The following is a 72,089-nucleotide window of genomic DNA, read 5'->3' on the forward strand; positions in this document are numbered from 1 at the left end:
CTCAAACACATACAGAAGACTGAAGATTTTTCCTCACATTAGTCCAACAGCAACTAGGACTGGGGAACTATAAATATACGAGCTGTGCTGTGGCTCTCTTCTTTGGCTCTTTCTATAATGTACACAATTCTGCCTGATAAAAGCTCCAATTCACACAGTCTATTGACTGGCTTATTATGAACAGTAGAATTTTGCCACATTTTTTCCATAAGAACGAAAACTCTCTATTTTGAGTACATTTTGAGGACAGCAATGATTGACTTGGTATAACTAGGAGTACCACCATTTCTTCAGGTATCAGACAAGAGAAGGATGGGATTGTTCCAAGTCATTTGGAGACAATGGCTTTCTTTCTCAAGGTTCACTTTATTCTTAGGTTTCATGACATTGGACAAGAGCTTTGCAGGAAATTTAAAGTCCTTCCATTTTGCCTTGTAGATAACTTAAAAATAAATCTACCAGCTGGCAAAATTTGTCACTGGACTTCCCCTTCCTGATATCAAATTGAATTAAACAAGTGCTTTATTAAGCACTTATGTGAAAGACATTGTACTGAGACTAAGCATATCTTCACAAAAATGAGAAAGTCTTTGCCCCCATTAAGTTTATAATCTACTTGGAAAACACAGTATCAGATAGTTGATGGGAGAAACATTTTTGGATTATTTTTTGCATTTTGATTTGCCTGAATAGAACTATTCCAACTTTTTCAGAACCCTGGATTTAATGGAATTTGCTATTTTTCAGAGTTTTTTCCTTTGGAATCATGGAGCCTTTTTTGTTCATTCAAAGGGGTAGACTTCATAAATCCTGATAAGGGAAATGTCTACATCTAGACATAAACTAGGTACACTATGCTTATGTGACCCACAGAAGCTTCTCGGGTAGAAAGCCTTTTGCAAATCTTTCAGTACTATGAGACTATAGTTACTGGGTATTCCATTTGTCATTTCCTCCAGCTTAAATCAGTAAATACTTTATCATGTATCTGGTTGCCTTTGTACTTCTTAATCTAATAGTCACTGTACATTGACTTAGTAAATATATCATCTTATTATTTAATATATTTGCAATGTGAGCAAGTCCTTATTGCAGCAGCTAAATTGGACTTTGGATTTAAATCAAAAGTACATTTTGTTCCCCAGAGGAAAGAAATTCTGGGGGAAAATTGGTTCAGTGAGATGGTCTAGTTAGTGATGTTGCTGATTCTTAAAGTTGTTAATATATATATAACTGTATAGAGAATTTGTATTAGATTCAGAAGACTCCAAAGTCCAAAATAAATATAAATTACTCTTTGCTATCTTTGAAATTATACAAACAAATTTTATACATGTATATCAAAACTCCCAGGTCATTTTTGTAGAATTTTAACATTTACAAAACATTGTTCTTATAATCACTCTTTAAAGAAAAAGATTATTAAATCTCAGAATTGTAAAGTCAGAATTCATCAAATCCAAGCTGTACCTGACCAATAATTCCATCTACTATCAACAGTTCAATTAAAGTTACTATCTAGATTTTGCTTGAAAATACTTCTGTGTATCCTGAGGACCTGTTCCATTTTATTTTTTTGAAAGCTCTAATTGTTAGGAGAGGCAGCTAGGTGGCACAGTATATAATTTGCCAGGCCCAGAGTCAAGATGACTCATCTTCCTTAGACTAGATCTGATTTTAGATACTTATTACCCCCGGGCATGTCACTTAACCTTGTTTGCCTCAGTGTTCTCATCTGTAAAATGAGCTGGAGAACAAAATGGCAAACTATTCCCAGTATCTTTTCAAAGAAAATCTCAAATGGGGTCATGAAGAGTGGGACACAATTAAAAATACCTCAACAACAGCAATTGTTAGGAAGTTTACCCTCACATTGTACTGAAATTTGTTTTTTTGCAACTTCTACCCATCCTTGCAGTTTTTCCCTCTGAATTTAAGAATGATTGTCATTTCCACTTTATAAGTAGAGAAATGGTAAGAAATATGAAGTGATTTCATGGTAGTCGTAGTGGTAATCATAGTCATAGTTGTAGTGATAGTTGTCATACTCTTCATAATAGTAGTAATAGTAGTAGTAATGGCATTTAAATAGCTCTTTAAGGTTTAAAAAAAAGCTTTACAAATATTATCTTAATTAATCCTCACAACACTGCCAGAGGTTGAGTAATATTATTAACTCATTAACTTATAGAGGTTGATAAACTTGCCTAGAAATATCTGGTAAATGTGAACTAAGATCTTTCTGATTCCAAATTCTATGCTCTATCTGCTGGTCAACTAAATGCCATAGTAGCACAGCTATTAAGTGTTAAGAGCTGAGATTGGAACCCAAATCCATGACTCTAACCCATAGTTAAGGGCTCTTTCCTCTGTTCCTTATTGTCTCTCAGATATTACCCAAATAAAATACATAATGGATGTATTTTAAGTGCTAAACAATGTAATCATATTCCACATAAAAGAAATGGACAGCAGGGTCAGAAGAGTCATTTCAGTAAATATGGACAAAACAAAAGTGGTTTCTGGCCTAAAGTAACTCACATTTGACTGTAGGTATACCATATGATGTGTGACTTAGTGGGAAGAGTATTAAATTTTGAATCAAAGGTCCCAAGTTCAAATACTGTCTATTTTGACATTCAATGTGATTTTGTGCAAGCCTTTTAATCTCCCTAAATCCTAGTTTCCTAATCTATAAAATGATCCTTTTGGACTAGATGACTTCTAAGGTGCCTTCCAGCTCTAAATCTATGATACCGTGATCTTATGTTCATAGCTAAGAATGAAACAAAGAAGAATATCAAAGTTTTAGATAGAGGCAAAGAATTTTAAGATGTTGGGAAGAAGGAGAAGTCACTTCACCTATCAGGGGAGGGAGTCTTGAAATCAGAGAAGGCTTGCTGGAAGAAAAAAAATGTCTCTTTCCCTCTTCCTTTGTGTGTGTGTGTGTGGGGGGGTATTTTTCTTTTTGTCTGTTTCTCTGTTTCAATTATTTGAAGATGTGCATACTTTAAGAGATTATCTAATCCTATCTTGTCATTTTATAGATTCAGAAACTGAGGCTCAGAGAGTTAAAATGTTAAATCAAAAGTTGCAGAGGTAAAATTTCCTTAAACAGCCTCAGAGGGGAGACAACATATGAGACAGATTTTTTCCCTTTTCTGGCTTCCATTCTAATTTTGTCCTTATTCAGGTGTGGGAGTTTCAAGACAAGGAAAATTGACTAAGAGTTTTATGATATTCTAGGTTTACCAATGAAAAAATAAGAGGCAGCAGAACAAAATATATTGGGTTTGAAGACCTAGAGTCTAGGGTTGATTTTTGCCATGTAGTAGATGTATGATCTTAGTCAAGTCATTAGGTTTCAACTCCCAAGACTTCTACTCCTTTATTTTAAAAATGAAGTGATTCAACTGGATCACTTCTAAGCTTCAAATAAATGATTTTACAACTAAAATTTAATAGCACATTAATATTTAACACATTATTATCTCATTGGAACCTCACAATAATCTCCATGATGTAGGAATTCCAGGTATTATTAGCCCATTTTGTAATTGGAGACAGAGTATAAAATGAACAGGAGAAGAACATAACAAATCATGTCAGTATCTCTGCCAAGAAAGCCCTACCTAAATGGAGTCATGAAAACTCAGACAAGACTGAAATGACTGAACAACAAGACTGAAAGAGGCTGTTACTTGCCACTGATATAGATGGTGCGCATTCAGAATTAGAGATTTTCCTTACTCCTAGTCTAATTTCTTATTTCCTGAATGGGTTTCTATTATCACAGAGAACTTGTTGGGAATCATAACCATCTAAACCTCTGGTCCTGAGGTCAGGAAATATGGTTAGAAGAATTACACATGTTTAGCCTTTTGATTGCTCCCTTAAGGAGCAGAGAGGAGAGGAAGAAAAATTTGGAATACAAGGCTTTGCAGAGATGAATGTTGAAAACTATCTTTGAATGTATTTGGAAAAATAAAATAGTATTAAAATGAAAAAAAAAACCTTTAAAAGCTCTCATGCTTCCAGAAACAAAAAGAGATGAAATGATGAACTAAATGATCTAAATGATATTTTTTTCTTTAAAAAAATGGAAAAACTACAGAATAATGAATGAGCAGAACCAAGAGAATATAATATAAGCATTATTTTTAAGAATAAATTTGAGCAAATAAATCATTTTTACTATTATAAATACCCAAATTAACTATGAAGGACATATGAAGAAAGATGCTATTTGAATCCAGAGAGGAAAACAACTGATAAGTAGAAGTATACATAGAATAATTTTATATACATGCATATATTTATTTGTGTCTGAAATAGACATCTTTATGGCGGAGGGTAGGGAAAGAAAAAAAGAAAAAGAAATTTATATGATAATACCATTGTATATTTAAAAAGAACAGCAAGTTGTACATGGTAGATTTTCACTTTCTTATGCAATCATCTTCTTTTAATTATTATTATACTATCTAATAGAAATGCTTGTTTTATTTCATAAATATATATTTTTTAAAATAAAATAGTTTTTCTATTTTTTGCACTGAATTTGTATAGCTTTAGGAAGCAAGGGAACAAGCATGCCTTAAGTAGCTTTGAAGCCAGGAAGATTTGGATTCAAGGACTGTCTATAACCCATCCTAGCTATATGAATTTGGGCAAATCACTAAAACCTCTCAGTTTTCTGGGAACAAATTGCAGAGAAAGTGCTGATCTGCACTAGTAGAGGGAGTTTCCTTACTAGGCAGTTCTTCAGTAGTGAAATCGCAGGTCCATTCGCTATCATTATATCTGTAATCACTATACTGTATATGCTATATCACTATATTGGGAACAATAGTCTAAGAGGCACTAGAAAATGTGATGTTTCTGAGAAAGGAAAAAAAATCTTAAAAGAGTGTAAGCATACATACTTGTGTGTATGACTTCCTTTCCCTCTAAATAGTTGATTTCCCTATAAAATGGAAAGAGATTTTTATATTTGTTACCTGTATTCCCCGATCTAAGCATAATGACAAAAACATCCTTCCCTCTTTTTTTTCCTTCCTTCCTTTTCTTCCTTCCTCAGATTAAGACCGGATCTTCCTTCAATATAAAAAAGAACACAAGAACAGGAAGAAAGAAGAAATGGAGGAAGTGGAAAGGGAGGGAGGAAAAGATAGAAGGAGGGGAAAAGGAAAAAAAAAAAGAGGAGAAAACCAATTAAGAAAATAGTTTAGAAGTATGTTAAAAATTCCTTCCAAGAAGGTGAATAAAATGCATTTCTCCACTGCTGGTCTCTAACAAAGGAACCCATCCATTAACATGGGAAAGCCTGTGGTTTGCATTTTGCCACAGCTGACATTGGTACCTTTTGGAGGAAAGTGAAGGGCATCGCTGGGCTTCCTTGTTTAAATCGGTCTGGTAATAATGGGAATGATAGAGAATCTGAGCTAATTTCTTTTGTCTCCTATTCAGCAGATAATGGTGGTATGTGTGGGGATGTTAAAGGCCAGGCAGAGGAGGTGACCTGGAGATGACTTCATTCTTCGGAGGTTTATCAAAGGCTCCTGTCAGTCAAACACATGCTGGGAGATTGGGGAATGGCCATCTGGTCCATAGTTAATCAGAGAGGAGAAAGAAGAGCTCGGAGGTGAAATATCTCCCTGTCAATTCCAAACCAGGTGGAGGGAGATGTGTTCAAAGGTGGACTCAGCCACCAGCAGCACACGTACACATGCACACATATATGCTGATGGGCCGGGCTAGAGTTGTTCCGGTGGGGATAGTGTGGGAACGAGGGGAGAAGATATAAGAAGCTGGGAGGGTGGGCTAGTCATTTTTATTTATTTAAGTCCCTGTGATGATCTTGAATCGATTTTAAGTGGAAAGACTGAAGGTCACTCACGCTGCTAGCCATGCAGTGAAACAACTGAATTGTTTCCCTCACTGTGGTGAAGAAAGGGAATAAGTAGCTCACAGCGGGGAACTGATTTAATTTAAAACACAATGTTTCTGTTCTGAAGCCAGAATTCTTTCATCCTGGCCGTGTTGATTACAAGTACTAACAAGGCAGTACAAGAAGCTCCGCAGAGTCCATCTCCCTCCTCCTCCTTTCCCCTAGTCAGCCACCCCCTTCCCCTGCCCATTGAGGTCTTGCCGGAACTCCATTTCCTTCCATAAGTAAGAAACTCAAAAACCTCACTGCACCCATCGGCTACATTCTCTCTGTCTGGCCAAGTTTGCCCTCTTTTTCATGGGAGAATTAGGGGGTTGCTCTAACTCAAACCTGAATACTCACTGGAAATACTGATAAGCTGAATGTGGTGATGATGGATAGAGTGTGTACAGGATTTGGAATTGGAAAGAACTGGTTTGGCTCCCTCCCCTCCTTAGATGCTTTCCAGTTATATGATTTTGTCCAAGAATCCTTATTCCTCTGTCTCTCTTTGTTCATTCGCAAAAAAGGGGTGATAGTAACTGTAATGCCCACATTGCAGAATTATTGTGTGGTTTCAATGAGATAATGTAAAAACAAGTAGGGGGCAGTTGGGTGGTACAGTGGATAGAGCTCTGGGAAACTTGAGTTCATATTCAGCCTAAGACACTTACTAGCTGTGTGACCCTGGGCAAATCACTTATCTCTTTTTCCCTGAGTTCCTTCATCTATAAAATGAGCTGGGAAAGGAAATGGCAAATTATTCCAGTATCTTTGACAAGAATATTCTAAATGAGAGTCACAAAGAGTCAGACGTGACTGAAACATCTGAATGACAAGTGGTCAATTGTGAGCCAGAAAATAACCAGTCCTGAAAGATGATTTTTGTTGGCACTAGCCTTTCCTTACACCTCATTGAAATGATTGCTCTGTCAAGCAAATGTAACTAGACCATTTGTGGTCATGAGGTCATTTTGTTCTAGGGAGGGAATTCATTCTGTTAAAAAATAGAATGGATAAGGATGAAAGTCAAATCAAATGGAGTCAAGTCAACAAACACTTATAAACACTTTCCTCTGTGTGTTACACTGTGCTAATCATTGTAAATATGCACAACTGTATAAAAAGAGCCCCTGTCCTCAAGGAGCTTACATTCTAATGGGAGAAGACAACACAAAAGAGGAAGCTGAAAAGGGGAAGGGGGAGGAAGACAGAAAGTACATAGAGTTAAGAGGCTGATGCAGAAATACAGAAGATGCAACTGGGTGGAGAAATGAAGAGATGACTGACCTGGGTGCCCACCTAAAAAGGAGAGTCAGGGATGAGATCTCCAATTTCCAGTAAAAGAGAGGGATCTTAGGAGCAGAAGGAATTAATGAGGGCAAAAGAAGAGGATGAATCCAGACTGAAATGGGAGGAAAGGGTGACCTTAAGGAGTAAATTTGAAAAGGTAAAAAGTGATTCTTATAAAGTGTAGTTCAATCTCTGAATTGTTCACTGACATATCTATTGGGTAGTTGCTTAATCTGTTGTCATTAAGCACCCCCATTTATGTTTACATTACATATTGGAAAAGACAAAGTGGGAGTGGAATTGGGAATGGTCCTGTGTCATGTTAGCTGATAATGTTCAGAAATGCTTATTTTACATTTAAATATTTCCTGAATATTTGAAAACAGCACAAATAATAAACTGCTAACTGTTGCTGGTGATAGTAGTGGTGGTGGGGGTAGTTGTATTTGTCCTTGGATATTGAAGAGGAGCATGACATCAGGGAGGTGATACTATGATAAGCAAGTGAATTGAATTTAAGTGAGAGAGAATTCTGCAGGTCACCAACCTCACTTTCTCCTCCAAAACTAGCTAGGTCAAATGTCAGATAAAGATCAATACTGCTCTAGATGGCCTTCAAACTGCTAATAGTAACAAAAGTCATATGTTTGTAGAGAAATTCTTCTTCTGAAAGGCAAATTTGGGGATTGTTAACTGTCAATATTGGTGAGGCAGTTGAGTAGCACAGTGAAAAAGAGAACTAGACTTGGAGTTAAGAGGGCCTGTTTTAGCTGTGTGACTCTGAGTCAATCACTTAACTTCTTACAGCCTCAGTTTCCTCATCTGTAAAATGGAGAAAATATCTCCTGAGGCAAAAGTGCTCTACTGATGCTTGCTGGCTAACTAATGGTAAAGAGGACATTGATCTTGGACATTTACTTCCTAGAGTTTGAGCAAATTACTTAACTGCTTTGTGCCTTAGTTTCTTTATCTTTAAAAATGTGTTGGATTCTGAAATCCCTTTCTATCTCTAAATCTGTGATTTTCTGATTAAGGTAATAATATTATGATTCAATACAAGTCCTAGATGATGTTCTATCATTTCCTTTATCCTTAATATTTTCTTGCACATTCACTGAATTTTCATAACATCTCTGTGAGGTTTACTCCCTATTCTGTGTTACATTTATCTGTATGTTGCATCTCCTCCCATTCCATTAGACAATAGTAGTAATTCATATTTATATCACTTCAAGAGTTGCAAAGCACTATATATTCAAGAACTCATTTGATTCTTATAATAACACTTCAAGTTAGGTACTATTATGATCACAATAGACAGTGAAGAAAACTGATTATCAGAGAGATTAAATGACTTGTCAATATTACAGGTTTAGTGATTTGCTAATACTGCCTCAAAACTTGAATACACATTTTCAAAAATTACAATTTCAGTATATTATCCACATTGCTACACTACCTTGAGACAATAAACTCCTTGACCACAGGAACTATGGCTTTAAAAAAAGATCTTTGTATCTCTCTCTTACATATAATAGAACTTAGTAAATTCTTGTTGAATTTTAATTCAAAGCAATTTATTTCAGAGGAGAGGAAATCAGTCATGGAAGTATATAATTATAGAAAAAATTACTTATCTATTTATCTAATTGACTGACATAAGATAGTATTATACACATATCCTCCTCATAAATAGTTTAATAATAATAACAAAATTAAAAACCCAAAACCAAGGTGAAATTCAAGGTGCTTTGTAGTAGCTTTACAGTGTTCAAAGGCTTTAAAGTCTAGCAAGAATGAGGTTAAATTATAATTGGGAAATGTTTAACAAAATAAAGAAAACTACAATATGACACAGAAAATGTTATGATTTTCTAAATCAATATGTGACATCATCAGTATGTGAATGTGACTATTCATTTCTTTTTGAGTTTGATACCAATTTCTAGATAACAATTAGATCTAATACAAAATGTCATTACAAATATTAATATATAAAACAAATCAAATAATGCATTCCCCAGGGAATACAAAAATGCATCACTTGAGAACAGAATGAGTACTGAATTTAGAGACTGAATTTGAATCTTTTATTTGTCACCTATGACCTGAAAGTCACCTTCTTTCCCAGCACTTCTGTTTTCTCATTTGGAAAATCATTTGAGATTAGATTATCTCTAAAGATCCTTTGACATAAATTCATGATCTAGAAAATACAGTAAAACAAAAATGACAGTAGATAGATCACAATTATTCTACAGCAGAAATGTTACTTCAAACCTCTAGCCTTCACTTTGTTTTCTTCTCCTGGTTTCTTGTGATGCACCTTAATTACTTAAGACCCAGGAATATCATGCCGGTGTAATGCAAAATGCTGAGAGAGGGAGAGAGAGAGAGAGAAAGAGAGAGAGAGAGAGAGAGAGAGAGAGAGAGAGAGAGAGAGAGAGAGAGAGAGAGAGAAGAATAAAAAAAAGAAAAGATAATCACAAAACACACATTCACATATGCGCACACATACAAACTAATCCAGTTGCCTGAGTCTTCCAGTTAGTTGATGATGTTTCTTCATTATTTGTACAGTTTAAATCATACCTTTAATCAAGTGGGATAAATTTTATAATTATTATAATATTATGTAATATTATAATTATTATAATAAGAATGATGATGGTGGTGGTAGTGGCTAACATTTATCCAGCACTTTAAGATTTGAAAGTAATGTAGAAATATTATTTTCATTTGACCTTCACAATAATCCTGGGAGATAGATGTGACTATTATTCCCATTTTAAAGATACAGAAACTGAAGCAGAGGTTAAATAACTTGCCCAGGATACAGGTAATAAATGTGTGAGACAGAGTTTGAATTTGGGTTTTCTAACTCCATGTCCACCATTCAATCCACTGGACCATCTAAATGTCTGGTATGGTGAAGAACACTGCAGTGGAATAAGACATGAAGTTGAATCTTGGTTGTGCCAGTGATAACATTTGTGACATTGAAAAATAATGAGAGACAAAGTCAGCATTGTGGGAAGAATTCTAGATTTGAAGCACTCAAGTTCATAGCACTCAGCTATATGACCATAGGCAAGTCACTTAACCCATCAAAGTCTCAGTTTCCTCATCTGTAAAATGAAGGTAATAATACTACCTGCTTTACCTGATTACCTAACTATATTATTGAAAGAAAGATGCTTTTAAATCTTAAAGTGCTATATCAATGTGAGCTGTTATAACTCAGCCTCTTTTGACCTCAGTTTCTTCACCAATTAAATTAGGGATTTGGTCACTTGGACATGATTATCTCTAAGGTCCCTTCCAACCCTAAATTCTGTGATCTTGTAGTTCAATTTGCCCATATCTCATATGTTTTGTTCTTTAGGGATAAAAGGTTGACATTTCCTTGCAGTTCATATATCCTTTACAAAACAGGGAGACAAACGGAGAGAGAAAGAATGGGAAATTTGGAATTGCTGTGACTTAATTCCCTCTGTTAATGAGAGAGAAGTCAGTTAATAGGAACTGAAGCATCACAAAGTTCCCTTTCTTTTTCATTTTGCCCCACAACATACTAAAAATTTCACCCGACAAGACCTCTGTTGGTGGTAATCCTCAGGTGGTGAACCTCAAGTCTGCCCATGGTATCAAGAAATGTACAGGACACCCTGGACCCTGTAGCACCATACAGAATGTACTAATTGGCTCTAAGAACAGACAAAACAGTCAGTTTCTTGGACACCAGAGTTCTGATGCAATTCCAAAACATCCTTACCAAAGAAAAACAAGGTGGTTGGGAAATGGAGTAGGGGGAAGGGTTCCTACTTGTCTTTCCACCAGATAGGGTAATGCCCATTGCTGTGAATCACGGGGAGGTTTTAGGATAGGTTGAGAAGGGTGGAGATGTGGAGCAGTGGGAGGAGATCAATGGACAGTATAAACCATACTTTACTGACTTATTTACAGAGACTACGTGTGTGTGTGTGTGTGTGTGTGTGTGTGTGTGTAAGGTTTGTTTAATGGAGCTATGGATCTTTTGAACCTTATTCTATTTTGAACAAGTTTTGAACTTGCGTTGATAGTCTGTCCCCATTCCCCGCGAGTCTCATGGAAAAGAGATGTTAACTTCATCCTATTGAATGTGCCCTGGAAAAATAAAATAAAGAGTTTTCCATTCAGTCCCCTTTGCCTACTATATTTTATAGGACCCTGGAATTCATTTCAAAGCTGCTAGAGCAAATGTCTTATTACTTCCTTTGGAGATGCCTATTGGTCATGAGTAGGGCCTGGACTGCGTATCTGGAAAAAGCCAGAGTAGCCCACATGCCCTAGAGTTTTGATGGATCTGTCCCAAAAACTCTCTCTATTGCTGTTTTTATTTTGTTGTATTATTTTGCTTTGCTAGTGTTTCCATGGCAGATCATTCTTAGCAGTGGGCTTTTTACCCTACCAACTCCATTGGTTTTTGACAACCCATAAAAATGAAAAGGAAAAGGAAAAAGACACAAACTGAGGAACAAAAACAATTAATGTAGCAAACACGAGGACTCAGAACAAGGTAAATATTAATAATTGGAAATAAAAACATTGCCCTATATCTGGTTGGTGTTTAGAAAGACATAGAAAACTGGTATGGGGAAAGCAATAAGAACTAATTATTATGGAGATAAGGGGGGATTAGTTTGGGCAAAGTACTCAGGGGGCACAGCTAGTAGAGGCATCTTTCAGTACCAGTGTCAATATTTAAAGTCCATCAGTCCCTGGAAAACTGGAAATGAACAGAGTGTAGGAATAAAGGTAAATGATCCTTGAACAGGAATAGTTGAGTTGTTTATGTAAGTCAGACCTAATTGGTGGATTTTTACAGGGGAGAAAATTTTTGTTAAATATAAGAAACAAAAACTTCCTAATGGTTAGAACTGTATAAATATAGAATGGATTGTCTTCACAAGTCGTGAATTTGGCATTATTTTAGGTTTTCATGAAGAGGCAGTTGAGCTATTTTAATGAAGCTGTTCATGGAGGATCATACTGCTGAGTTGTACTAGATGACCAATGAGGTCCCTTCTAACACCAGAACCCTATGATTCATTAGTAGCCAAGTCTCAGGTAGCTAAGTCATTCAGAAAAAAGGACCAAGCTGAACCAGATCATAAGTTCCAGGGAAGGACTAAGTTATTGAGAAAATAGAACAAAAGAGTCAGAGAAAAAGGAGGAAACCTCTAACCATCACTAAGTGAATAAACTGTCCTAAATCTCCTTTAATCCTCTCTGTTTATGGTTAGTTTTTGGTCTCAGAATATCAAGGAGAACTAATGCAGGTTATTTCCTGTGGAGGAAGTAGAGACTCAAAGGCTCCAATTTAAATACTCATTTATAACATCTGCTCTCCAAGGTTTTTTCAGGGAGGTTGAAAAGGAATCAGGACTTTAGGATATTCTTCCTCCCCATTCTCTATACCAAATATCTTTATTATTGCTCTGCAGTGAGGCAGTTAGATGGCATAGTGGCTAGGGTGTTGTTCCTAGAATCAGGAACCTGAGTTCAAATCTAATTTCAGATATTTCCTAGTTTTGTCACCCTGGGCAAATCACTTAATTTTTGTCTGCTTCAGTTTACTCAATTCTAAAATAATAATAATAATAATAATAATAACACCTATGGCATAGGGTGATTGTAAGGATCAAATGGAATAGTATTTGTAAAGTACTTAGCACAGGGCCTGGTAGATGGTAGGTGCTTAATAAATGCTTATTTCCTTCCTTTCTAGACCTAGGTACAACTTGCTATGAGGACCAATGATCTTATTAATTTTGAGAGAAGTACACATAGATTAGAACCTCTTATATTCTCTGTGTTTAATTCAATGTTAATTGATGGGTCCAAACTGAAAGTAGGGGTGGGACAGGCTATTGCAGATGATTCAAATGGAAGGCCCTGGATAGAGATAAAGGTTTGCTCCAGGGGAAGGCTGGAACCAGACACATGAACACCCAGGCACAAGGACAAACTGCAAGTCACTAGTACAAAAAAAGCTGAGTGGAGGACAAAGAATCTACTTAGTGAGGATTGTCCAAAGTTGAAGCAGAACCATTTTTTAAAAGACTACATGATAAGAAACAGCCTTAGACTCCTCTTTTCTGTTCCTGAATATCCAGGGCTAAGATTGATTATGGGGACTAGAATGGGGTTATGAGTTTTCAAATGGGCCTTAAGACTGCCCAGATGAATTCCATTTGCCTCTTGGTGCCTTTGTAGCACTGCTTCTTCCTCTCTGCACATTGGAATCCCTAGTTCCTGCCTTCCTTATTGTTGGTTCCTCCCTCACTTAAGCAGCTATTTCAGTAAGGTCCTCAGATGTTTATTTCAGTATCACCTGCCTCAACTCTCTACATAGCCCCTCATCTGCTGGGTTACTGCCCCTTTCTACTTTAACTTTGTATATTACTTTTCAGATCAGGGACTATATTTGCTTGTATTAATACTTAGGATGTTATCTAGCACATAGTAAGGGTTTAAGAAAGTATTATATATCTTTCATTTTTCCTTCAAAGCTTAATTCAAATGTTCCATCCTTTAGTAGACCTTTCTTGATCCCTTCAACTCGTTATCAATATTTCTTAAGCAAATTACCCTGTATATAACTTATATATAACAGCTAGGTGGTGCAGGGCATAAAGCACTAAGCCTGAAGCCAGGAAGACCTGAGTTCAATTTCGACTTCATTTAACCATATATACTTCAGTTTCTTCATCCATAAAATGAGCTGGGAAAGGAAATGGCAAATCACTTCATTATTTTTGCCCAGAAAACTCCAAATGGGATTGCAGAATCAGATATGACTGAAAAATAACTAAACAACAACATTTTATATACATTCATTTATGCATGTTTTCTCCATTGGTAAAAAGTAAACTGCATGAAGGCAGAGACTTATTTTTGTCTTCATTTGCCCAGTGCCTATCACAGGGTCTGGGACATAATCGACACTTACTATAAATATGTTTGTTTGATTTATTAGAGTGGATCCTTCAAGAAATCTTCAGTTTAGCCAGATTCTTATTTCCTCTCCCAGGTGTGAAGCAAAGCTGTAAGCACTGGGGCTTTTCTAAAAAGCCCCTTTTTTGAATGGTAGATCTCTCTTCAATGGTCCAAATCTGAGATGCTACCTTTGGAGAACAGAGGAGAAGCCCAAACAGAACTTGACGGGCACACAAATAGGGGAAAAAGCCTTGCTTAAAAACTGCCTTCTCTGCATCTTGGCCCTGCATGCTTCCTGAGAGGTGGGAGGAATGTGAGGTAGCAGAGATCTGGGGAGTCTTCAGTTGCCTTGGTTTCTGCAAAATGCCTCCACCCCTCAGTTGGTTTTGAAAGTAACAGTCTGTTTCACTTGAAATGGGAATGCACGCTGAGTTCTCTTCTCAGCTTATAAATTATGCCGTATTAACACTGGCAACAGTTTCATTTTAGCTGTGTAAACATGAGGCAGCACAGAATGAGAAGGGGATTGGAAGGGCCAGGTGCCAGAGCCCAACAGAGAAGTGAAAGCCAACTCTCTTCTTGTTAGTTGCTGATCCCAGAGACATTAAGGAGAGGGTTTTGGGGGAGAAGGGTGGGTCAGCAGCCCTGGCCAAAGCCCTGACTCCAGCTATCCCGTCCCATTGTCCTTGATTATTAATTATCTCTCTCTTCAAGGTTGGTATTATGGTAGGAAGATAATAATTCAAAAGGAAACCAACTTGGGAAAGGCAGATCTTTTTAAACTTACCTCTCATTTGCCTGCCCCTGTACAGGAAATTCCATCATTAGAAACAAATTAAAATGGGATTAAGGCATTTTGTCTCCATGAGTCCTCGCTTAAGACACAAATAACCCATGGTTCAGGTGACATCATTCATTCATTTTCTTACTCAATGAAAATTTATACTATGTAGAATAATTAATTGTACAATTATAGAAAATATACAAGAAATGGTACCTGTAACAAATCATCTTTATCCTCTTACTCTCCCACCCACTGAAACCTTAGACTCTAACCCTTAAATTGTCCTGGACTCTGCTAAAATAAGTTTTAGCCTTAGCTTGCCAAGAAATTAAGTCTTCATATCATTTCCCATTTCCCATTTCCACTGGTTGACCCCAACTTTCTTTTATGAGTTATCTTCCTCCTTTAAAATATAAGCTTTTCCAGGACTGGAATTATCTTGCTTTTTTGCATTTTTATCCTAAGTGCCATCTAACACTTTGTAATTGCTTAATAAAAGTTTCCTCTTTCATAATTAACACCTGAATGTGAATGATTTTGTTTATTTGATAAACTTAGGTTCTGATGGATTAAGGAAGTTGAATTGTTATGTTTTGATAAGATTGAGAGTGGTGATAAAAAAGCTTTGTCTCGAGGGTAGGTAGAATCCACACTTGGATTCTCTAGGCAACCCTATACACAGTGAGGGAAGTGACTACCTGAGTAGGGAAGGGGATGCCAAGGCAAGGCTATGAGAGGAAGTAGTAGCCCATGAAAGACAATCAACCTACTTTAAGATTTTACTTATATCTGTTTCTTGATATTCTATCTATTTTCTTTGAGGAGAGAAAAGGGTATTCAGGGAGAGCTTTTTCAATGTGTCAAAATCTGTGTCATAAGTTTCTACCATAGAAGTAAGATGTCTTACTTAAAAGTGGTTAAGGTAAAGAATTGCCGAATCATAATTATAATTTGAATAATTAGGGTTATTTGGATGGTTCTCTACACCAAGGCAGAAATTCAGCCCAAGAAGTTATATCCCTAGAAGAGCTAAGAAATTTTTTCAGGGCCCAGGAGTTCTAATGAACTTGCTTGTAAGACTTGTTCCTCAGGGAAACTTTGGACATATCATTATGCTTTCTTCTTTTCTAAAACAAATAATATTATTCTGTCTCAAAGAATTTGCTGGCAGAAGTAATAATTAATAATGATTATGAATCTTATGTAGACAGTAGTTCCTTAGGAATTATTTAAGTATTCAAATTGGGTTAGCTAAATCAATGAAACATAAATGACGAAGAATATGACAGCAAAATATGAATGAAAAAAATATACAGGAGCAAATTGGGAGGATAGTTTTTATTTAAAATTAATTTTGGATTATAAACATATGCATTTGTGGTATTTTTGGTGTAATTTAGAGGAATTATATAAGAAAGATTAAATATTAAATAAGATTATAAATGAAATAAGAAATGTTTGTTTGATTATGTTAATCCTATTACCATGAAAACAATTTGTCCTTGTATTACATTGGGAAATTAAGGCAATGTTTATATCATCACATTCCAATTATAGATGAATGCTCCTGAGGCTTAGATTATAGAATAGGGTTCATATTCCAGAAAATACTATCTTTGATGAGTACATAGCACTGTATAAGATCTTAGATCACTGAACTGTAAGGAATCTTAGAAATCATCTAGTTCAAACCATTCATTTTATAAGAGAGAAGTTTTGGTCAAGAAAGCTTGAGCAACACATCCCTAATAACACAGGTTCTCAGAGGCTGAATCTACAATAAAACAAGTTCTTCTCTACTCAAATCAATCCAAGCATTTATTAAGTCATTACTATGTTTAAGATTTGCCAAATTTATAAGTCTTTCTGTTATATCTTGTAGAGCATACTCAAATGTCACAAGAACAGTGAATGATAATCCAGTATAGTTGCAAAGTATACATAAATTTCATATAGTTACCAAGAAGTAGAAGCTAGGTCTCAACAGGTAATTTTGATTAGAGTGTGACATTGAAGTTTGGATTTAATTCAGTAGAAAGTGGGACACTATTGAAAGTTTTTGAGTATGAATAAGATGTATTTTAGGAAAACTAATATGGAAGTAATGTGTGCAAAGATGGAGGTCTGGGGGAGGGTAAACTGAAGGTGGAAAAGCACAGTAAAAGTTCCTTGTAATAAATCAAGTGTGTGGTAACAAGCACAGATAGAAAGGAGAGCCACTAATCCACACATAAGTATATCTGTGAACCACATATTGACTTGGTTTTAAAATGTCAAGTTATCTATGTTTCTTTGTATTTTTATTTATTTTGGCAAATATTTTCCAATTATATTTTAATCTGTTTTTTTTGCACTTGAGAGTATTTTAGGGGGGCATATGGAAATAGATATGAACAGCAACAACAAGATTATGCGACATAAATTCTAATTTCAACAAGGAAGTGATTCAGGCCAGTTCCAATAGCTTGTGTTAGAGAAAGCTATCTGCAATACAAAAGGAGGATTGTAGAGACTGAGTGTGGATCACAATATAGTATTTTCACCATTTTTGGTTGTTTCCTTGCTTTTTGTTTTCTTTCTCACCTTTTTTCCTGTTTGATTTGATTTTTCTTGTGTAGCATGCTAAATGTGGAAATATGTATAGAAGAATTGCACATGTTTTACATATATTGGATTGCTTGTCTTGGGGAGGAGTGTGGGAAAGGGTGGGAGAAGAAATTTGGGACATGGGATTTTGCAAGGGTGAATGTTGAAAACTATGCATATGTTTTGAAAATAAAAAGCTAAAAAGTAAAGAAAAAGAAAGAGATATGGACCACCATGCTTAATTTCTCTGGTCCACACCTTTGGATAATGAGAGCCTATAGTCAGGGTGACAGAAGATATAGAAATAAGGGGATGAACTGAAACATTGTAACAATAAAGAGATAGAGAATCTAGAATTATGTTACATTTCTTGATCAATTGCAAGGGACAGAAAAATATAAAAAGCTTGGAATTGTCTAAATAAAAAAACACTATGAGATATAGACTACAAAATACTATGACTGATTTGTAACAAACGTTTTAGAACTTACATATTCAAGTGAGTATTGCCGTACAAAACAGACACTTTGGCAGAGATATTTATTTCAATGAGCTGCTATAGCTAGGAACATGTTTGGAATTTATCTTTGGGAACTACCTTTATAGCCATTTCACAAACCACAAAAGAAAGTTTATCTTATATAAGGTCCACTTCATCTTTGATCAAGAACTCACTTCTCTATACAGAGAGTAACCTCTGGCTTATTCATGTAAACAAACCTACCATCAGAAAGACAAAGATTTTCTTTGTGAGATTATTCAAAAGAATTTGTCCCAAGCCCTGAAGACAACCCCCAAGCTGAATGCCAAGAATTATGTTGAGTCATAGCCACATTCTTGGAGTAGGTGTATATAAGCCTTTGAAGGTGATGACTTTGAAAGGGAAAAACATTTTATCTACATGTGTGAATTCTGGCATATCTGTTGAAAAATCAGTCACATGGCCTTTATAATTACATTTCTTAAATGCAGATTTAGAGGTTATTTATAAAGTTTGGAGGCCAGCAAAAAAACAAAAACAAAAACAAACTACTAAGTGATGGAATGCCACACTGCACCAACAAGGAGTATGGTGTAATAATAACAGTTCTCATGCATACAATGCTTTTAACTCGATGTTTTTTTTCCTTATAATAACTCATGATAGTGATTAATCTGAGTATTATTATTCCCACTTGGCTAAAGAAAACAAGGACGATCAGATAGGTTAAAAGATTTGTTCCACTATTGCAAAATTTGTAATGCCTAGATGGGGTTTGAAACTAGGTCTCCTTACTCCAAAGTCAGTAACCTATAATTTAGTGCATCATATGCATATGTTCAAGGAGCTGTATTGGTCTCCAAGTATACAAAGACGAAAATGAAACTGATTTTTCCCTCAAGAAGATTATATTCTACTGGGGGCAGGAGGGAAACATTCTTTCACTATTATTTTGCCAGCCACAGATGACATAATGTAAACCAGGGACTGATTTTAAATTGTAAAGGATTAATCCAAGAGAATTCTATCAGTATAGCATTTAGAAAAGCATACTTCCATTTGTCCTGTACATAAATAATTTTTTTAGATGATGGAGATGACATTTTTTTCAATCTGTCATTCAGTCACTTTGGGTAGTTCTACTCCTCCCAACTCCCACTTTATGTTACAAATTTAATTTTCATCTGCAAGACGGAAGTTTTTCATTTCTTCACATGTCCATATATATTTAGATGGTGAACTAATTTATAGTAAATTAAATCCTACCTAAACTAAATGAAGATACTGGCTGTCAATGTAGTTATAGCAATTTTGCTTTGGAATACAAAAATATCTATTCATTTTTACCCATTTTGTAACATTTAAGGTTCCTCATTATCATAGAGGGACTTAAGGTCCCTCATAAATGTTCCTTTTTACCAGATCATTTTCTTCTCAATGTCAGCTTCCAGTTCCCTAATAGTACTTTGTCACCAAAGAAGTCACTCTCTTAACAGAACTGGCCTTTTGTCCAACAATAAACTTTCATTTTTGCCAATTAATAATTCAGGATTTCATGAATTCTTTCATGAAAAGCCTGCACTGACCATAAGGGGATTTTAACAACTCTCTAATTGCCACTAACCTCATCGAGATCATTTATTCTCATCTCTCCCTGACTTTCATAATTCCTATCTTTCTCTATTTGGTCATTTCTGTTGTGTTTTCAAATTTTAAATTTCCAAAATACTCTGGTTGCCTTTGTTTTGATAAATGTAAATGTAGAAATGATGGTCATTGTTAAATGAGAATTTCCTCCAATTTCCCACTTTAATGTTCAGCCACATTACAATCTTTGGCCAAAGATCATGGTGTGATGGCTGGGTTATTTTGAGGACTAGAACTAATGTTGATTTTCTGAGGCTTCATGAAACTTTTGCCAAATACCTTGCCTCCAGAGGATTTTTATTTTTAATAAAAATTGAATACTGAACAAATATTTCTGGCAAATCCCTTGGAAGAGGGGGTCAGTTTCATGGCCCGTATGATTATGAGGTACCCTTCCTGCCTTCATACTGATTACTGCTTCTATATGTGGGTGGGGTTGACCAAAACCTCATAATTTCAATGGTTCTTTTATCATCACATTCTCTGAGTAAATACTCAGATTCCAAAAGAAGGGAGGAGGAAGAGGAAGAGGAAGAGGAGGAGAAGAAAGAGGAGAAGGAGGAGGAGGAGGAGGAGGAGGAAGGAAAGAAAGAAGGAAGGAAGGAAGGAAGGAAGGAAGGAAGGAAGGAAGGAAGGAAGGAAGGAAGGAAGGAAGGAAGGGAGAGAGGGAGGAAGGAAGGAAGGAAGGAAGGAACTAAGCTGCATTTTAAAATTTCTTAATAAATAGCAGAGTGCTGTCTGCCAGGCATTATAGTTTTCTTTTAAAAAGGTAACAAGGAAAGCTGTGTTATGAGTGAATATTTTGCAAGAGGCATTTGTGACAAAGACAAAGCAAGTGGAATTTGTAGGAATAATATGAGAAAGAGACCCTTCTTATTTCTTTCTCCAAAATCACCCCCTCCCCAAACACCCTCCCCTCACCAGACTGTATTTGGACTGTATTTGATTTTTCAAGGTATCTGCATTGAGAATGATTTTTTTTTCCTAAAAAAAAAAAAAATATGCTTTCAAATCCTCAGGGACTTTCCAATTTATCAAGAAAGACACATTCTTCCTAATGAAAGGTTACTGACCTTCATGAATGTGACAGTTCAATTACAGCCCATTCATATGCAGAACAGCCGTTGATAAAGGATTTTGAAAATGTGACTAGCATAGCGAGAGAGAGAGAGAGAGAGAGAGAGAGAGAGAGAGAGAGAGAGAGAGAGAGAAGACAGAGAGAAATATTTAGGAAATTATTATTAATTTTTTTATTGTGAAGCAAGAAAAATAAGATTTACCCAAGTAGGCAAATCTTTTCTTTTGAGGCCCAGTGACCCATTAGATTTGCTTGGATGAATATATTGGTTCCCCCTCCCCATTCCTCTTTTTCTTCCTAATATTTCTGTCTTTTTAATCCTCTGAAGTACTAAACCTAACAAATCGGAAAGCCCTTGGGGTTCTGAGATGCAGAGTTTCAAATGTTTCTTTTTTTCCCCCTTTGACTGGCAGAGACCACTGGAATGTATCCTACTGTTATTTTAAGTGCTCAAATAGTATTTAAATTCTTAAATGGATGGAAAGTTAAAACTGAGGAGAGTGGGCACTGCCTTATCCTGGTCCTACTCCACACCCCAAACACACCTGCACTCTCACACAGAGCCTGGCCAGCCAGTATCTGGAACAGACTTGGCTAGACTCTCTGGAGCCAGCCATTAGCCAGTGGAGGGTAACACCTGTAAATCCCTGTTTGCTGAACTGCTCCAGGTGTGAGAAAGATGTTCAGATTGACAGTAATGGCAGGAACTGGGACAGGTAGGGGTGTCATTCATCCAGCACTCTCTGGAATATCCCTCAAGGAGGAACTTTTTTAGCAACTGCCATCCAGAATCCATCTTCAGAAAGAGAAGCTTTTTAAAAAATGAGATCATTTTGAAGCATATCAAAATCTAGGCTGTTTCCCCTCTTCCCCTCCCACCATAAAGTAGAACATAAAATGATTTTAGGTATGTACCAACAGTTTCATTTTCAACACTAATATTCCAAGACAAAAAACGGAAAACCATCCTAAACTAATATAAAGCATTCCAGGAGATGATTGTAGGTGTGCATGATCACAAATGGATGTATAGAATCTGTTTTGCTGTGTTCCTTTTCTTTATTCTTTTTGTCAAAGCAGATATCCTTTCACCACATTATTTTTTCTCTTCCCATCTTTTTGCTCTAATCTCTTCCTATCAAGTTGCTTCTTCCATGATGTATTATTAAATCAATGACCTCTCTTCATATCTCTCCATAAAGTCTACATTTCACCCTCCCCTGAGGTAATTGGAGTTCAGTGACTTGCCCAGGGTCACACAGCTAGAAAGCGTTGTGTCTGAGTACACATTTGAACTCAAGTCCTCCTGACTTCAGGGCTGGTGCTCTATCCACCGAGCTAGCCCATAAAGTCTATATCTTGTAAGATATTTTTCACAGTTTGTCTACTACATTAAACTTTATTTTTAAGAAGAAAGAGTCAGTGAAGGCATTAGCATCAATACCTCTTTGATCTTGAGCCACTTGCAAATCCCAACTTAGCACTGGCCCAAGAGAACAATGTAGTGCAATAAACTATAAGGTCATATATTTATAACTGGAAGTCTATTTAGAGTTCATTTAGCCTAATCATCCCAGTTTTATTGATAAGGAAAGAGAGGCCCACGGAGGCAACTTAGTCTCACTAAGGTCATAGAGGTATGCTTTTTTTTTTCTTTTAGCAAAGTAAAGTAAAAAATACTGAGAAGGTATAGCAAGAGTGGTAGTTATCTTCTACCACCTCCAAAATGAGATCTCTACTTGCACATACAAGGTCTCTGGAGGACATAGTCTCAGAAACGATAAGAGAGACAAGTAAAGAGACAATATATGTGACCAGGGGATAACTCTTAAATCTTTGGCTCAAGAGAATCCAGTTTTCTTATATATGTCTTTTTTTATTAGAATATACGCTTCTTAAGGACAGGGACTGTGTTTCTTTTTCCACTGCTTAAAATAGTACTTGAGATATAATAGTTGCTAATTGACTGATTTAGAGGATATTCTCCTCCCCATGAATATCTAATATAATTCTACAGATGCTAGCATTAACAATAAAGCATGCAAAACAAATTAATGGTATAAGATAATCAAAGAAGAGACAAAATCATCTTTATTTGCTTTTTGACATGGTGGCTTATTTAGTAAATCCTAAAGAATAAGCAAAGGAACTAAGAGAATGAATATTCTCGGTATACTTGCAGGTTATAAAAATCAATAATAATTCCAAATCCAAGAGGCAAAAATAAAAAAAGGAAATCCCATTCAAAATATCTATAAAATATCTAACACATTTAGGAGTTAATATACCAAAACATACTTATTACTCATTTGGTTTCGATTACAAAATGATTCTTAAAGAAATCAAAAGTAATTTAAATAGTTGGAGTATTATTCAGTGCTCAAGGATGGGCTGTACCAGCATAATAAAAATTACAAAAGTACCAGAATTAATGTATAGATTTAATGCATTATCAATCCAAGGATAAAATAGATATTTTTTCAAAGATAGAAAAAATAATAAAAGAATTAATCTGGAGGAACAAATTATCTCATAAATAAAAATAATGGCAAAGTTTGGGTTATAGCAGCCCCAGATCTCAAAATATATTCTCTAGCATTAATCAACAGAATAACTTGATATTTGTTTAAAAACAGAGAGAAATTATCAGTAGAACAGATTCTATACACAACGCACCAAAGAAAATTAATTTAGAAGTATAGTGTTTGATAAACTCTAAGATACCAGCTAGTGGGAGTAAGGACTCAATAGCTGACAAAATAGTGGACATATAATAAATATGAAAGGGTGGCAGGATTTAGATTTAGATCAAAACCTTACATCATATATAAAGATAACCTCCAAATGAATGTATAACTTAAATATCAAAGATAACATTAACTTAAATATCAAAGATAACATCATAAATAAGTTAAAGTAACAATTAAGAAATTACCTTTTGGATCTATGGATAGAGAAAGAATTTATGACAAAACAAAAGACAATGGGGATCACAAAAGTTTAAGTATTTTTGACTAACTAAACCTTTTTGATTAACTAAAATGTAAAATTTTTTTATAAAACCATCTAAGACAGCTAAGATTGTTTATTATTTTAAGGGAAATAAATACCTGAAGATCTAATAGGGAGAGGTAGAAAAATAATCATTTTTAATAAATTCTCTATTAAAGGTCTCATTTTCAAGATTCAACTGATTCAAATTTATAAGAATAAGTGCAATTTTCCATTTGATAAATAATTGTCAAATCATATGAATAGGCAGTCTTCCAGGGAATAAATCTAAGTTATCTATAACCATTTAAAAAGAATATTTCAAATCAATAATTATTAGAGAGATGTAAATTAAATAAACATACATATCCAATTGGCAAAGTTGGTTTAAAAAGAAAGGAAAATGGCAGCTGTTGGAGGGACTGTGAAAACAGGATATATTGTTAGTGGATCTGTGAATGGGTACATCATTTTGGAAAGAAATTTAGAATTATGCCTCTAAAGTCCCTAAACTATCTATAACCTTTAATTCAGAAATGCTACTATTAGATTTGTACTTCCAAAATGATCAAAGAAAGAGGAAAAGTTGCACAAAAAGACTTAGAGCAGATCTTTCTGTTATATGACAACACACTGGAAACTAAGGAATAGGTTGTCAAGGGGAAATGGCTGAACAAATTGGGTGATTAATGTAATGGAGTAATATCATATTGAGTGGCTAAGTGACATAGTGGCTAGAGCACCTTGCCTGGAATCAGGGGTTACTAGCTATGTGACCATGGACAAGTCACTTAGCCCTGTTTATTTCAGTTTCCTTATCCATGAAATGAGTGGGAGAAAGAAATGGCAAACCATTCCAATATCTTTACTAAGAAAACCGCAAATGAAATCATAAGGATTCAGATACAATAGAACAATAAACAACAGTAATAGTATGTTATAAAAAATGATGAAAAAAAGTTCAGAGAAGCCTATTATTTGATGTGATGCAGGGTGAAGTGAGCAGAATTAGGACAATTTGCATTAAAACAACATTTAAAACAAATTATTTCACAACAAATAAGCAAACAACTCATCAATGCAATAATCAATCATGATTCCCAAGGACTGATGATAGGAAAAAGTTATTTGCCTTCTGAGAGAGCTGATAAACAAAATGAGACAAACATTTTTGGATTTAACCAATATGGGTTTTATTTGAAAATGTACTTTTGTTGCAGGTTTTTATTTTCTTTTTTTGTTGTTGTTTTCTCCAAAGCCAGCCTTTGTCACCCTACATCTTAGACCTTTTTATTTCTATAATGAAAATCTGAAGCATTTGCTGACATTGGCTTGCAAATATGATGCTTTTTCCATAGAGCACATTAGGGAGCTCTGGGAGAATTGTAAATACTGGATGTGGACATTATGTATTGACCTGCCATGTGTCTGGGAATAGCATTTTTTCCATTTGACACATAACCAGAATTGTTGGGTTCTTCCAAACAACCTAAGTTAGCACCAATCTTGTGGCTTTTGTCACATTTGTGTCCTGAGGTAATGATGTGAGTTCTTCACCTATAACTGTGGAGAACATTTGGTAATAAGGAAGAGCCAGAGAACAAGGCCAAGATAACAGAGAGTAGATAGATCTTTGTCTGAGTTCTTCCTGGTTTATCTCAGATGAAAACTAGATCAAGCCTCTCAATGAGTTTTGTAGTGACAAAACCCACAAATATTTGGAATATAACAAATTTCCAGCAGAAAATATTTTGGAAGAATTTCAGAAATTTCTGTCTCTATTGGACAAGTGGGGAGCAGATCCAGTGAAGGCCCAGTACAGGGTAGAGAAGCCTCTACCCCAGGGAAATCTACTGGGAGGCTCTTAGCCAAAATACTGCAGCATGGGCTAGTCTATCCTGATTCAAAAGCCAGTGGATCAGCAGACTAGCTATGAGACCTCTAACACAACTACAGAAAGCAAATAGTGAGCCTTCAAACCCCAGAATAATGCTGGACTTGGCCACACCCACCCACATCTGGAAGGAAGCCAGTAGCACCAGCCCCTGGACAGTGTGAAGCTGCTGTCATCTGTAGAGGAAGCTTAGGACAATTCACCTTTTGCCCTTAGAACAGACTTCAACCTTTAAAAATAAATAAAAAAGCAAAAAAAGCTCTGACTATAGATAGCTATATAGAGATAGGGAAAAACAGATCTGAGACACTGAGGTCATTAAAGGCAAAACATCTCCAGATGAAGCTTCAAAGGGTGATATGAGTTGGTCTCCAACTCAAAAGAATCTCTTGGAAGAATAAAAAAAAAAAGATCTTAAAAGAGATGTAGAAGAAAGGAAATGAGAGGTTTGAAGGAGAGTTTGGAAAAGGAAACATAGATTATCTAAAGAAAAATCATTTAAAAATAGATTTGGTGATATGGAAAAAAAAAACCATTACCTAAAAATAGTGAGTGAAATGAAAAAAAAAAATCCAATGAACAAAAGAAACTTATTTAAAAGTTCAACTGACCAGTTGCAAAGGGAGGTAAAAAAGCTAACTGAAGAAAATAATTCATTAAAAATTAAATTGAACAAAGGAAGTGAATGATGAGTCATCAACAATTATTCAAAGCAAAACAAAAATGAAAAAAAAAAAATAGAAGAGAATGTAAAACACCTCATCAGAAAAACAACCGATCTAAAAGAGATAATGTAAGAATTATTGGACTACCTGAAAACCCACAGTGAAAAAGAAAAAAAAAAAGAGTTTAGATAACATCTTTCTAAAAAATCATCAAGGAAAACTGCCCTAATGTCATAGAACTAGAGAGTAAAATTGTCATTGAAAGAATCCATCAATCACTTCCTAAAAGAGATTCCAAAATGAAAACAACAAGGAATATCATAGCTAAATTTCAGAATTATGAGATCAAGGATAAAATACTGCAAACAGCCAGAAAAACAATTCAAATATCTAGGAGCCACAATCAGGATTGCCACAGCTTCCACTTTAAATAATTGAAAGGCCAGTAATATGATATTCTGAAGGGCAAAGGAGCTTGGATGCTGTCAACTATCCAGTAAAAATTAAGCATTATCTTTCAGGGGAAAATGTGGACCTTCAATAAAATAGGGGAATTTCATTTATTTTTGATGAAAATACCAGAGCTGACCAGAAAATTTGAACTTCCAATACAGAACTTAAATGAAGCATAAAAGTTTTTTTAAGATTAAAGGTTTAAGGTTTTTAAAGGTTAAAAAGAAATGGGAAGATGATATGTTTAACTTTTGAGAACGGCATCTTTTTAGGTGAATACTTACAGGATATAGGTATAATTTGACTTTATTGTGATGATATAAAAAAGAAACTAGAGATGGAAAAGGGATTGTAGTGGAAGAAGAGGAAAGGAGAGGTAAAATGAGGTAAATTACTGCATATGAAGAGGCAAAAAAGAACTATTACAATCGAGGGAAAGAATTGAAGTGGATGAAGATTGTGTGAACCTTAATCTCATCAGATTTGTTTCAAAGAGAGAATATCAGATATATTTAATTTATTAAAGAAACATGTCTTACCCTATAGGAAAATAGGAGGGTAAAGGGGAAAGGAAAGAGGAAGGGTAATAAACAAAAGAACAGAAGTAGAAGGAGTAAGGGCTAAGAAAGGGAGGAGGAGCAGCTGTAAAAAAGGAGGGTTGATTGAGGGAATTGATAGTCAAAAGGTAATAGGGAAGATCCATACATATATTTTAGTTTACTCCTGAGGTATTGAGGTGATATGGTTCTTGAAAAATAGATATGAATACCTGACCTTTTCATTTATTCTTTTCTGTTCTACATTCAGATAGTCAGTTTCTAATTTCACCTACAAGAACAAGTCAGTGAAATGTAGGAATTCAGGATGGGTGTTATATTCAGCCCAGCACTGATGCTATGAGAAGTAAGTATCCAGGGTTGAAGTTGGCAGTAATTCTAGATTTGGACTTGACCTATGTGGGACCAGTGTTATATAGAAACTGATCTAAATACTGAAACTAATCATTACCATCCCCAGCCCAATGCCACCAACTACAGTAGTGAGAGAACTTATACCTGTAGATATGGGGAAATAATGATTGTATGTTTTTGCTATATCTAAGATATAAATATCTCTTTATTAAATGTATCTTATGTTAAAGAGTTAAATGGAAATGATTAATTAATAATCACTGAGTCTCTAAATTGGAAAAGGGAGAAGGAACATTTAGTAGGGATTTGAGCCAATGGTATTAAAAAAAGCATATGCTGCAAACTCCTCAGGGTACCTGAGAACCCTGGTCTAGAGAGAGTGGGGTCAGAGTTAATCATGTTACATTACATTTAAATTACTTAATTACAAAACTAATAAAATATATGAAAAAATTATTACCATTTCATAAATGTGAACATTGAGGCTACAATTTGGAAATACCTTCTCAAAATAGCTAGTAAGAGGTGGAGAAATTGAACCCAGGTCCTTTCGTCTATAGATACAGTCTCTACAGCCTTATTTTTGCTTCTAAGTATGGCAGAGAATATCTCTCACCACCTCTATCATTTCATTTGTAATTTTAGAGAAAACATTCATGTCCATCCCTTCATGTTCTAGTCATAATTTAGTGTTTCACATAGACCTGAGGTAGAAGTTATTTTTAAAGTATTGTATGGCACCTCATCAGGCTGATCCTTCCAGTCAGGCATTCCATAACACAATTCTTCAGGTACACATAATTACTGAAGGAAATTGTTATCCTCCTCAGAATTTAAAGGCTATTGTGTGCAACAAGAGACTTAATATCAGCTACAGTAAATATTTTACAGTGTAATCTTCCTTGCCTCAGATTTTCATTTTCCTCCTTTCATAATTCAACTCACTTCTCTTTGTAATCAGAAAGGAACAGGAAGGAGAATATTATGCTGGCCCCACTGTGAAAATCACAAACAACTGATGCTGGACCAGTCAACTCTCTTTTCTGGATCCTAAAAAAGAAGAAGACTGGATTATCTTATTCCCAAGGGTTAAATTTCTATAACCTATAGTATCACTAGTTAATGAACAAACATACTTAAGTGCCTACTATCTGATATATATCCTCCCTCCCAACTGAAATGTTTTCTATCAGATTTAGAGCTGTCTATCATTCTAGCAGAAAAAGTTATGCTCTATTTCCTGTCTTCACAAGAAATTATGCTCTGTATCTTGTCTTCATAGCATTCCATTTCCTGTCTTCATAGAGTTTTCATTCTACCAGAAGATTATGCTCTATCAAAGAGTTAGGAATGAATAGTTTTATTTCTCCTAATCTTGACTTTCAAAGGAAAACTTCTTTGGAATGAACTACTCAGAGGGTAGTAAGTACCTTAAGTTTCTAAGTTTCAAGGAAAAGATGGATTATTCTTTCATACTGGAATTGAAAATGTACTTCCTGTTATGGGTAAAGTAAGATTTCTGGTTTCTGGGGCAACATCCTACTCAGGATATAATCCAATATGCTTACAATAGTTTTCTAACTCTCCAAAGGAATTTCATTTGTCCTTCTAGTGCTTTTCTCTTGAGGATTTGAAGGCCTCAGGAAGTTTTATTGATTTCTTGAATCAATTAATTATCAAATATTTATTAAGCACCTACTGTATGCCACATATTGTAGTATGGTAAAGGAGATACAGATAAAATGACTAAAAAATGACTAAGAAAGCTTCCTAAGGAGCTTTTAGTGTCTTAACTTCCTTGTTAAGTAATAATTGGGATTATTTTTATGGCTAAATGATCCAAGACTTGATAAAATGATATGACTTATAAAAAGGCTCTAGTTTAACTTAACTCCTCAAATAATTTGGAATGCTAAATCAAAAGTGGTAGCTGAAATAGCATTCACAACAATAGTGATTTTCTGCTCTTATACTGAACTTCAGGTGTTTCATTCATAAAGGCAAGGTTTTTGGAAGGCAGGAAGCTTGCTTTATGTTCTTTTCCTAACTTAGATGGTACAGTGAATAGAGTGCTAGGCCTGGAGTCAGGAAGACTCATCTTCCTGAGTTCAAATCTGGCCTTAAATACTTATCACCTGTGTGACCCTGGGCAATTCACTTAACCCTGTTTGCTCATTTTCCTTATCTGTAAAATGATCTGGAGAAGAAAACTTAAAACATTTTAGTATCTTTGACAAGAAAATTCCAAATGGGATAACAGCAATTGAAAAGGATTTAAAAATGACTAAAAACAACAATTTATGTACAAAAATTGACTAGGTGTTTGACCATGGCAATCTGATTCTTAATCTGCAAAATGAGAATCAACATTTCTTTCAATAGGAGGCACTGTGCTAAGTAAAGCTCTGTGCTGAAATTCATGACATCTGGGTTTTACTACTTGCTATGACATTAACTGTGCAACTTAATACAAGGCATTTATTTAATCATTTATTTAATTTAAATTTGTTTAATTTATTTAATTCTTAATCTACAAAATGAAGGTCTTGCATTAGAATGATCTCTATAACCCCTTCTACTATTCAGAGATTTCTTAATCAGAATATTTAGGGGGAAAAAAAAACTTAGCAACAAAAAATGTTTATCTTAACTCTCTTTGATATTCATCAAAATTTAGTTTGGCTAGAGAAGACACAATTTTTGTATACAACTTCCTCATTATATCCTTTGCATCCTTAATTAGAACCTGGCTCTTATGACTTGGTGAGACTAAGATACATTCTCTGGAGTTGAGATGTAGGAATTTTGGTTTCTTTAAGCAGAATTCAAGTGGTTCAGTAAACTCCATTTAATTGGGGCACAGTTGATTGGGAAAGTTGCTGAAATGGGAAACCAATTAAATCTAATGATAATTAGTATGTACTGCTGCTTAATTGGGATGGGTGGTCCATTGATTTGGGACCACTGTGAGTAATTAAATGATGCTCTAGGAAAGTAAGAAAAGTGGTCTAGGGGGTGTTATTAAAGACTGAAGGCAGTTTGTTTCCTCTCCTGATCTTAGAGCATAGATTTAAAGATGGAAGAGACTACACAATACATTTAATACAACCTCTCTCATTTTACAGATGAGGAAACTGAGGCCCAAATAAACTAAATGACTAGCCTAAAGTCATCTAGATAGCAAGTGACAGGGCTAGAATTTCAGCTAGGACTAGGATATGAACCATGATTCTCTGACTCCAAATTGAATTGGGTAAAAGCTTCATGAAGGAAAGAATCGTTTCTTATTATTTATATCAACTGCTCTTCCTCCTCCTCCCTACTCCCTACACTTGCCATAATGCTTTGCACATATTAGATGAGAGAAATAATAATTAAATAAATGAAAGAGCAAAGTTCAATGCCTTTTTTGAAATTTTCAAAACTTTGTATTTCATTGATCCTTTTATTCTGAAATGTAGATTGAATACTTTATAAGAGTAATTTTGGAATATGAAATGATGGAAAGAATTCCAAACTTGGAATAAAATAAAATAAAAACTGATTGATAGTAGAAGAATTATTTCATCTCTCAAATCTTCAATATTCATTTGCAAAATGAGGATAAAACAATAATACGAACTACCCCAACAATAATGATATGAAGAAATCCTTGAAATCTGAAAGCAATATATAAATTAATTATTACTAGTGATAATATTAATAATAAGAAAGCAACATTCTGATAATGTTACTTCTTACCCAGAAACCTTCAGCACCCCTCCATTATCTACTGAATAAAATTTAAATGCCTCATTTTGGCAGATCATATTTTCCACAATTTATCACCCACCTCCATTTTTAGATTTATGTTACATGATTTCCATATACTGCTTTATACTATATACTTTAAAATATATCACATATTACATTTATACATTCTAGATAACCTGAATTACTGAATATTCTACACACACATTCTAGTTAGAAAATTAGGTGGCACTAGAGCTCACAATGAAGAGACAGTGGTTAGAGCACTATGGAGTTAGTTCCTGAACCAAATCTCCTAAACAAATTAAGTTTCTGGGCCAAGTCGAAGGAATCACCAAATAGTAATATAATATAGAAAACCTGGATTTTGCCCATAATTATTACTATATACTAGTCTTAATGGAAGCTGAGACATATTAGACTATCTAGCAACCACACAGGTTTTCCCATAAGAGAAGAACATTAACAGTTCCACGGTATTACTATGATTTGAAGACTTTATAGTTCTTATCGTGTTATAAGTTAGCATTATAAGTCTAGATATTGGTATAGGTATCAAGGGAATGTGAGGGAAATAGGTCTCTTGTAATACTGTCTTTTCCCTTTCCTAAGAAGGATAATATTATATTTTTCAAAAGACTGGAGAGACTATAGGGATTGCTGGGGTAGGCGAGACCCACCAGAAATCAGAAGAAGAGTTCTTTCAATTGTGTGTTCAAATGTAAGACTTGGTGTTTTCTATAGGCTAGTATAAGATAAATCCTATATTCTAGTCTTATCATCCTGAAAGCTAGCATGCTAAAAGTTACTGTTTTTTTTTTTTTTTATTGGGGTGGGGGGAGAGTTAGTAAATCAATTTTTGATGTTCCTAGTGGGTTGGGTCATAAACCAGCAAGAAAGGTTTTTAAAAGATGATCCAAGATTGTCCCACTTTGTATAATCTAGAACTCTGTTTCTGGGCCAAGGGTCCCAGTTGTCATCAATATCAATCATCATTGTTATGATATCTAAGGCACTATCAATAAAAGAAAACATGTTTATCATAATATTTTGCCACTTTCTTTTTTATACATTTACATTCTACCTTTTATTATAAACATTTGTGTACAAGTCATCTCCCCTAAACGATTAAGAAGTTTTATAAAGGTTTAGTGCCTTTCTTATGCATCTTTGTAAATCATAGAAAGATATAGATAGATATATATGACAATCTACATCTTTCTAAGGGTTACAAAGAGTTGCACGTGTATATGGTATGTATGTGTGTATGTTTATGTATGGATGGATATATATTTACATATAGATACATATATATGAAACTCAAAGGTTGGATGGCATTGGTATATTCTGTGTCTTTATGTATATTCTAATTTACCCTCATGATGTTACTGTGGTGATGTTATGTAGAACATGAACTTTAATAGAAAAGGAAGTAAAATTCAAAATAACTGTGATTCCCTTACAATTTAAAATTTAATGTTTTTCAATGAACAAGAATTTATTTTCTTTTCCCTCATATTTTGAAGGCTCACTGAAGGAAAACAAAATAAACCAAAAAATTCCCTTATACTGACTGCATAGCAAAGCAAATCTAATTCCCATATTAACTGTGTTTTATTCTGCTTCTTGAGTTCATCATTTCTCTGTCAGGAGGAGGGTGATATTCATCATTATCAATCCTTTGGTGAATCTATCACAATTAACTAGTTAGTGGTAGAGTTGAGAATAATGAGCGGGAGCCAGAGCTGGAGCATTTTACTTTTAACACACTACTCTTTCGTCATTGGGATTATATAAAATAGGAGTCCAAGCCAAGTTTCATTTATGAAAATTTCTTTTTATTGACAAAGCACTTCATTATCAAGGTCATGCAATTTTTTAAGTATAAAGGCCATGTTAGAATAAAAAGGAAAAAAAAAGAGAAAAGCATTAAGATTATATAAGGAATAATCCTGAGTAATATTTAAACAGACTGGATAAGTGGAAAAAGGGATACAACTGGGGATGACTAGGTAAAGAGGTACAGGATGAGGAAGGAAAAGAATTTGTAGAATGTAAAAGTAAAAAAAAAAAGATCCAAAGCAAGAAGACTCAGGATATTAGATTCAGAAAATGAGCTTAAGAAATATAAAAATAAAAAAATATAAAACATAATAATGTTAGAATGAAGTGAAGGAAAAGCCAACCACAAGAAATACTGGTATAGATCTAATACCTGGAAAAAAATGAGGAATAGAATTATAGTATTAGAACTCAAAGGGATCTTAGATATTATCTAGTCCAGTCTCCTCATTGATTATATTAAGAAACTAATGAAGTGACTTGCTTAAGATCACACAGCTATTCCCAGTTTAAATTAATTATTGAGTATTCATGAGATTAGCTCAGAAATGAATGTGGTCCATTAAACTGATTACTAGTTTTATCTATGCAATTTTAAGACAATCAGCATAATCCCTAAGCATTTGTTTAAGGATATTATATCAAAACAGAAATGTGGTGATTAAATAATTTGTACATTGATGCCTTTCCTTTTTCATTTGATTTGCCTCTCCAGGATGTTGTGACTATTCAACACTAACATTCTCTCTCTCTCTCTCTCTCTCTCTCTCTCTCTCTCTCTCTCTCTCTCTCTCTCTCTCACACACACACACACACACACACACACACACCCCAAAAACAAAACAAAACAAAAAAAAAACTTCTTACCCAGCCTAGATCACTGGTGTTTCATGACTAACCTTAGAACATTACCTCAATTTAACTGTATCTCTTTCTCTTTGTATGTGTCTCTGTCTGTCTGTCTCCCACCTCCTCCCTACTAGCCTGTGAAAGTTAGTGTCCATTTAAATTATAATAAAAAATCTGGATATTTTTGCACATGCAAAAGTAATGAAAGGTCTAAAAAGAATAATGACATGTTACTAAAGTGGAAAGAACTCATGTGTGTGTGCGTATCAAAACTGGATTTACTTTGTACCATTTAAGTTATTCTTAGATTAGTCACATTTCAATTTTAAATAAGTGACCATAGCTTCTATCTTTTCTTTCACTTTATTCTTTAGTTATTCCAACTATGTAAGTTGAAGATTGGGTTTCTATTTTTTTTTTAGACACTAAAACATTTTGTTTGCCTTTAATTTTGCATCTTTAAAAAAATTGCATCTTTAAACACAAGCGTTATTGATGACAATTATTTTTCATTACACACACTTCCAGAAATAAGCTTCCCTATCACTACCATCAATCCTGCCTTTGTGACAAACAAAACAAAACAAAACAAAAAAACAACTGTATAGGTACCACTCAGAACTCAGAGTCCCTTTTTTTAAGCCAGGAGATAATTTTTTCATTATATCTTATTCAGGGTCAAGATTAGTTAATTACAGCTTTTTAAGAGTTCCATGAGAAATCGATCAAATAGCTAATCTATTTATCCCTATTATATATGCTTATAGAATATTTTTGCATTACTGGGGCCATCATATGTTATATTCTTCAGATGCAATCAGATGCATTATTGGTTCATCAAGGTCTTTCTGAGTTTTTGAGAATTTATCTCCTTGACATATTATAAATGTTTTAAGAGTTTCCAGGTAAGAAGAAAACACATGATTTATATAAAGGTGTATCTGTGTGTGTGTGAGTGTGTATAACATCAATTAATAACTAGCCACAAAATTACTACTTGACTACCCAAGATCAAAAGCTATTAACCAAGTGAAGGATGTTGTGAGTGATTGAATGAGATTGACTACTGGGGCTCAGAGCTGAAGTAGCATGAGCGCCATGCTCTGCTGAACAATTGCCCCTTTTCTTCTGCATATAAAACCATAAATCTGGATACTGAGGTAATGATGTCTGATTCCCCTTCAAGGGCCTGTCTTAAAATAGAGATGTTTCCTTATTTGATTAGGGAAGATATTATGGAAACCCTTTTTTTCTTTAAAAAGAAGTCCATCAGGAATAGAAGGGCCTACACTGTCTCTTTAAAATTCCCTCTCCTCTGTCGCTCTGAAAGCTCAGTCAGGCGCACAAGGAACAGTGCTTTGGGGCAAACTGCAGTAAACTCACCAGCAAAGGCATGGAGGCTTTGTTCACCAGAGGGACAGAACAGTTCACTGAAGCTCCAGCTTGGATGAACTTTACATACCGCATGCTTTCCTGCTTGATTAAAAATGTACTCATGCTTAAAGGCAAATTGCCAGCAGGGTTTCTTAATAAGGTGCAAGCCCACAGATAGATTTATCGGAGGTGCTTTGTGTAACCATCTTTCAGGAAGATGACTTTGTTTGCAAAGTTACTGGAGGTTGGAACGACAACTTCAGTGCAGCTCATTGGTGGGATTTTCTGAATCAGTTCATGTGGAAATCAACTTGCACCTGAGCAAATATTGAAGGGTGTAGCACGGGGGAAGGAATAGTTTTCACTTTGCAACCACAAATGTTACTGTGGCTTATGCACATTTCTTGGGAAAACATTTTTTTTTTCTCATTTGAAATTGCTTTGTATGAAATAGTAGGAATGAATTTCAGCGACGTGGGCCAACTCCAGTGTCTTTTCACAACTCCATACTTTAGGGGAAGAAGGAGGGTGCATGCACCTGGAGAGAAGGCCTAGGGGGTGCAGATAGGGGTGGGAGAGATCATACCTTCTTCAGGACAGCACAAGGCTTCATTTCATAAGGAGTCATTCATGCTGATGGATATCCAAATGCTTCCCAGAATTCATAAAATATCCTGTAGAATCACATATAAAAACAAAGTCAAGATAAAATAAGCAACCCACATCTAAAAGGAAGTAATTCAGTTATTACTAATGTTAACTATAGTTGGAAGAAGCATCTAACCTAAGAGTGACATAATTGATAATACTGAAATAAACCTGAGGCTCAAGAAGTCTGATCACGCCTATAAAGTTGGTGCCTCCATCAAGAAAAGTAGAGTATGATCACATGGAAGCTGTGATGAAAATAGTTCATCAGCTACATGGTCTGAGAGTCCTTTGGAGGGAGTATTAACTGAAACTGGGGGCTTTAACAAATTTTCCTGTTACCCACAGAATGTCCTAGTTCTCCTTTTACCCTCATTTCTCTCTGTTCCGGCATTCTTTTTTCTTTCTTGCTTCTTTACTCTTCTCTTTTCCACAACTCTTGTTTGTCAGAATAGGATTATTTGAAAAGGCTTTCTATAATGGCAGCTTTGCCTTCACAGAGAGCCAAAAAGTACTTTATAAATTTAATTTAATAATAAATGATATATAATATTCATATAAATTTAATAATAAAACAAGAATAAAAAGATAGATGACAATTAAATAGGTGAAGGGAAAAATCTTTTGGGTTGGTTATGAGATGGTAAGTTAATGTGAAAAGAGGTAGAGAAGATAAGATTTTTGCAACTTTTGAAAGTGACTATGAGACAAGGAGGTGTTAGAAAGGAAGATAATGCACATGGATATGTTTATTCTTCAAGGCCTGAAATCAAAGATGTGGCATTATGTTTGGGCACAGATGACATTTTCAGACCTTGACTCTGACCTACGTGTATGTCATATGAGGTTATTCCAAACTGCCGATATTTGTTGTTCAATTGTATCCTATGCTTTCTGACCTGTGGACCATAATACATCATTTCAATGTCATATCTTTTAGCATTTTAATATTGTCCATAAGGTTTTCTTAGCAATATATTGGTTTACCATTTTCTTCTTCATTGGGTCACATTTTGTCAGAATTATCCGCTTTGACCTTTCCATTCTATTAACCTTCTATGGCTATTATATTTATTATATTTAGTTATATGAGCTCCGACATGACAAGACAGACAGGCTGATATTAGGGAGCCACTTTTTAAAAGTAATTTAAAAGTCTCTGGAATCTTATCTAGAATCAGAGCTAAAATGTTTAGTTTTTTTTAAAAAAATCAAATCTGTTGAATAAATCTTAAGGTGAAAATGTCATTCAAAGTAGGTAAAACAAATGCTTGTTAACTTACTAGATATAAATAATTACCAATCGTTACATGAACAAACCTTTGTCTTGCTGAAGGCCAAGAAATGGAAAAGAGGAATAGTCATTTCAGTAGAAATGACTTCAGGTCATTTCAATAACTGTTCTCTATCAACAGAAGAATTGTTGTATCATTGTCCATCTTGTCTAGATAAGGCATTACTCTTCTTATCATAATACCATGTGCAACCATCCAATGTCATACATTTACTGAGCATCTACTGAAATAGAACAGGATAGGAGGAAAATAATGGGAGAAAAATAAGGCATAATTGTTGTTGTTTGTCCTTTGTTCTCAAAGAAAATCATGATATCAGAGAGATGATGCCATGACATGCAAGTGAACTAGATTTGAGTGAGGGAGGGTTATGCACTTGACTCACTTTCCCTTCCATAATCATCTGGTTCTAGTGACCAGAAGTAGAACAGGACAAATGGAGATCACCCTGGATGGCCCTTGTCCTATAAGAAAAGTGAAAACTTATATTGAATAAGATACAGCAGAGAGAAAGAAAACAAATGTGGAAAGAGATAGAGTAGAATATGAGTCCAAAAATACACATATATATATCCCTCCCACACATACACAATTAACTTGGGTGAACAAAGGAGTCATGTGGATCTGAACCAATGCCCTAAAGATCTGATAGCTTTCCTTTGTTTCATGCCCAATGTCTACGTCTGACATCACTTCTTCAGTCATTATAACAGAAGTGAGCATTCTTAAGAAACTGTTGCTTGCTCAGGATTGCCATAGGCACAGCAGGGAGTAGAAAAGAATTAAAAAATACAATTCCTGCCTTTGAGAATACAAAATAAATCAAATATTATCATCACAAGTTCTGATGTATGTGTATGTGTGTCCCTCGTGAGGGAGGGGGTACTGCCCTACGGCCATTCACAGAAGACCAGAAATGGTAGCACTAAAAGGGAGCATAGGTAGGATCTTGATCAACTACTGAAACTAAATAGCACAGATAGAAGCACATTGTCTAAGTTCACCATTTAGCAAAAGACAGTTAAAACTCAAACTCATTTCGTTCAGATCAGACATAGTACTCTTTCTACAGAAGGAAGGAGTGGTGATTCTGGTGTTCCATGACTCACAAACAAATAGCAACACTGGGACTTCATAAAATATGTTTTCATTTTAGGAAGATAATCAATTATGCTGCACAGTTACTCAAAAGTAGTACAATCTATTTTCCTTCTCCTGCTGAATTCTGGGCCAGAGTAATTGTTTGTGTTCAATATTGGAGATGCTAACCAATGGATCAGCTCTGTGGGCTAGCCACCTAAATGTATATTGCAATATAGATAGCAAACATTTAATGAGTAATATTAAAAAGAACTCCTTTGAGAAATTCTGAATATTATTTGCAAGTATTTAGGGTTCTTTGACTTAAGTTAATCATCATAATGTTATTTATACAGTTAAACAACTGGATGACCAGCATTTATAAGGACTCTCACTTATGTTTTAACTCTATATTGGACATTCTCTTTGAAAGTAATAAATATGTTGGCAAACATACCTTTTCCTGTAAAATGTCTTTTATATCTTGCTTGTTATTAATACTCAGAACCCATGGACAAAATCATTTGTAGAGGAATTTTGTATAATCTTATTATGTATTTGGGAATTGTCATGTTGGCATAGATACTTTAAGGTGGAATTTTGTTCTAATAAATAAAATATAAAGGTCTAATCAAGCCTCTCTTAGAAATGTTCCACCTTGTAACCTTCTGTAACAGGCACTAATATATAAGGAGGAATTATCTTTATTTATTATGGTGGTAATTATTATTATTTTTTTGCTGAGGCAGTTGGGGTTAAGGGACTTGCCCAACCAAAGTCACATAGTTAGGAAGTGTTAAGTGTCTGAGGTCAAATTTGAACTTAGATCCCCCTAACTTCAGGACTGGTGTTCTATTCATTGTGCCACCTAGCTGCTCCAATGGTGGTCATTTTTGCTTTTATTGATCATGACACCATAAGGAAATATGATTAGTGAATTCCTTAAGGACTTCTATCAATGACTCATCAGCACATTGCCTCTGAATTCTCAAAGGCACCAGAGGGATATAATTTCTGAAATATTCTACCATAGTGGAAAAGGTCAAATACAGATAAAGCAAAGGATATATATAGTCTGAGGGCCAGATCCATTAAGTAGTATATAAAGGTTGGGGACTCAGTTATCAATAAAACAAATGAAAATGGAAAAATGGTCCTCAGTCCTAAAGCCCTTCTTCTGCTGAAGGTAGAAGGATAATAAAAGGGATGGAAGATGTTATGAAACTCAATTGGTTTTAGGCCGTTTATCTATCTATCTATCTATCTATCTATATGAATATAAACTGTTAGTACTCTAAAGGTGAATTTCCTTGTCAAAATACTAAGGCATGTACTGTATCATATTGATATTGACACTCTCATTATATATGAAAGAATGTATCAGGAAGTTACAGTTAATTGAGAGGAGGGTTCACACTTTCTGCTTGGTGAGGCAAATAATGAATTGAGAAAAAGTGATAAATTCGCGCAAGAAATATTCTCTCAAGTAACACAGTTATGTTCATAGATAAAGTACTAATTAGACTTGCAATGAGAATAAAATATCTTCAATTTAACTTATCAAAATGGAGACAAAAAAGAGAGCAGGAAGTTCTGTTTTAAATTGTTTTGCCAATTAGATCAAAATGGGAATGCTATGTTGTGTTACCAAGAGTAGGGCATTCATTCATTCATTCATTCATTCATTCTTCAACAAGTATTAAGAATTACTGTATCAGGTACTGGGAAGATAATAGAATTTTAGAAAGACCCTAAACAAACATAGTCTTTACCCCAATTCTTTAAACACTTATATAAACAATAACAATAACAAAGAAAAATATATTTACATATGGAATTTTATCATTTACTTAGTTCTATATTCATAGTAACCAAATTAAGTAGTAAGTAAAAATCTTATTACCCCTATTTTACTGATAAAGAAGTTGAGCATCAGGAAGACTGTCATTTACTCACCATCTCACAGTCTAAGCTTTTTTTGATTATAGAAGTCAGTAATCTTTCCAGTACAATAAAGTGCTAGTTAGATATTTACTGTTTCTTTATGAATTTTCTGATCCTATGCCATTAAAATGATTCCCTTCTTTCTTGGCTTTTTCACTTTTTCCTCCATGTTTATTCTACTTTCTCCCTCCTTCTTTCTTTTCTCTCTTCCTTCTTCCCTTCCCTTTCCTCCTTCCTCCCTCCCTTCCTCTGTCCCTTCCTTCTTCCCTCCCTCTGTTCCTTCTCCTTCCCTTCTTCCTTTCCACCTCTTTCCTTCCCTCCTTCTCTCCCTCCCTTTCTCTCTCCTTCCCTCTCTCCCTCCCTCCTTTCCTTCCTTCCTTCCTTCCTTCCTTCCTTCCTTCCTTCCTTCCTTCCTTCCTTCCTTCCTTCCTTCCTTCCTTCCTTCCTTCCTTCCTTCCTTTCTCACCTGTATTTACTGCTTATTGCCTCCCTCATATTCACTACTAATCCAGTTAGGCTATGCCCAGGGAATGCAAATTAATTTGTCATTAACCTGACCAAAATATAATTAGGAAGGTAAATCTACTGTGAAAAATCATACAACACATTAATTTAACTGTTGTTACTCTTAATGCATTTCAAAGCCAAATATAAATAACTTTGGGATTATTTGCTGTTTTGGATTACCCAGGCCACAGCTTTATTTCACTGATGTGAATAATCAAAAGTTGAGGGTAGAACAATTTATCTGGGATAGTAAAATGCAAGTCTTGCAAAACATTGGCTGAGCAAAGAGGAGAGCACTACTCTATTTTGTGGCTGCATCTCATCCCTCCTTCCATCATATTTGTTGCAGTATCCAGGCTCTCCCCAATACACTTGTAGTTAGCACCAACCCATAGCTATCTGGTCTTTTTGTTCAAATAATAACTTAAAAATAATTAATATTTTGTGATTTTTTAAAGTTTGCAAATTGCTTTATGTATCTTATTTCATTTGATTCTATGTAAATTGTTTTCCTTTCTCTTTCTTTAAAAAAGTAGCATAATTGAGAATTTGCTAAGCTAAAATAGAAATCTTAGAAGGTATAGGACATTATGGCCTGATTAACAGCATAGATCTTAAGGATACATCACCAATCTTGATTTGTGGTCCATCACTTCTGTAAAAAGCAGCAAGGCTTTGGTTTCCCAAGAGAGAAAGGGAGAGTAGTACAGAAGCAGAAGGGACTAGAGTTAGTGGCTAAAGGGGTGGTTATATGAAGAAAAAGGAGGACATATATTAGGCAAGATGATCAACGGTCTTGAGAAGAGAGGTTCAGTCATCATCTAGCTTTCTCCTACCTATATTCCTATGCCTAACTAAAACAACTAACTAAAAAACAGCAATAACTTTATTAATTCTATTAACAGAACAAAACATGACATATAGCACCTTAAAGGCCGTGGATCTATGGTTTTGCTTGAGTGTATTCATTATGCCCAGGACATATAAGTACGTTTTAAAGAAATAGATTAAAATTTATGGGAAAAATTGAGGTTTTGTCCACTAATGAGCCACCCATTTTTTAAAGTGGGCAACTCCATATTAACCACATGCCTTAAACCAGTAAGAAGATATAGCCATCCAGAGAGGGAAGAAGGTGGTAGATGGAATTTCAGGTACTTTTTTTTAATTATTTAATAGCCTTTTATTTACAGGATATATACATGGGTAACTTTACAGCATTAACAATTGCCAAACCTCTTGTTCCAATTTTTCACCTCTTACCCCCACCCCTCCCTAGATGGCGGATGACCAGTAGATGTTAAATATATTAAAATATAACTTAGATACACAATAAGTATACATGACCAAAACATTATTTTGCTGTACAAAAGAATCAGACTCTGAATTATTGTACAATTAGCTTGTGAAGGAAATCAAAATGCATGTGTGCATAAATATAGGGATTGGGAATTCAATGTAATGGTTTTAGTCATCTCCCAGATTTCTTTTTCTGGGCATAGCTAGTTCAGTTCATTACTGCTCCATTAGAAATGATTTGGTTGATCTCGTTGCTGAGGATGGCCTGATCCATCAGAACTGGTCATCATCTAGTATTGTTGTTGAAGTATATAATGATCTCCTGGTCCTGCTCATTTCACTCAGCATCAGTTCGTGTAAGTTTCTCCAGGCCTTTCTGAAATCATCCTGTTGGTCATTTCTTACAGAACAGTAATATTCCATAATATTCAGATACCACAATTTATTCAGCCATTCTCCAACTGATGGACATCCATTCAGTTTCCAGTTTCTAGCCACTACAAAAGGGCTGCCACAAACATTCGTGCACATACAGGATCCTTTCCTTCTTTATAATCTCTTTGGGATATAATCCCAGTAGTAACTCTGGATCAAAGGGTATGCACAGTTTGATAACTTTTGAGCATAGTTCCAAACTACTCTCCAAAATGGTTGGATTCATTCACAACTCCACCAACAATGCATCAATGTCCCAGTTTTCCCACATCCCTCCAACAATCATCATTATTTTTTCCTGTCATCTTAGCCAATCTGACAGGTGTGTAGTGTATCTTAGAGTTGTCTTAATTTGCATTTCTCTGATTAATAATGACTTGGAGCATCTTTTCATATGACTAGAAATAGTTTCAATTTCTTCATCTGAGAATTGTCTGTTCATATCCTTTGACCATTTTTTCAATTGGAGAATGGCTTGATTTTTTATAAATTAGAGTTAATTCTCTATTATATATTTTGGAAATGAGGCCTTTATCAGAACCTTTGACTGTAAAAATATTTTCCCAGTTTATTGCTTCCCTTCTAATCTTGTCTGCATTAGTTTTGTTTGTACAAAAACTTTTCAGTTTGGTATAATCGAAATTTTCTATTTTGTGATCAGTAATGATCTCTAGTTCTGCTTTGGTCATAAAGACCTTCCCCTTCCACAAGTCTGAGAGGTAAACTATCCTATGTTCCTCTAATTTATTAATAATTTCATTCTTTATGCCTAGGTCATGAACCCATTTTGACCTTATCTTGCTGTACGGCGTTAAGTATGGATCAATGCCTAGTTTCTGCCATATTAGTTTCCAATTTTCCCAGCAATTTTATCAAACAGTAAGTTCTTATCCCAAAAGCTGGGATCTTTGGGTTTGTCAAAGACTAGGTTGCTATATTTGTTGACTGTTTTATCCCTTGAACCCATTCTATTCCACTGATCAACTAATCTATTCCTTAGCCAATACCAAATAGTTTTGGTAACTGCTGCTCTATAATATAATTTTAGATCTGGTACAGCTAAGCCACCATCATTTGATTTTTTTTTCATTAATTCCCTTGAAATTCTTGACCTTTTGTTTTTCCATATGAACTTTGTTGTTATTTTTTCTAGGTCATTAAAATAGTTTTTTGGGAGTCTGATTGGTATAGCGCTAAATAAATAGATTAGTTTAGGTAATATTGTCATCTTTATTATATTTGCTCGCCCTATCCAAGAGCATTTAATATTTTCCAATTGGTTAGATCAGACTTAATTTGTGTGAAAAGTGGTCTGTAATTTTGCTCATAAAGTTTCTGATTTTCCCTTGGCAGATAGATTCCTAAATATTTTATATTATCAGTAGTTACTTTAAATGGAATTTCTCTTTGTAACTCTGACTGTTGGATTTTGTTAGTGATATATAAGAATGCTGATGACTTATGTGGGTTTATTTTATAACCAGCAACTTTGCTAAAGTTGTGGATTATTTCTAATATATTTTTAGCAGAATCTCTGGGGTTCTCTAAGTATACATCATGTCATTGGCAAGAGTGATAATTTGGCTTCCTCATTGCCTATTCTTATTCCTTTAATCTCTTTCTCAGCTCTTATTGCTATAGCTAGCGTTTCTAATACAATATTAAATAGTAACGGTGATAGTGGCAGCCTTGTTTCACTCAGATCTTATTGGGAATGGTTGCAGTTGTCTCCATTACATATGATGCTTACTGATGGTTTTAAATAGATGCTGCTGATTATTTTAAGGAAAAGTCCATTTATTCCTATACTCTCAAGTGTTTTTAATAGGAAGGATGTTGGATTTTATCAAATGCTTTTTCTGCATCTATTGAGATGATCATATGGTTTTGTTAATGTGGTTATTAACATGGCCAATTATATTGATAGTTTTCCTAATATTGAACCAGCCCTGCATTCCTGGTATAAATCCTACTTGATCATAGTGTATTATCTTGGAGATGATTTTCTGTAGTCTTTTTGCTAATATCTTATTTAAGATTTTAGCATCAATATTCATTAGGGAGATTGGTCTATAATTTTCTTTCTCTGTTTTCAGCCTACCTGGTTTAGGTATCAGTACCATGTCTGTGTCATAGAAGGAATTTGGTAGGACTCCTTCATTCCCTATTTTATCAAATAATTTATATAGCATTGGGGCCAATTGTTCTTTAAATGTTTGGTAAAATTCACATGTAAATCCATCTGGTCCTGGGATTTTTCTTAGGAGTTGTTTAATTGCCTGTTCTATTTCTTTTTCTGAAATGGGACTATTCAAGCAATTTACTTCCTCCTCTGTTAGTCTAGAAGTCTATATTTTTTGGAGGTAGTCATCCATTTCACTTAGGTTATCAATTTATTGGCATAAGTTGAGCAAAATAACTCTATTATTTCTCTAATTTCCTCTTCGTTGGTGGAAAGTTCTCCTTTTCATTTTTAAGACTACTAATTTCATTTTCCTCCCTCCTTTTTCTAATCAGATTTACCAAAGGCTTATCTATTTTATTGGCTTTTTCATAGAACCAACTCTTAGTTTTACTAATTAGTTCAATAGTTTTTTTACATTCAATATTTTTAATTTCTCCTTTTAATTTTAGAATTTCCAATTTAGTATTTGATTGGGGGTTTTTAATTTGGTCTTTTTTTTTTTTAGTTGCAAGCCATTCATTAATCTTTTCTTTCTCTGTTTTATTCAAGTAAGCCTCTAAGGATATAAAATTCCCTCTTATTACTGCTTTGGCTGCATCCCACAAATTTTGGTATGATGTCTCATCATTGTCATTATCTTGAGTGAAATTATTAATTGTATCTATAATTTGCTGCTTCACCCAATCATTCTTTAAGATGAGATTGTTTAGTTTCCAATTACTTTTGGTCTATTTCCCTAACTTTTTGTTAAATGTAGTTTTATTGCATCATGATCTGAAAAGAAAGCATTTACTATTTTGCTTTCTTGCATTTAATTTTGAGGTCTTTATGTCCTAATATATGGTCAATTTTTGAATAGGTTCCATGAACTGCTGAGAAGAAAGTATATTCCCTTCTATCTCCATTCAATTTTCTCCAAGATCCAACATACCTAATTTTTCTAATATTCTATTTACTTCTTTAATTTCTTTCTTATTTTTTTTGTGATTTGATTTGTCTAATTCTGAGAGTGCAAGGTTGAGATCTCCTACTATTACAGTTTTGTTGTCTATTTCTTCTTCAACTCTCTTAACTTCTCCTTTAGGAAGTTGAGTGCCATACCACTTGGTGCATATATGTTTAATATTGATATTGCTTCGTTGTTTATGCTACCCTTTAGCAGGATGTAGTTTCCTTCCTTATCTCTTTTAATTAGATCAATTTTACTTTTGCTTGATCTGAGATAAGGATGCTTCCCCTGCTTTTGACTTCACCTGAAGCATAATAGATTTTGCTCAGCCTTTTACCTTTACTCTATATGTATCCCCTGCTTTAAATGTGTTTCTTGTAAACAACATATTGTGGGTTCTGACTTTGATCCAGTCTGCTATCTGCCTCCTCTTTATGGGGAGTTCATTCCATTCACATTTACGGTTAGAATTACTAAATCTGTATTTCCTGCCATCCTAATAACCCCAGATTGTGCTTTCTTATTCTTGCCTCCCCAACCCTCTTTCCCTTTTAAACTTATGTTACCCCTCTTGTATCACGATACTTATCCTCTTTATAATCCCTCCTCCCCGCTTTGAGTCTTTCCCCTTCCTTCCTTATTACTCTTTTCTTTTCCTTTTCCTCTCCCCGTTTTTAATGAGGTGAGGAGAATTTTCTCTAAAACAAATGTCATATTTTTCTTTGAGCCAACTCTGATGAGAGTAAGATTCACAATGTTCCTCCCCTCTCTAAATTCCCTCAGATATGATAAGTTTCCTTAGCCTCTTTGTGGGATGTGGTTTCCCTCTTTTATCCCTCCTTCCCACCTTATTCTGCCATCATCCTTTTCCATATCTACTTCCCTTTTTTATGTTATATCAGTACAATCAAATTATACATGTATTCTTTTTGTATATCCACAACAAATACAATTCTCAAGAGTTATTTTACCTTTTCTGCATCTCTTGAGTTCTATTCTTGGAGATCAAATTTTTGTTTAGTTCTGGTTTTCTTCAGAAACAAATGGAATTCATTTGTTTCATTAAATGTCCATCTTCTTCCCTGGAAGAAAATGCTCAGCTTAGCTGGTAGGTTTATTCTTGGCTGCATCTCAAGTTCTTGTGCCTTTCGAATATCATATTCCAGGCCCTTCTTTCCTTAATGTAGAGGCAGCCAGATCTTGGTGATCCTTATTGTGGCACCTCGGTATTTAAATGGTTTTGGCTGCTTGTAAAATTTTTCCTTAATCTGATAGTTCTGAAATTTTGCCACAATATTCCTTGGGTTTTTATTTTAGGGTTTCTTTCAGAAGGTGTTCGATGAATTCTTTCAATGCCTATTTTACCTTCTGATTCTATTACATCTGGGCAGTTCTCTTTGATGATTTCTTGTAAAATAGTATCTAGGCTTTTTTTTCATCATAGTTTTCAGAAAGTCCAATAATCCTCAGATTATCTCTCTAGATCTATTTTCCAAGTCTGTCGTTTTTGCAAGTAGATAATTCATGGTTTTCCAGTTTGTCATTTTTTGTTTTTGCTTGACTGATTCTTGCTGTCTCAATGAATCATTAGTTTCTATTTGTTCAGTTCTAATTTTAAAGAATTATTTTCTTCATTAGCTTTTTACTTCTTTCTGTATATGTCCAATTGAGTTTTGATGTATTGTTTTGGTCTGTGGAATTTTTCCATTTCACTAATTTTTTTTTTAGTGAATTATTTTCTTTTTCCAATTCACAGATCCTACTTTCTTGCGTGTTCTTTGTCTTTTCCAATTCACGGATCCTACTTTCTTGCGAGTTCTTTGTCTTTTCAATTCACAAATCCTACTTTCTAGTAATTCTTTATTTTTCCAATTCAATTCTTACTTTCCTGAGATTTTTTACTTTTTCCAATTCGTTTTCAGGAAGTTGTTGCTCTCTTTAAGGCTTCTCTTCCTTTCCCATTTATCTTCTAACTCTCTTTTGAGACTTTTAATGATCTCTTCTATGAGAGCATCATGTAAAGGAGGACACTCTGATGCATTTTTGCTGTTTGAGGTCTCTTCAGGTTTGCTGACCTGCTCTTTTTCTGCATAGAAGCTGTCAATCGTTCTTTTCATCTTTTTATTCATGTTTTAAAGCCTTTAGGGTAGGTCTCCTAGGCAAGGGGTTACCAGCTTCTCTGCAGAGCAGGGAAAGATGTAAACCAATTTCAGCTCCGAGGGTATGGGAGTGCTCTGGGTGAGTTTTCCCTTCCCCAACAGGAAGTGGATTCAGCACTGGCCGAGCTATCAAACTGTAGTAGGGCTGAGTGGGTTAGCAATTGCCCTCGGCTAGAGACTAAGGGGTGAAAGTGTCACTGCCCCAGGCCGGAGCCTCTTGTGGGACTGTGAGTATTAGCAGCTGACCGCAGACAGCAGACCGCAGACCGCAGACCACCGCAAACTCTGCCCAGCGTCTCTGCCTGATGCAAATCGGCCCTGGAAAAGCTCTATGGCCCCAAGCCGAGCTCCCCACTGTGCAGATTGGAGGCTAACCCGGGCTGCGTCCTCCTGCCTGCAGGATCACAACTGCCCCAAGGAAAAGCCCGTACTGCGGGTTGGGGCTGCACGCTTGTGCTGAGATCTGTGCCTTCACCCTCGGTTTGAGACTCTCCTCGGAACCTAATTTCTCTCCCCGTCTGCGCCGATCTCCCCCCTGGCCCCAGAACCAACCTTTTGGCGAGACTGCAGATTTTCTTCGGCCGGTGAGTTGTTCTACTTCTTATCTTTACGAATTGTAGCAGTCAAGACTATTTTTGAGGCTCGATATAATATTGATAAAGAGGGTAAGAGAAGAGCTTAGAAAGTCGCGTGTGTCTTCTCTGCCATCTTGGCTCCGCCCCCCAATTTCAGGTACTTTCTAAAAACCAGAGAAACCTTGGCATTTGAAAAACTTCCACTCAGTGGAGTTGAACTCCTCCAAGGAGAACATGGTATATTCAGTTGACTTAGATTTCTAAATTCCCTTCCAACAGCAACATTATACAATTCTATAGTAACCTGGGATTTGCCATATAGAGGTTAAGAGCACAAGAGTTATTCTTTTCCTTTTTCTTTTTCCCTTCTTTTCCTCAGTTTACCTTGTTTACCAAAACTTTGGTGTAGGACCAGGCTTCTGGGTAATCTGTTTCTAATAGGCTTTGATTTGATCTCCCCAGAAGAAAAGATCACTTGAGGAAGGGTTGTTATTATTAATTGAGTAGCAAAGCCAGGGTAGAACTGCTAATTTTCTCTTCCATGTTTTCTTGGTCTTAGATGTACAGAAACCTACGAAATAAATATATTGACCCTTTCCATATCTTTAAATGATTGTGTTTTTCTCTCCTGTTTACCTTTCTATTCTTCTCTTGAGTCCTGTGTTAGTTGATTAAATTTTCTGTTTAGTTCTAGTTTTTTTTTTTCAATAGAAATGACTGAATGAAGATCTATTGACTGTCCTGAAAGATGATGCTCAGGCTAGCTGGGTAGTTAATTCTTATTAGTAACCCTAGTTGGCTTTCAGAATATGGTATTCCAGGCCCTCTGATCCTTTATTGTAGAAGCTGCCAGATCCTGAGTAATCCTGACTATTACTCCTTATATTTGAATTGTTTTTGTATGGCAGCTTGAAGTATTTTTATCTTGAGATTGTGTTTTTGGAGTTTTGCAATATACTTCCTTGGGATTTTCCTTGTGGGATCTCTTTCTAAAGGTGATGGATGTATTCTTTAAATTAGTATTTGCCCTCTGTTTCTAGAATATCGGAGCAGTTTTCCTTGATGATCTCTTGAAGAATGCTATCCTGGCTCTTTTTTTGGTCATGGCCTTCAGATAAACAAATAATTCTTAAATAGTCTCTTTGGAATCTATTTTCCAGGTCAGCTGTTTTTCTAATGAGGTATTTCATATTTTCTTCCATTTTTTTCCTTTTTTTTAGTTTGTTTGACTGATTTTTGATGTCTCATAAAATCATTAGCTTCTATTTGCCCTATTCTTGTTTTCAATGAATGATTTTCTTCTGTTAACTTTTGTATATTTTTCCATTTGATTGATTCTATTTTTGAAAGTGTTGTTTTCTTCAGTGGATTTATATTTTTTTTTATTATAGCTTTTTATTTACAAGATATATGCATGGGTAATTTTTCAGCATTGATCCTTGCAAAACTTTCTGTTCCAACTTTTCCCCTCCTTCCCTCTATCCCTTTCCCTAAATGGCAGGTAGACCAATACATGTTAAATGTTAAAGTACATGTTAAATACAATATATGTATACATATCCATACAGTTATTTTGCTGCATAAGAAAAAATTGACTTCAAAATAAGGTTAAAAATAAGCTGAGAAGGAAATCAAAAATGCAAGTGGACAAAAACAGAGGGAGTAGAAATGCTATATAGTGGTTTACACTCATTTCCCAGAGTTCTTTTGCTGGGTGCAGCTGGTTCTATTCATTATTGAACACATGGAACTGATTTGGTTCATCTCATTATTGAAGAGGGCCACGTCCATCAGAATTGATCCTCATATAGCATTGTTGTTGAACAATATAATGATCTTCTGGTCCTGCTCATTTCACTCAGCAGCAGTTCATTTAAGTCTCTCCAAGCCTTTCTGAAATCATCCTGCTGGTCATTTCTTACAGAACAATAATATTCCATAACATTCATATACCACAATTTACCCAACCATTTTCCAATTGATGGGCATCCATTCAATTTCCAGTTTCTAGACACTACAAAAAGTGCTGCCACAAACATTTTTGCGCATATAGGTCCCTTTTCCTTCTTTAAGATCTCTTTGGGATATAAGCCCAGTAGTAACACTGCTGGATCAAAGGGTATGCACAGTTTGATAACTTTTTGAGCATAGTTCCAAATTGCTCTCCAGAATGGTTGGATTCGTTCACAATTAGTAGCTTTCTATGATCAAGGTTCTTTTCTGTTCTTGCTCATTTTCTTTCCTTCTCTTTTGGTATTTCCTCTTTTTTTACTTTTATGGTCAAACTCTGCTCCTGTGGTAAAAGGGGTGCTATCCCAAGATCCTGTGTCTTAACTTTGAGAATAGGGATCCCTTGTGTTTGCAAAGGAGTAGCTTTAACTGGTCTTTGCAGCAAACAGTCTGGTTTCTCAGAGTTTTCCTTCTGAGTTGGGATTGGAGGCTATCCTGATGATCTGCTCCTATACTATACCAGGTCTGAGGGTCTCAATTGTTGACCTGCTGGGATTAAGATCCTCTTAGTAGCTTTCCAAGACTTTTTCTGAGCTGGGCTGAATACTCTTTTCACTCCAGTGAGACTGACCTTTCTTGAAGTTTTTTCAATCTATCTTGAACTGGAGAGTGGTTTCAGTCTGTCAGACTCTATTCAGAGGCTTGGTTTCATGTGGTTTTCAAGGGAAACTCCCCCTACTCTGTTCTAATTAGTTTTAATCAGTTTGATGCTTTAAATAAATCATATAAAAATTAGATAAATTCTTACAATGGGACTTTATAATGGACCTCATCTTCAATGCAATATTCTCTACTTATTTACCAGTTATTAAACTTACTTTAAAACTTACTATACAAACTTACTTATAAAACTACTACTACACAACTACAAGAGTGCTGACAAAAATATCTCCAACCTATTTTAAAATCAAATTCCAGGTCCAAACTCAGTATGAGTGGGATACTTTGTTTTTTGGAATTTCTCCCCATTTATTTTTGTATCTCTGGACCATTTTTTTTAAGAAGAAGACCATCTTATGATTACTTTATCAGTGAAGATACTCCATGCTTCATTCAACCTGTGACACCAGCCTGACCCTGCCAAAAGCAAGTTCTATTAACCAATAATATTCTATATTTTACTATGCCTCTTTTGCATATTTAGGTGTCAATACCTATAAAAAGACCTGCGGTCCAGAGGCATCTCATATTATAAGAATGATCTGAGACCCACTTCATTAGATGAGATCATGGATCCTTTAATAATTAAAATTCCATTGGCTCAGAGCTCTGTCTCAATGGTTTTACTTGTAGATTGGGCAATTATATTCTTTACAATACTAAATAATGAAAAATGAGGAAAGAAATATTTCAGCAAAACTAGCCAAAAATAGGACAATATGGTTATGTAGTTATAGGTTATAAACAGTGATCCTTAGCCATGGCCTTCCACCTCACCTCTATGATTGTGGGAACAGGAGTACATGATAGGATGATATTATTGTTGTATTTGTTTATTGTTTTGGTTTTTCCCCACTTCTTTTAAATAAAACTCAATCATTACAATTTCATAGCATTCAATTTTTGTTGTTTTGTTTATGTTGTTGTTCTTATCATTTACCACTTAGTGATAGTCTATATTGTTTTTGCTGGTTCTTTCTTCATCTTGTATCAGTTCATATAGATTTAAAGCAAGAAGAAATCTTAGTGGGCATTGAATCTAACACCCCTCATTGCACAGATGAGGAAAGAGAATCAGAGAAATTTAGTATCTTTCCCAGAGAAATGCAACTAATTAATGTCTGAGAAAAAATTTGGAACCGGATCTTCCTGATTCCAACTCCAGGACTCTGTCCATCATGCATTGCTGCCTTTCCTAGCTCTATAAATACCTCTGATTAATTGACACAATATTAAGCCTATAAATTAGTGTTATGTACTGTCATGTTGGTACAGCCATGACATGAACTCTAGCTAATGCACCAGCTATTAATTTGTTCTTAATTTTTATAGGAAGTGTTTTGTACTTTCATTTGACTGATACTGAGTGTGCTTTGGGAGACTGAATCCATTTTGTGGATTCATAAGTAGGATTTTCCTGTTATGTCTCCTAAATCTTGATATTGCTATATGGAAATGCTCTTCATTTTTGTAGGTTTATTTTAAATTTTGTAATGTTACTGAAAATATTATCTTAATTAGTTTCTTTGTTGATTCCCCAAGATTTGCTAAGTATGACACCATATCATTTACTATTAAGAATATTTTTGTCTCTCTTTTTGGGGGTTTACATTTATGATTTTAATTTTTTTGTCTTATCTCATTGCTATTGCTAATTTTTCCGTAATTATGCCAAATAAAAGTGAAGAAAGATTGAGAAGGGATCTTTGCTTTATTTCTGAATTTATTGAGAAACTATCTAGTGTCTTCTTATTGTACATAATGGTAGCTTTTCATTTTTGATATATATTTTTCATCATATTTAAGTGAAAACTCCACATGCCTATACCTTGTAGGATTTTTTAAAAGTAAAATGAATGTTATGCATTTGTTATATTTTTAATGTTTTTTTTAGTGTGACTGATTACATTAATTTCCTTGCAAATATTCCACCATTCTTCTCTATTATAAATGAAACTTAATCAAAGTGAATTTTGATAATTATATTTTCCTCTGATTTCATTTAAAAAATTTGACTTAATATTTATTAATAATATTGATTTATACTTCTTTTTTGGCCTTACTTTTGTCTAACTTATCCTCTCATACTTATTACTATATAGTAGTTGTCTCAGAAAGTGAGTTTAGTAGAAGGCCTTCTTTCAAAATTTTTGAGAATAATTTGCATTGTATAAATATTGGCTTTTGCTTAAAAGTTATACAGGCTTCTTTTATAAATCTACCAAGACCAAATAAAAAAAGAAAAGTAAAAACAAAACAAAAATGAGAAACTGAAGTAACTAATGAAAAGACAATTAGTGTGATTTGTTTTTCCATTGGCAGTTCAGATGGATTTTTTTCCATAGTTCTTTCACACCTTGATCAAGAATCTTTTCTGAAATTAGATGATTTAAGATCAATGTCTTCAACATCCAAATTATTGCTCTCTCAAGGTCCCTCCCCCCTTCTCCCCCGCACTCCCACTATTTCACTGTCTCTCAACCATATATAAGTTAAGTCACTTCCTGTAGTCCACCATGACCCACAGGTATTCTACATTCGCTTCTATTTTCTTTCCCCTAGAAACCTTCCCCATTTCCAAATCTTGATACCTACTTATATGTGTCAAAAGTACCACCATTCTTCTAGTCTTTGGCATTTATAATGATGTTATTCTCAAAGATTCACTTTCTGTCACTCCACATAACAAATACATGGCCAAGTCTCTATCTACCAAAAATATTAAATCTAATAGCTTCTCTTTATTTACCTCCTTAATTAAAACTTTCATTACCTCTCACCTAGATTTTTCCAAAGAACTTCTCTTTCACTTGATCTTTCTCACTACTAGATTTCATTCTTCCTACTTCTGCCAAAGTGATTTTTTTGTTAGATGTACATGTGATTATATCCCTTTTATGTTCAATAAACACCACTGTCTCTTTTGATAAGCTATTGTTTATATTTTGCTTGAAGTTTATATTTTTATTCTATACAAAGTTCCACAATAATTATTTTTAAAAACATTTTATTTTTTCCAATTACATGTAAAAACAATTTTAAATTTTCCTTTAAAAAAATTGTTCTCTTTTCCTCCTGTTTCCCCTCCTTGAGAAGATGAGCAATTTGATATAGAAATGTATTATAATGTGAAATATATTTCCATATTAGTCATGCTTTAAAAAAAACAGATCAAAAAAATTTCATAATAAAGTGAAAAATATTATGCATTGATCTGTATTCAGGCTCCATCAGTTCTCTCTCTAGATATTGATAGCATTTTTTCTTAACAGATACTTCAGAATTGATTTTGATTCTTGTATTATTGAAAATAGCTAAATCATTCACAGTTGATTATCATACAATATTGTTCTTATTGTGTCCAATGTTCTACTGCCTCTACTCACTTCACTTTGCATCATGTCACATAAGTCTTCCCAAGTTTCTCTGGGAGCATCCTGCTTGTCATTTCTGACAGGAAAATAATATTCCAGCAAAATCATATAACACAATTTATTCAGCCATTTCCCAATTGAAGAGTATCCCCTCAATTTCCAATTTCTTTGCCACCACAAAAAGAGCTGCTTTACATATGTTTATATGTGTAGGATATTTGATCCCTTTCCTTTCTTTTTAATCTCTTTGGGATATAGACTGTGTAGTAGAATTTCTGGATCAAGGGGGTAAGCATGATTTTATAAGTCTTTGGGCATAGTTCCAAATTGCTCTCCAGGATGGTTGAATCAGTTTCAAATTCTACCAATAGTGCTTTATTACATCAATTTCCCCAAATCCTCTCCTATATTTGTCATTTTTCTTTTCTGTCATATTAGCCAATCTGATAGGTATGAAGTGGTATCTCAGAATTGTTTTAGTTTACATTTTGCTAATCATTTAGCTATTTATAGCATTTTTCATCATGTTACTTTATCAAAAACTTGCCAATTTATATTCTTCAAGCATTTATCAATTGGGGAATGACTTGTATTCTTACAAATTTGACTTAGTACTCTATTCAAAAAGGAAGCTTTTATCAGAGAAACTTACTATATTTTCAGTTATGATTATTGTGTTTCCCCCCATTCTAACTCCCACCTGTTTGTCTTGCTCACTATTTTCTTTTACCCTATCCAATTTCAAAAATGTTTTACCAAAACACCCTCCTTTCCATCAGCTCCTTCCATCTATCCCTTTCCCCTCCTACTTTCCTGTAAGTTAAGATAACTTTCTATAACCAACTGAGCATTTTTGCTATTCCCTCATTCAGCTAGTTCTATTGAGAAAAAAGTTCAAGTGGCCCCTCCATTTTCCCCATCTTCTTCCATTATATAAGCTCTTTTTGCCTTTTTTTCATGAGATTTTTTGCCCCATTCTATCTCTTCCTTCCTTTTCCCAATACAACCCTCTTTCTCATTCCTTAATTATATATTTTAGATATCATTCCATTATATTCAATTCATACCTGTGCCCTAAGTACATTCCTTTTAACTTCCATAATAATGAAAATGTTCTTAGGAGTTACAAGTATCATTTTGCCATGTAGGAATGTAAACAGTTGTACCTTATTGAATCTCTTATGGTTTCTCTTGCCTGATTACACCTTTATGTTTCTCTTGAGTCTTATATTTGAAAGCCAAATTTTCCATTCAACTTTGGTCTTTTTATCAGTAATATTTGAAAGTTTTCTATCTAATTGAATATACATTTTCTGCCTCCTTCTTGAAGGATTAAACTCAATTTTGCCTGGTAGATGATTCTTGGTTGTAATCTTAGGTCTTTTGTCCTTCACAATATCAAATTCCAAGACTTCTGATCTTTTAATATATTAAGTTGCTAAATCTTGTGTTATCCTAACCATATGTATGGAATTTGAATAATTTCTTTCTGGTTGCTTGCAATATTTTCTTGCTCTGGGAGTTCTGGAAATTGCTATAATATTTCTTGGAATTTTCATTTTGCAATCTTTTTCAAGGGGTAAACAGTAGATTCTTTCAGTTTCTATTTCACCCTCTGGTTCTAGAATATTAGCATTGTGCTCTTTGATAGTTTCTTGAAAGCTTATTTATAAGTTCTTTTTTTTTTTTCATCTCCTTCAGATAGTCCAATAGATCTCTTCTTCATCTATTTTCCAGGCCAGTTGTTTTTCCAATGAGGTACTTCACTTCACATTTGTTCTATTTTTCTATTTTAAAAAAATTTGTTTTATTGTGCCTTGATGCCTCACGGAGTCATTAGCTTCTACTTGACTAATCCTTCTTTTTAATAAATTATTTTCTTACTTGAACTTTGTATCTCCTGTTCCATTTGGCCAGTTCTATTTTTTAAGGAGTCCTTTTCTTCATTGAATTTTTGTATATCTTTTCCCATGTAGATAATTCTACTTTTTGAGTTCTCTTCAGTGAACTTTCATAAATCCATAAAATTTTAATTTTTTCCCATTTTGGCCAGTTTGGGTTTTTAAAGAGTTCTCTTCAATGGATTTTTATGTCTTTTAAAAAAACATTTCATCTATTCTTTTTTTAAGGTGTTATTTTCTTCAGTATTTTTATGCCTCCTATTGTCGACTCTGTTTTATAATTGTTTTTGCATCACATTTCTTTTCACTTTCTCTTCTACCTCTCATTTAATTTTAAAAATCATTTTTGAGCTCTTCCACAAATTCTTTTAGGGTCTGAGACCAATTCACATTTTTCTCTGAGGCTTTTAAATATTGCAGTTTTGACTTTATTTTCTTCTTCTGAATTTATGTGTATTGATCTTCTCTAAAATCTATCACCTTACATTTTGTGATCAAGTTTTTGCTCATTTATTTGCCCATTTTTCTAGCTTTTGTTTTGACTTTATGTTAGAGTTGGGGTCTGCTTCTGTAGTCACCCTTAATGAAGCTTTAGTTTTTTTAAGCAACTGTTTGGAGAGCTATTTTTGAAGGTTTGTATTTTTCAGTTCTTTCAAGGTAATGTGATTTAAGAAAAAGTATGTTTACTACTCTCCTGATCTGTGAGTGTTCACAAGCATTCTTTTCTGCCCTGCCTTTAAACTGTAACCAGGGTCTTTATTCCTTTGAGGCCATAAGTTCCAGTATATTAATGCTCCTTTTAGTCCTGTGACTGTGATCTGGTTCTACATATGGAAAATGCAGGAGTCTAAGTGTTAGCAAAGAAACACCTGTCATTTCCTTCAGATCAGTTTTCTGACATCCTTATCATCTTGGGCCTGAGAGCTCCTTAAGCCACTGCTATTGATTCAGTTGCTCACCAAAGACTGCAATTATCTTGCCTAAGCATAACCTGCTGCTTTGTTGCTGAAGGAGGGAAGATTCCCTCTACTTGGCCATGCTTTTTTCATCCCAGTTAGACAGATATTTTCCCCTGATTTTCTACATTGTTTTGTACTGGAAAATTGTTTCATTTCCTCCTTTTTTGATTCTGATCCTCCAGGATTTATTTTGAGGCATTGTTTTAACTTTGTTTGAAGGGGAAATTGGGAGAATTCAGACAAGTCCTTTCCTTTATTCTATCATTTTGACTCTGCCCTAATAATAATTTCTAAAATACAATTATATTGGAAATTTTTGCAATATCATTATGGCACTACAGCTATACCCTAACTATTTCTTTATCCCTCCCACACACTGTAATTCAGTCAACTAGGCTTTTTCCCTCTTTTTCATACACACACATATCGCTCACAGTCCTGTCTCTGTGCTTTGGCAATAGCTTCTCCCTTCCCCCAAAATTGTACTATACTCTCTCTTCATCTTGATCTCATAAATCTTTGTCTTCCTTCAAGACAGAGAGCAAGCACAACCATGAAGATTTTCCTGATTCCCTTAAATTTCTAGTTCTATGTCTCTCAAACCATATTATATTTAACTATGTTGTCTTTATACTCTTTATATGTATGTTGTTCTAAGTTCTATATGTCACTGTTGTCTCTTCCACCTAAATGTGAACTTCTTGTAAGTAGAAAATGTTTCTGTCTTTGCATTTATATCCCATTTGCATAGGATCATGCCTGACACAGTTAGTAGCAGGTAGTTCTTAACTGCCTGTTTATGATTGATTTATATTTTGATAAACATTTCTCTTTTTTGAATTCCCATTTTTGTTGACATAGAGTTAACAGAGTAGATTCTGATAATTCTTTAGGCTTGTTTTGGTTTCATTTCATTTTTTATTGTTTCTAAAATTTGGTTCTCCCTTTGCCCTTACAAACGTTCTGATTTGAATAATGTAACATGTTTTGTTCTATTCCTACTTTCTTAGGAAGAGGTTACATTCTACCCTACCTAAAGTACCCTGAGGTGGTTGGAATGTCTCATGTCTCTCTTCTCTGCCATAGCGCAAACCCTGCTCCCCTCAATCTGTGTTTTCTACATTCTTAGGAAACTAATTCCTGGAACTCTGGTCTCTTAAATACTTAATGTAAAGGACAAAGCCATGATGGTGGAATAAAAGTAGGAACCTGCCCAACCTCTCTCCTAAACAGCCTCAAATTCCTTTAAATAATGATTCTAAACAAATTTTAGAGCATTAGAACAATCTAAAAGATGGAGTAGAACATTTTACAAGTGAAGGTAATTTAAAAGGTCAGCAGAAAAGATCTGTGACACCAGGGTAGGAGGCCAGTGTGCAGTCCTGGGGCAGGGTGTGCCAGTGCAGCCCTGGACCCAAAATCAGCCCTGGCCCAGGCACTGAACTCTAAATCCGTGGCAGTCCTGGTGGCTTCCAGACCTCTCAGCCCAGAGTCACCATAGAGGACCTGGGAGGTCAGCAGAAAAGGGCTGTGGAACCAGAGTGGAACCCAGCATGGAATCCCAGCATAGGTCCACTCTGGCCCCAGCTCCTGCCTGGACCCCAGCGTCAGTGAGGAGAAACCTCTGGATCATCAGCAGTGCTGGAGGCTTCTGGACCTCTCAGCCTTGGGACACTAGGGAGGACTCAGAGGGTCAGTGGAGAGGGTCTGTGGCAGTTTGATATGCAGTCCCAGCGCAGGCTGGATCAGCAGAGCCCCAACCCTGGCCAGCACAGTAGATGTTACAATGACAGTGGGACAGGGACAAACCTGGCAGAAAAGAGTGCTTGTGGTCAGATTCCTGGAAGGATTTTTGAAAACAGTTGCCAAAAACCCCTCAAACTTGGGACAGTGCATCCTGCACCTTAGAAACAGAGCCCTTCTTTAACAAAGAGTTAAAAGCAGAGTAATAGGCTAAGAAAATGAGCAGAAAACAAAAAGAAGTTTCTGATAGTTGAAAGTTATTATGGTGACAAAAAGGATCAAAACACACATTCAGAAGTTGATAGCAAATTCAAATCTCCTATACCCAAAGCCTCCAAGAAAAAAAGAATTGGGCTGAGGCCATGAAATGCTCAAAAGAGACTTTGAAAATCAAGTAAGAAAGATAGAAGAAAAAATAGGGAAAGAATTGAGATAGGTTCAAAAGGAAATATAAAAAACTAATGAGGAGAAGAATGTCTTAAAAAGTAAAATTGGCCAATTGAGAAAAGAAGTGCACAAGCTCACTGAAGAAAATAATTCCTTAAAAATATAATTAGGCAAATGGAAGCTAATGACTTTATGAGAAATCAAGATACAATAAAGCAAAACGAGAATTTTAAAAAAACAGAAAAATGTGAAATATCTCATTGGATAAGTATCTGATTTTGGAAACAGATCAGGGAGAGATAATTTTAAAATTCATGATCAAAAAAAAGCTTGTACATTATCTTTCAAGAAATTATCAAAGAAAACTGTCCTGATATTCTAGAACCAGAGGGTAAAATAGAAATAGAAAGAATCCACTGAGCACGTCCTGAAAGAGTTCCCAAAATGAAAATTCCCAGCAATATTATAGCCAAATTCTGGAATTTCTAGGTCAAGGAGAAAATATTGTAAGCATATTGAGGAACAGTTCAAGTTGACATCTTCCAGTCCCAGATCAGAAGACAAACTCTGGGAAACCAGGATGTTTCCTGAAAAGAACAGGCAAAGCAAACTCCTGGAAACACAAGGGACCCCTGTGCTCAAAGCCAAGGCTCAGAGTTGCATAGGGAGCCAATGGAGCTTCAACTTTCAAGCATTTCTACTGAAAAAAACCAGAACTAAACAGAAAATTTAATCTACAAGCATAGGACTCAAGAAAAACATAGAAAAATAAACAGGGGAAATATATACTATTTAAAGGTTAAACTGTTTACATTTAGATAGGAAAATGATATGTGTAATGCTTGAGAACTGTATCTGTTATAGGGACAGATAGAGAGGGACATAACATAGGTGGAGAGTGTGGTTGTGCATGGACTTTGATGTGATGATATCAAAGAAAAAGACATGAAGGAGTGGAAAATGGAAAAAAGAAGATGTATAATGGAACAAATTAGATCACATGAAGAGGCATAAAAGATCTATTACAAATGAGGGAAAGAAAGGAGGGAGACAAGTATTGTGTAAAGCTTGATCTCATCAGGGAGATGAGCATTGTCTAAAGTTTGATCTCATCAGTTTTGGCTCTAAGAGGGGACAATTTAATCATTCAGTTGGATAGAGAAATATCTAATTCAATGAAGAAATAGGAGGAAAAAAAGTAAAGAAAAGGTTGAGGATGGATAGAAGGAAGGGCAGAAACACTCTGAAAAAAAGAAAGACAGTGATAGAAGATAAGATAATAGACAGATTGGTTAAAAAAACACTACTAAATACAGTGTAGAATAAGAGAACAAAAGTATATATACAGGGGAGAAAGTAGAATGGAGGGAAATACAGAACTGATAATCATAACTGTGAATGTGAATGGAATAAACTCTACTATAAAACAGAAGCAAATAACAAGAGTGGATTAAAAAACAGAATCCTACAATATATAGTTTGGAAGAAACACCTTTCACATAGAGAGCCACATGCAGAGTAAACAAATGTAAAAGGCTTGAACAGAATTTATTATGCTTCAGTTGAAGTAAAGAAAACAGGGGTAGCAATTCTGATGTCAGATAAAGCAAAAGTAGGAATGGATCTAAATTAAAAGAGATAAGGAAGGAAAGTATATTTTAATAAAGAGTACCACAAACAATAGAGTAGTAAAGATATTGAATGTATATGCACCAAGTGGTAGAGTATACAAAATCCTAGAGAATATAAATTAAATATATAAAATATATAAAATTATATAATACATAAAAATAAATATATATATATATATAAATAATAATGACAACAAATAATAAATAATATAAATAAATAAAATAATAACCAATGATAATATTTATATTAAATTATTATTATAATTTTTATTTATATTATTTAATTTTAAGTTATTTTTATTATTAATAATTAATTATTATTTAATATTTATTATTATATTAATTTATGTTAATATATAATAATATAATAATAATAAATAATAATAATAAAATAAATAAAACTGATGATGATAAATAAATAAATATTTAAATATATAAAATAATATAAAATATATATAAAATTAAATATTAAATATTAAATAAACAAATTTAAACATAAATAAAAGTAAATAAATACTTGATATGAGATTAATTTTTATAGAGGAATATTTATACTTTAGCTCACATTCTTAATAGTATTAGTACCATCAAGTTCAAGTTCAAAGACCTGAATTGGAATCCCCAGTCATTTGCTCCTCAAGATTTCCCTTCTGCTCTGGCCATAATCACTCATCTTTGTTTCTGGACTCTGAGATTCCCCATTGTATGATCTCCTGAGCTTAATTAATATGGTACATATTGTTCCCTAAAGAAATAACAGGCCTATATATAGGGCCCATATAACAGGCCCTAAAGAAATTGTGGCCTGTATTCTAAAGCTGTGAATTACCCTGGATACATGGGTTTCTCTACTAGTAGCCTACTACACTTGTAAAGTATGTGCTTACTCTTCTACTTGAACAAAATATTGATAGAAGAATATGACCCAGATTTTTGAGTTTGATCGCCCTATTTTTTATATCTGATTTTTACTTGTACTTGGTATTTGATATTTAAAAGTTAATAATGTCATTGTGACTGATTTGTGTAAATGGGAAGGACACTGATTGGAATTCAGAAGAGATAGATGTGGGTGTAAGCAAAGGAAGATAGGCTAGCTGTACCAGATTTAAAACAAAATTACAAAATGGCAATCACCAAAACTATTTTGTACTGAGTAAGAAATAGTGTGGTGGATCAATGGAATAGATTGGTACATAAGACGCAATAATCGGAGACTATAGTATTTTATTGTTTGGTAAAACTAAAGACTCCGGCTGCTTGGATGAAAAGTTAATATTTGATGAAAACTGATGGGAAAACTGGGAAATAGTATGGTAGAAACTAAGCAATGAAAAACATGTCACACTATAAACCAATATAAGGTCAAAATGGCTATAAGATATAGATATAAAGGGTGATACCATAAGCAGATTGGAAGAGCAAGGAATAATTTACCTGTCAGATCTATGGAGTAGGCAAGAATTTATGGTGAGACAGAAGGCAGAGAAGAATACAAAATGCAAAATGATGATTTTGATTATGTTACATTAAAAGTTTTTACACAAAAATAAAGAATTATGATTAGAAGGGAAGCATAAGGCTGAAAAACAGTTTTTATAGCCAATTCTACTGATAAAGGTAACATTTCTTTTTGTTCTTCAAGTTTTTTATTGATGACTTTTTAAATAAGTGTACCAAATTTTAAATTACCACTACTATTCAATATAGTACTAAAAATGTCAGTTTTAATGTTAGTTAAAAGGACATTATTAATCCATATAGAAAGATCTCATTTCTAAAATATGTAGAGAATTGAAGCAAATTTATAAGATTATAAATCATTCCCCAATTGATAAATGGTCAAAGAATATGAATAAACAGTTTTCAGATAAAGAAATTAAAGTTGTCTATAATCACATAAAAACCTTCTAGATCACTATTGATTAGAAAATTTTGACCATGCCTCAGTGATTAGTATGAAATAAAATATATTAATAATCACGATAGCTAGCACTGATATAGTACTTTAAAATATTTGATAATAATTTACCATTTTGACTTCATAATAATTTTGACAGATAGATGATCTTGCTATCCTCATTTTATAGATGGGGATACTAAGACTGAGGATTATAATCATGTAGAGTTCTACAGTTAATAAGTATCTGAAGCAGGATTCAAATTTGGGTCTTTTTGGCTTTATCCATTGCTGTTTTCACTATGTCATGAGATCATGAGTTGCTCCTTTTTCTCTTTCCTAATATTCTGTCCTAGTTTCTTTTAAGAATCATAGGGTTTTCCTTTAAAATCGCTATAACTTCCATAGATACTTGCTGTCCCCCACAGAATCAGTTTTACAGTTTTAGTTGGATGATTTTTTTTTTCCTTCTCAAATGTCATGTTAAAATTATCTTGGTCAGAAGGGCAAATGTTCTGCCAAAGACATTTTTCCTGGTACTTCTGATGTGCCTTTACTTCCTTGTCAAGAGTATATTGTCCTGTTATTATAAACTAATGGTTGAAAAACTAAATATTGTTTTTTGATACCATCTTTATAGTCTTAGTTGTTTGACTTCTATATCCTTCCTTCTTTTTGAAGGTCATAATATTCTACTGGAAAATTTTATGAAATATTGGCCATGTCCCTTGTTTTTCACTTTCCTTGTTTGATGATCATCTTTATTCTAACTCAAATCAATAGAAATTAATGACATATACTTTGAGTAGATATGAAAGACTCCCCCATTATATTGTGGGTACAAATTCTAGGGAAATAGTACACCCCCTAATCTTTCATATCAGATTTACATATGACCATGATATGAATATGTTCTGAGAAATGTGGCTAAGTCAGGAAGGGTTATGACAGACTTTAGCCAAGTTCATGCTGGTACATTTATATGGGGGAAAACAGGGATTATTAACAGGTAGGTATAAATGCACTAGAATTTTGGGAAGACAGCTTGAGCAAGACAATTATTTAGCTTCTTGGAATTCACTGGACTTAGTTTATTGAATATGTTTTCAATCCTCTACTAAATGTCTGTGGCAGAAACAAGTTTTTCAGCTTCTTTCAGTCCTTGGATTCTAACATTCTGAAGATATCCTATACCAACATGGTTTAGCTCTTCGTCTGCACTTGCTTAGCCTTTGATTTGGACTCTGATTCCTTTCCATGATCAGATGAGTGCAGCCTTTCTGTTGCCTAGGTAGTTGCCTAATACCTGCATATACTGACTATGTTCTGAGTAAGAAATTACCTACCATTCTATCCATCAATTTCTCTCCATCCTAAGCTTTATAATTCTTCAAATTACTAGTCCCTAGAAACACTACTTTTGTTCTGTGAACAAATAGAATACTCCATTATATTTTATGGATTAATACTCTAGAGAAATAACCTGCTAAATCACTCCAATAGTGCATTTTTCTTTTTTCTTTTTCTCCTTTGTTCCATTTTTGCACTTGCCATTTTCTTGACACTGGTTTTGATTTCTCTCTGTCTTCTCAGATATTTTTATTTTTGGCTTTGTTCCTGGATTATTTTTTTCATCCTGTCTAGGAACTCTTTATTCTGACTAATAAGCCTCAGAATAAAGTGGCACTTCCTAAGCCCATCAAATCACTCTTCTACAAGGTGGGTTGTTTTATATTTATAGCACATATAATTGGTGATTGCTTCAGGAAGATAAATATCGTATATTCAGCAAAACACAAAATGCTTTATTCTAATCTATATTTCCTACCTTTCAGGTTGAAGTCGGTCTTTTGTAGGTCCTGTGGGAATTTTTCTTGTAATGTATGCAAATACAAACAACATTTTTCCTGTCTTTTTTTAGCTCACAGATTTCTGATAATATGAGCTCCTGGGAATTCAATTCAATAACCAACAAACTTTTATTAAAACATTTACTAAGTTTAAGGTACTGTGATAAGCCCTAGGAATACAAAGACAAAAATTAAAGTCTCTTTAAGGACCTTGCATTCAACTCAAAGACTACCTTTCATATATAAATAAATTAAATACAAATTCATCTGAAGGGGAACTGGGAATCAATCAATTTGTGGGAACAAGATAAAATTTTTGCAGAAGGTAACGTCTGAGATGAATCCGGAAAAGAATTAGTGATATGGAGCTGAGGACATACATTATTCCAGAAAAGAGAAATAACTTGTAGTACAAAGTCATGCTCTTTTTTCTCTGGTCATGTTCATTCAACCTATAATTATAGTAGCAGAATTGGTATAGTAAGGTTTGGAGAAAAGTTCTAATAAGGAAATGTGAGGAAATCCACAGACATGGCCCTCCACCTCTAACTTGCTCAAAGGCTTGTAGAGCTAACTCTGGTAGGGGCTTGAGACACACTTTTAACTGCTATTTATCATTATAGATAATGTGCTTTCAACAGTATAGCTCCTATTTACAAAAATAAACCACAATAATATAATGAACTCTTGAACATAAAACATTTACTGCATGAGAAGACAAATGTAAGAATAACCATAGCATAATCTTTATTCATATAAGACAAAAACAGGAATTATCAAAACGCAATAATCCAACTATAAAGAAATCAAGTGCATCAAGCCCTATAATCAAGAGCTTTGAATTGCCTCAGGTATGTAGTTTTTCCCATTCATGGTCCTCATAATTTTTCTTTTTTGTACCAGTATGCCCTAGGGACAACTGTCTTCACTAAACATTATCTGTCAAATAGTATCTTCTGATCTTCTCTACTCCCTCCTGTATGAAGATATTTCTCTCCTAAGTTTTGCCAACAGAAGTCATATAAAGCTCTTTTTTTCACAGAGGAAGAAGATCTATCAGAGAATCTGAGCCAAGTTCACAGTCAGGGGCATCATGTAGGTCAGGAACAAGTAAAGATTAGTCAGTCAGGTGTGAGGTCAACCAGGAGAGAAGGGGTTCATATAAACCAGAATAGCAGAGTATATCGAGAAGGAGCGGTTATTAGCGACAAATGATATAGACACACCCAGAAGGGTGGGAAATGAGAATTTGACATATTTAGAGATAATCATTATTTTGGATGGAACAATTTCAGATGAGGTCAGTTTAGCTGGATGAAGAGGTTAAGAAGTGAATAAGAAAGAATAACAATGCTGTAATATGTATAGATAAGTATTTCAAGAAGTTTCACTGAGAAATGAAAAATTATAGGCTTATACTTTAGAAGGGGAAAATCTAGTTACATTTTTTTAATGGACAGGCATATTTGAAAACATTAGCAGAGAACCAACCGGTTGGAAGAGATTGAATATTTGAAAGAGGTGGATGATGACTGAGAATTCAATCTGTTGGAAAAGATGAGAGGGGAATGAGAAGATATTTTCAGATAATGCAATATTCTGTATAGACTAGTAGACTCAGACTGTTATTCCTGGAGCAAAAATAATAGCTACTATTTACAAGTACATATGTTTATATGTATGATTTTATACACAAAAGTATACAAAGATATGTATTTATATAGATACATATACATAGATATTTTATATGTATATTTATATATATACTATACACACATTTATAATTATTTCTTACAGGTTCGCAAAGTGCTTTACATTTTATCTCCACAACAAACCTAGGAAATGGATGCTATTATGACCCCTCTTCTATAGATAAGGAAACAGAGGTCAGTGATATTCCCATCATCAATGATTAATAAGTATGTGAAACTGGATTTGAATCTGTCTTTCAGACTTTAGAAATAAAGCTTTATCCTGTATCAGCTAGCTGCCTCTAGGATCTGGGAACCACATATTTAAACTTTCATATTTTATAGATAGAAAAATAGAGCAAGAGATGTGAAGGGACTTGCTCAATATAGCACAGCTAGTTCATAATTGAGATAGAACTAGAACCCAGTATCTCTCAAATTCTATCCTACAAACTGTATCTATTATAATCTGGCTCTAATACATGGGAGATCATTTCAGATATGTATAATATATAGGCAAATTGGATAAAAACTATATTTAAAGTACATATTTCCCAGCCCTAAATATAACATTCAAAATCTATGATGCAAGTTTTCAAAAGTGATAATGATTGTGCTATCAGAAAAACCTGGAAAGTCCTCTAAGAGCTCAAGCAAAGCAAAATATACAGTGTACATAGTAACAACAATGTTGTAGGATGATCAAATATGAATGACTTTGTTATTCTCAGGAATATAATGATCCAAGACTAGTCTGAAGGACTTAGGATGAAAACTGCTTTCCATACTTGAGAAAGAATTGATTGTGTCTGAGCACATAATTTCTTTTTTCTTGAGAGGTTTTGTGGCAGTGAGGGGAGAGATTTATGTTTTCTTTTGCAACATTACTTTTACAAAAAATGTTTTGCACAACTTTACATGGGCCTTCTCAATGTGTGGGGTAGGGTGTGGGGAGGAAGGGGGAAAATCTGGAATTCAGAATTTAAAAAACAAATGTAAAAATTGTTTTACATGTAATTGGGAAAAATAAAATATTTTTAAAATGTGATAACCACTCCACAATCAATAAATGGTCAGCAGTTATGACTTGGAAGTTTCAAGGAAAGAAACATACTTTTTTAATAACCATTTGAATATTGACCTAGTTACTTAAGCATGTAAGAAACTCATATGAAACCAACTTGGAGTACCTACTTATAATTATCAAATTATAAAACATAATCTAAAATGATAAAATTCACTTTTGAAGAATGGAAATTTCTTGGGAAAAGACAGTAAAGCATAAATATAATCAAAGAGATTGAACCACTGGTGCAGATAAAGTTCTGTGTTAGACCAAATCCATAGGTCAAAGTGTAAGGTAGGATCATTGCTTAGAAACTGCCTGAAGTCAAGAGAGGAAAAATAAAGATATAGCAAGTAACTCATAAAAGAAAACAGAGACAGATGTCAGTGAAGTCCCTGACCCAAGCAACTTCTTAAGACAATATTTTTTAAAGAGAGTAAATCAGACATATTTTTTGTCATCATCATGGAAAGGCAATTTGCTTCTCTGCATTGTTACTAAAATAACCCTGATAAACTGTTGATAACCTTTTAAATATTTTTCAGATTTATTCATTTAATTTTATTTTTATTTTAGTAAGTTATTTTTTTAAAAACACATTGCTTTATGAATTGTTTTGAGAGGGAAAAATTGGAACAAAAAGGAAAACCATGGAAGAGATATAAAAAAACCAGAAAAAAAAAGTGAACATAGCTTATATCTTTTTCTGGAGGTAGATGGCATTTTCTGTCCAAAATCTATTAGGATTGCTTTGAATCACTGAACCACTGGGAAGAACCAAGTCTTTCATAGTTGATCATAAATTCTTGCTGTTATTGTGTACAATGTATTCCTGGTTCTGCTTGTTTCACTCAGCATCAGTTCACATAAATATTTCCAGCCTTCCTAAAATCAGTTTGTTCATCATTTTTATAGCACAATAATATTCCATTATCTTCATACCAGAGCTTGTTCAGCCATTCCCCAATTGATGGTCAACCACTCATTTTCCAATTGTTTGCTACCACAAAAAGAGCTGCTACAAACATCTTTGTACATCTGAGTCCTTTTCCTACTTTATGATTTCCTTGGGATATAGTTAGTAATGGCACTACTGGGTCAAAGGTATGCACAGTTTAATAGTCCTTTGGACATAGTTCCAGATTGCTCTCTAGAATGTTTGGATCATTTCACAATTCCACCAACAATGCATTAGTGCCCCAATTTTCCCACAACCTCTCCATCACTTATTATTATCTTTTCCTGTCTCAATCTGAGAGGTGTGAGGTGATACCTCAAAGTTGTTTTAATTTGCATTTCTCTAATCAATAGTGATTTAGAGTATTTGTCACATAATTATAACTTTTGTCATCTGAACACTGTCTGTTCGGATCCTTTAATTATATATCAATTGGGGAATGACTTGTATTCTTAGAATTTGACACAGTTTTTTATATATTTTAGAAATGAAACCTTTATCAGAAATACTGGCTGTAAAGATTTTTTCCCAACTTTGTACTTCCCTTTTAATCTTGTTTCTGTAGGGTTTGTGTGTGTGTGTGTGTGTGTGTGTGTGTGCAAAAACATTTTAATTTAACGTAATCAAAGCTATCCATTTTGCCTTTCATAATGTTCTCTGGTTCTTCTTTGGTCATAAATTCCTCCCTTCTCCAAAGATCTGATAGGTAAATTACCCCTTGTTCTCCTAATTTGTTTATAGTATCACCCATTAAGCCCAAATCATTATCCATTTTGGCCTTATTTTGGTATGTGGTGTGAGATGTAGGTCTATGATGAGTTTCTGACATATTATTGTCCAGTTTTCCTAGCTATTGTTTGTCAGATAGTGAATTCTAATTCCAGAAGCTGGAGTTTGAGGGTTTATCAAATACTAGATTACTATAGGCCTTGATTGTTGTGTTGTGTGTATCTAATCTCTTCCACTGATCTACCACTCTATTTCTTATCCAGTACCAAATGGTTTTGTTAATTCCTGCTTTATAATAGTTTTAGGTTTAATGGTGCTAAACTACCATCCTTTGTACTTTTTTTTTTCATTAATTCCTTTGATAGCCTTGACATTATGTTCTTCCAGATGAATTTTGTTATTATTTTTTCTAGTTGTATAAAGTAATGTTTTGGCAGTTTGATTGTTATGACACTGAACAAGTAGACCAATTTAGGCAGAATTGTCATGTTTATCATATTAGTTCAGCCTAGCCATGAACAATTGATATTTTTCCAATTGTTTAGATCCCTTTTTAATTTTCAAACTCTGTCATTTTGTAATATATAGAGAGACTGTGGGTAAAAGTGTAATTTGGGACAATATTTTCAGAGAAACATCTGGTAATCCACAATATATACTTAGTCAAAAACTGACCATACACCTTTTAATGTAGTCATTCTACCACTAAGACTATTAAAATCCCAAGTAAGTTAATATGAGGAAACAAAACATATTTGTATAATAATATTTATTGTATTTAATAATTATAATAGTGAGATCCTGGAAACATCTTGCACATGTCCAAAGATTAAGGAATAACTTACAAATGATGGAATATGAATGCAATATAATTTTCTGGCACTAGAAAAATGACAAATATAAAGAATTCAAAAATATAGAAGACTTTTTAATAAAGTAGTGTCAAATTTAGAATGAACAGCAAGAAAATCAGAAGGAAAAAAAGGCAAAATCCAAGAAAATAATAAAAAATACATAATAGAGATTGAATGGGCCACACAATAAATAAGGTTTTAGTAAAAACTTATTTTTCTAATCATGAAAATGGATATGGTTTAATTTAAAGTCTTTGTGCATAGTTATATTCTTAATTTTATCTGATTGTTCCTTTTTGTGAAAAAGATAATTACTTATAATATTATTTTAAAACTTTTTTGAAAAATAAAGTAGGCTGTAGAAATTGTTAAAATGTTAAAAACTGTTAGACAAAATTCCTATAGATAACAGATCATTCAAACATCCTCAAGGCAAAATATATATATAATGTAGCAATTGACCAGCAGACCCAGTGAGCAAATGTTGCTAATGTTCTGGGTTAATTCTTTCTTGAAAGGGTGAGAAAAGCATAGCTGTTCCTTTATAAACACAGAGAAATCTAAGATGAGACTTACTTTCCAGGATTTTAATTATAGGTTTGAAATAGAATTAAATAAATGAGTGAATGAATGAATGAATGAATGAAAAAAGCATTCATCAAATGTTTTCAACGTACATGGCTCTATGCTCAAGGTTGGTGATACAAACAGAAAAGCAAAACAGGAAGGTTAAAATTGGCATTTGGAAGCTATATAGCTACTGCTCTAACTAGTATTTGATTTTTTTTTTCCTTTGTATATCTCTGACTTGAAATTGTGATTTGTTTGGATAGAACAGGGAAGATATTCACAAGATTACAGGTTGCCTTTATTGCCCAGTAACTAATTCTAATTTTATAAACCATTTTCTTTTTTTTACCTTGGCTCCGACTGGACTGACATTGAGAAAATATTTTTGATTTAATGGCTGCCTGCTGGACAGGCTTATGAACTGTATTTCTTCTCATCTTGTCACAGAAGCATAATTTCATTCATGTACCAAAAAAGCAAAAAAATATTTTTCCTTCTTCCAAAAATTGTGTTGATAGAAAACCTTCATGCTGTCAAATCTTCATGACTAATAAATGTTACCTGTACTGAGTCTTCTAATTATCTACAAAATTTTGGATTCTAGAGCCAACTATTTCAATATTTTACCATCTGCCAAAAGGTGCTCTTGGCAGTTTTCAGTAGAAAAATAGGCAATGAGGTGAATAATTAAATACCAAGTTCAATACTAAATTAAATACTAAACCAATGTTTAAAATGATATTATAAACTTCACTTAAAGTAACTAGAATGATATATTAGTGACCTCTAGGTCTTTGGCATTTTGCTTCAATTTTAAAACTTAAGTTTGTCTAGTGACTATTTTCTATATAAGGAGAATAGGTGAGGGGGAAAGAAATAAGCATTTTGGTGGTGAAATGAGATTTTGTGACATCCAATTCAGAACTGACCTCCCACCTACTTCTAACATCTTTCCTCTGTAGTATATTCATTCTGAAATAGTTAGAATGACCTTCAGATACAGATCAGTGGAAGAGGTCAGCTACTCCAAGCCCTCATTTGGCATCTGAGGAAATTCTCAGAGAGGTTGGGTTATTGATAAAATAGGCTATAGGAGAGATATTAGGACTCGAAACTAATTTGGAATTCATTTGGTTGGACATGAAAACTGAATCCATGGGATCTCATGAGGAGAGAATGTGGAGAGAGAAGAGAAAGCATAGGACCAATCTCAGGATAGCCT

The sequence above is a fragment of the Sarcophilus harrisii genome, chromosome 1 (genome assembly GCF_902635505.1).
Source record: "Sarcophilus harrisii chromosome 1, mSarHar1.11, whole genome shotgun sequence".
Lineage (NCBI taxonomy): Eukaryota > Metazoa > Chordata > Mammalia > Dasyuromorphia > Dasyuridae > Sarcophilus > Sarcophilus harrisii.